General features: G+C 45.6%; 2 protein-coding genes across 3 annotated transcripts; one reads left to right on the forward strand and one right to left on the reverse strand.

Moving 5' to 3' along the window:
* Positions 1–318: 318 nt before the first annotated feature.
* Positions 319–38,852, forward strand: Kat7 (lysine acetyltransferase 7). Of its 2 annotated transcripts, XM_075991020.1 has the most exons (15): positions 319–504; positions 4,721–4,868; positions 7,309–7,485; positions 9,974–10,213; positions 14,988–15,070; positions 18,491–18,580; positions 20,548–20,646; positions 24,509–24,619; positions 26,816–27,007; positions 29,547–29,636; positions 29,838–29,978; positions 32,437–32,530; positions 35,697–35,843; positions 36,521–36,627; positions 37,202–38,852. In XM_075991020.1, exons 1-15 carry the CDS (start codon positions 490–492, stop codon positions 37,301–37,303), a joined length of 1,836 nt encoding a protein of 611 aa, XP_075847135.1. In that variant the 5' UTR covers positions 319–489; the 3' UTR covers positions 37,304–38,852. The 2 variants fall into 2 exon arrangements, with proteins under 2 accessions (XP_075847135.1, XP_075847134.1); XM_075991019.1 differs by lacking the exon at positions 18,491–18,580 and having other exon boundaries at positions 320–504.
* A 7,347-nt stretch (positions 38,853–46,199) lies between these two features.
* On the reverse strand, positions 46,200–53,386 carry Tac4 (tachykinin precursor 4). Its single transcript, XM_075991021.1, is given in 6 exon segments — positions 46,200–46,314; positions 46,316–46,386; positions 47,476–47,535; positions 48,526–48,558; positions 49,986–50,079; positions 53,213–53,386. Coding segments are annotated over 6 exon segments (420 nt in total). The 5' UTR covers positions 53,333–53,386; the 3' UTR covers positions 46,200–46,272.
* Between the last annotated feature and the right edge of the window lie 17,822 nt (positions 53,387–71,208).

The raw sequence follows: 71,208 nt of genomic DNA on the forward strand, positions 1-71,208 counted from the left end.
GGGTTTTCCTTCCTCCACGGCAGAAACTAAACGACCCAGGAAGGGAGATTTCGCCCAAGGTAAAGATGAAAACGGTTAACTTCAACTGTCAGACGTCTGCCCCAAACAATCATGGCTACCTAATCCCACAAAGGTTGCCACACACCTAACTAAAAATGGCTGGCCCAAGGCTTCACTATCGGGGTGCTTTCCTGCCCAACTCCAAAATGGCGCTCACTGGCCTCTCTACAAGTTGCAAACTTTCCCAGTATCCTCTCTGGCTTAATCGTCAGGTGACGCGAGCCTCAGCCGGAAGTGAAGGAAAAAGAGCTTCAGCCCGCGCGGCGCCTGCGCAGAAGGCTCCAGACGCTGAGAGGCAGGAGGCACTTGGGATCGTCCGCAGGGTTTGGGACTGCTACAGAGGCCGCCACGGAGCCCGCCGGAGCCACCGTTCCTGCTGCTGCTGCTGCCGCCGCCCGAATCGGAACCGTCGGGCTGCAGCCGCCGGCAATGCCGCGAAGGAAGGTGAGAAATGGCAGAGGAGGGATGGCGGGTTTCTAAGGCGAGGCGGTTTGAGTAACGTGACGCAGCTGGCCACGCCTCGCCGTGGTCGGCTTCCAACTTCCCGCTCCCCCGAACCCGGCCTAGGCACCCTGTTGCCTCTCGGTACCAGAGAGAAAAATGTGGGCCCGACCCTGGCCTCGGCCTATGCTTGTAGCTATTCCCGCCCTCTGCTTGCCTGGGTCGGAGGCGTTCTTCTTGTTAATTGGTCGCCGAAGCGTCTGGAAGGATATTGATTGGGTGGTGACGCCGCCTATTTGGGCTCAACGGTCACCTCCCCGCGTGCGTGGGCGGCGTCTGGGTCTGGCCCCGGTGCTCTGCGACTGGCTGTGGAGGATGCTCGCCCTTTTCCTCATTGGCCCAGCGTCGCAGTCTGTTCTTGTGGCGGGTGCGGTTTAGCAAGGCCCGGATTGGGTCGCCCGAGGCCCCGTTCTTCCGGATAGAGATGGCGATAGGCGCAAAGACGCGTTTTGGAGAGCCCACTTTGCCCTCCAGGTGGGGAGCGCAACAAAACCGAGGAATGGGTGGTGCCCACTCCCAAGGGGTACCTCGCAGGCCTGTTGCATCGCAGACGCCGTCTTCCCCTGACCCAGTTTGACATTGCCTGGAAAGTATATTTTGGAAAAATAGCAACGCAAGACTTGATAGAGTTAGAAGGGTTTTTTTGAATTTTGAAATCATACAGGAAATATGTGATCGTGTGTGGTGCGTGCTCTTGAGTGTGCGGGTGCGGGCGACTGACGGTGTATGGCTTGCTTACTGAGCCAGAAGCGAGGTTTTCTGGCTTGCAGTAGGCTCTCAGGACCCACCTGTCTTGTCTCCCCAGTGGTAGTGTTCTAGGCTCGTGCACGCTGGGGAATCTGTATTGAGGCTTTTATGCTGACATCTAAAGCCGGCTCTCCAGCCCCCACCCTGCTCATTGCATTCTACAACTGAATATAGGAAGGACAGCTGACCTGCATCCAGGCCACTTGTCAAGTGCAGGCAAGCCGGAACTGCAGAACAGATGTAAAGCAGTTCCGCAGATGTTCGCTGACCTCTTGCTACATGCTAGTCACTAGGAATTCAGAAAGTAGGGGTGATCTCTGGTTTACGGGTATCACAGCTGAGTGGAGAACGCAAAGAGGTAACCACAGAAGGCTGCAGTACAGGCTCAGCTGGAAATTACGCTGTGAGGAAGCAGTTAACTCAAATGGTGAAGAGCTGGCTGTCAGGGTGAAGCCCTGAAGAATTGGTAGAAGGTCGTGGATTCCCATCTGGTTCGTTGGATGAGGTGACTTTAGAGATTGCCTCTTATTTTAGTGCTACTCTGTGACTCTGGAGCCAGATTATGAATGAAATACATGGATGGATAGATGGTTGGTATTCCTGTTTCTGCAGAAATCATTCTTCATGGAGGCTTTCCAAGTTGAATATTTACATTAATGTCTTTTAAAATGACTGAGTTGACAAGTTGTGTTTATGACCAAATACAAGAGACATGCATATTGGTACATTGGAAGAGGTCCGGTCTCCTTTTAGCATTTTCCAAATAACTAGAGTCCTGGAAAATGTAAATTCTTACTGGGTATTATGGCAGTAATACCCTTTAATCTCAGCACTTGGGAGGTGGATCTCTGTAGTTTGAGGTACACCCTGCAGGCTAAGAGATCTCTCTCTCTATCTATCTATCTATCTATCTATCTATCTATCTATCTATCTATCTATCTATCTCACACACACAAAAGAAAATGTAAGCTCTTGCTGGTGTAGTGGTACACACTTATAGCCCTAGTATTCTGAAGGTTGAGGCTAGCCTAAGCAATATAGCAAGATTCTATCTCAACAACAACAAAGCCCCAAATGTAAATATGTTAGTATCTTGTCTGATGGCAGATCTGTCCTAAATTATCCTTAGGCTACTTAATTTTTTTATATATCTTATTCAGTGTAGTACTACAGTTCTATTTGCATTAAAAATATTAATGTGTTTAATGAGGGGGTTATTTGTAGGACATATGTGTTCTTTCTAAAAAATCTAAAGACTTACCGAGTAGTGTTGTTAAACCAGGTGGATCTCTGTGTGTGACCTGGTCTACAGAGCTAGTTTCAGGACAGCCAGGGCTGTTACTCAGAGAAACCCTGTCTTGAAACCCTCCCACCCCCAAAAATCTAAAGGATTTTTAACTCCAAACATACTTGGCAGCTTATTCTTTGAATTTGACCTAGAGCTAGGGTGAGCTCAGTGATACATGGTTAGTGCCTTGAAGCCCCAAGTTTAGTCCCAGTGCATCCTACTCCCTGCCCTGCCAAAAATATTAGGGCTTAAGTTTGAGGTGTTGAAGTGATTTCAGCAAATTTTCTTCTATTTCTGGCTTAGAAAGGGACATAGTGTAAGTGCTTAAATGATAAAAGTAATCTTCATGGCTAACCACTCCGCTGGAGGCTAACTGCCGATTATGACTGGGATGGGAGGTGACTTTTTAAAAACCTGACATATGGGACTGGAAAGAGGGTTCAGTGGTCCAGAGCTTCTGTTGCTTTTACAGAGGGCCTGGGTTCTGTTGCTCATAGACATTTATGACTTCAGTTTCAGGGGGTTTGACAACGTCCTTTAACTTCTAAGGACATGTATGTGATACACAGACATGCAGACAAAGCTGTCATACATATAGAATAAAATAAATGGGGGCTGGAGAGATGGCTCAACAGTTAAGAGCACTGGCTGTTCTTCCAGAGGTCCTGAGTTCAGTTCCCAACAGATGGCTCACAACCATCTGTAATGAGATTTGGTGTCCTCTTCTGGCATGCAGGCATATATGTAGACAGAATACTATATACATAATAAATAAGTCTTTAAAAAATGTAATTTCTTTTTTTTAAAGATTTATTTATTAAGTATACAATGTTCTGTCTATCTGTATGTTCTGTAATTTCTTTTTAAAACCTGGTTTGACTACCTATGAGTCTTTAGTATAAATTCTTTTTCCAGCACTTATAACACCCATGTATAGAAACTTCAAGGACAGGTGACTCAAAATAATTTGTGTCTTTTTTCTTAATTTTTTTTTTTTTTGAGATTAGAGTTATAGACCATGTTTGTTTGGTGTGGTTTTTTTTTTAAGATTTTTTTTTGTGTATAATGTATGTGTATATATACTTGAATGTATATAGATTTACCACATATATGTAGGTAGGTACCTGTAGAAGCCAAATGAATTTGTTGAAGCTCCTAGAACTGGAGTTATAGGCAGTTGTGAGTCACTATGTGGGTGTTGGGAATCAAACCCAGGGCCTCCTCAAAAAAGCAGCATATGTTCTTAAACAGTGAACCATTTTTCCTACCCCAAGACCATATTTTAAAATGATGTATTTTTTAATGTGTTGTTTTGTTTTGGGGTCAGGGTCTTTCTGTATGTCACTCTAGATGTTCTGGAACTCACTTATATAGATAGATTAGGCTGGCCTGGAACTCACATAGATTTTCCTACTTTTACTGGGATTAAAGGCATGCACCACTTTGCCCAGCTAATGTGTGATTTTTCTTGATGGAGAGTTTGAACAAAATTTACCCTGAAGTTAAATGGGGCCTAGCATTAACATTTTATTCATTGTCTTGGACTTTTTTAAAAAAACGATTTAGTTATATTGTTCTAACTATGTGTATGTATGTATGCCCCAGGAGGCGAGAGGCTAGTGGTTTCCCTGGAGCTGGAGTAACAGGCAGTTTGTGAGCCACCGTGTAGCTGCTGGGAATTGAACTCTGGCGTATACAGTCTGAGCTGTATATGCTCTTAGCCACTGGTTTATCTCTGCTTTTTCTTTTCTTTTCTGACATGGTTTTGCTATCCAGACCATTTGATTTTGGTGTTTTGTTGTTAGATTAGGTGCTTTTATTTCTAATTTGTTGATCTCTTATGAGAGTTCTAATGATTCAGTCTGAATTGTTTCAGAATTAGTGATAATACAATAAGAGTTACTTCTTTTTCCAAGTTTGTTTAGCACAAACTTATTTGTAGGTCGTTCCACTAAAATGTCTGAAATGAAGGACAGTTCCTCTGAGCAGGAGGGGAAATTGTGATGGAGCCCTTTCTTACATTGGAACTTGGTACTTCAGCTTCACGGTTCATTTTGCTTCCAGTGCTAATAGAATCCCGCAGTAAATGCTTTCATGCTAATGTCTGGATCTATGGTATTACAGAGAAATGCAGGCAGTAGTTCAGATGGAACCGAAGATTCCGATTTTTCTACAGATCTCGAGCACACAGACAGTTCAGAGAGTGATGGTACATCGCGACGTTCTGCCCGAGTCACTCGCTCTTCAGCCAGGCTAAGCCAGAGTTCTCAAGGTAAAAGTCATTTTTTTTTCCTCACTGTTCCTCACACTGGACAGATTGGTATCATTTTATTGTGCTAGTTCATAGGGATACTGGTCCTTTGGCTTGGTGTAGATAGACTGTGTCAAAGTGTAAGGCAAATACAGAGATACTAGATCATCAAAATGTTTCTGACAGATACCATGTCCTGTGTATAGGCTGTGGCTTGCATAAATATGAGACACAGGTTTCTTGAGTCATTTTTTAAAGACTTTATGGTATTATTAGTCATAAAATGGTAAAATGGGAATGTTATTTTAGCTCTTTGTAAAATGGCTTAGGGCCTTAAGATGCGTATTTCATGTGTTAGTGAGGCTTATTGCTTCTAAAAGAACATTTAATTATAGAATGTAGAGTCACATTTGATAGATACAACAGTGTGTGAGTAAATACCCAGAATTTTGCTTTGGTAGTAAAAGAACAAAAGTCTTGTGTTTGGAAGGCTCTTTAGTGTACTTAGCCACCCGTTTGGGCTCATTTGGTGAGTAGCCTTTGCCCCACCAAATTTGTTCAGTGTGGAAGAGAGGTTTAGCTAAAACACGAAGGTGACTATCAGTCTGTGATGATAGAGTAAACGGAAAAATTATAACATGGGGGTGGGTATGGTAGCACATGCCTCGACCCCCAATACTTGGGAAGCAGAGGTGTGCTTGCAGAGCTCTGAATTCAAGGCCATTCTGGTCTATATAGTTCAAGACTAACCAGAGCTATATACTGAGACTCTGGCTCACCCTCCCCCACCACCAAAAAAAAAAAAGGCAAAAAGTATATTTATGTATGTATTATCTATATAAGATAGATCAATAGAGTAATCGATAGGTAGATAGATACAGTTACATGGATGTTTATGTGTGTGTTTGTGCACACACAAATAAATGCGATTTGTTAAAGAATCCTGTGGAAGCCCAGAGGTGGGGCAACCACATTGTTATCTGGTAGCAGTCTAATAGGAGTTTACAGATTGAAAGATGAGAAAAATGTTTTAGGCAGAGGGAACCATATATGCAGAAAATCCTAAGGGTTCTTAGAAACTGTAATTAGCTATGTTCTAAAGGCAATGGATACTCAAAACAGCTTGGGGGGGGGCGGGGTCCTCTGCAGTTATTTTATTTCCTGGCCATGGAACTATACAACTCTTGAGCATCAGCACAGGGTAAGACTGCCCTCCCTAATGTGAAATATAGACAGCCTTGTGAAAAGAGCCCCAAAAAGTATATGAATTTGGGGACCTGTGTACAAACATCTCTGGACAGCTTGAGAAACTCAACTTATATTTCACGCATTGTTATAGTATGTGTTTGTTTATAACATTCTATAGTTTTAACTTTGAGTTTCTTTTCTTATTGGAGATATGAAGGTCTATAAAGGCTTTAGAATAGGTTTCTCTATGGGAACAACTTAAGGGACTGAAGTGAAGGCTCAGCAGTTAAGAGCACTTAGTTGCTTTTTCAAAGTACCTAGGTTCAGCTCCCAGCACCCACCTAGTGGTGCCTAGTAAATCCAGGGAAGTCAGTACTCATACACATAAAAATAAAGCACCAGGTGGTGGTGATACACGCGTTTAGTCCCAGCACTTTGGGAGGCAGACACAGGATGATCTTTGTGAGTTTGAGTCCAGCCTGGTCTACAAGAGCTAGTTCCAGGACAGCTAGAACTGTTACACAGAGAAACCCTATCTTGAAAAACAAACAAACAAAGTTTTTAAAAAATCCAAAACTTAAAAAAGATGAATTTCATTTGATTGTTTTGAGCCAATTTATCCTTAGGTATTCCAGGCTGGCCTGTAAGTTACTATCATTCTGCCTCAGAATCCCAAATACAATACTTATGTCACTAGGTTTGTCTTAAAAATTTTTGTACTTTTCGAATACATTATAATTTCACATAAAAATGTAAGGACAATTAAAAGACTAAGTAAGCCCCCAATATAGTATGTATTATTCTGTTAGCTTTAGGGCATCTGTATTATGATGGGCTGTAGCAAGGAAGGAAACAGGTGGTACAGTTAATACTGGTAAAGAACTCTCCTCATAATATTGAGAAATATGCAGCTAGTGTGTCCTCCCCCCCAACTAAGGTAAGTATTTTTCTTTTTCATGGATAAAGAAGTAAACTTGGAGACATTAACTTGCCCAAGATGCCACACATGGTTGCTGTGTGGAGTGGAATCCGAATAGAGTTCAGTCTTCACTACAGGGCCTAAATTTTCATGTTTTGCTCTTATGAAATTATTACACCTGAGCTAAATTCCTGTCATGTGTCATTTAGTGAGATCAGTATAGTCCTAAGGACTTGTTGGGTTTGTGAAATAAGGAAGAAAAGGAACTGCCCATTCTTATTAATTGTGTGGATGGGAATAAAATGGTTTTCTTCTTTTTTCCTTTATTTTACGACCTTTTAAAACCGGGATCAGATTCTAGCCCTGTTCGAAATTTGCCATCTTTTGGTGCTGAGGAGCCCGCATATTCTACCAGAAGAGTGACCCGTAGTCAGCAGCAGCCCACCCCAGTGACTCCAAAAAAGTACCCTCTTCGGCAGACTCGCTCATCTGGCTCTGAAACGGAACAGGTGGTTGATTTTTCAGATAGAGGTAAGTGGATGTGTATGACTTGTTGGTGTACAAAGGATCTGGTCAGTTTTCTCTTAAGGCTTTGACTCTGCAGAGAGATACTGTCAGAGTTTAGGTAAGCAAACACTATTTACCTGAGTTTGTTTGTTTGGGGTTTGCAGCTTTGTTTGTGGTTTATGAAATGGGGTTCACAGTAGATAGCCTCAAAATTGTGATCCTCCTGCCTCAACCTCCAGAGTGCTGGGGCTGCAGATGTATGCCACCATGCTCAATTTATTTAATTTCTTACTGTCTTACACAGTCTGTTTTGATTGCTAGAGTGTTAATGTCCAAGCAGCTAGAGTGTATTAGATTGGATGTGTAATGGGGGAAAAGGAGGTGGGGCCTTCTGAGCCTCAACACGAAGAAGGCATGGCCCAGATTTTACTAGTTCTGTGATTACTAGTCCATTTTCCTCCAGACTGTTGACTAGAAGAGATCTTTGGTGATAGATAGTGGTAAGTTAATTTGGTTGTGACCCAGTGACTCAAGAGCCTTAGAGAGAGGTGTTAGAGTAGATCTTACAGGCTACTGAGATTCTTCAACCAGGCAACATGGTTGGTTGGTTTGCACAAATTCAAATGGTTTAACTCTGTTTGGTAATACTTGGAAGTACAAAGATTTTCATATAAAAATTTGTACTTATTTTTAAATTTTTATTAATATTTAATGTGTTTGGTCTGCATATAAGTATTTGAGCCATGTTTGCGCCTAGTACCCAAGGAGCCAGAAGAGGGCATAAGATTTCCTGGGATGGGGCTGGAGAGATGGCTCAGTGGTTAAGAGCATTGCCTGCTCTTCCAAAGGTCCTGAGTTCAATTCCCAGCAACCACATGGTGGCTCACAACCATCTGTAATAGGGTCTGGTGCTCTCTTCTGGCCTTCAGACATACACACAGAATATTGTATACATAATAAATAAATATTAAAAAAAAAAGAGATTTCCTGGGATGAGAGTTAAAACTGTGAACTCCTGTGTGGGTGTTGTAATGAAACCCAGGTCCTCTGGGAGAACAACTAGTGTTCTTTAACCAATGAGTCATCTCTCCAGCCCCAATACTTTATTTTTTGGTTGTCTAATTATTTTTGTTTGGTTTGGTTTGAGATAGGATCTCTATGTAGAGCTGGCTATCCTGGAACTTATTATCTAGGTCAGGCTGGCTTTGAACTCACAGATCAATAGTTAATTTTTAAAACAGGGAAGATTTGGAAATACTGGTGGCCATTTATCCACAGTAATTATTAGCTGGAGCTGAATTGTAGCTGCCACCTTTGGAGACAATGAGATTATTTGACCATGTCCAGCCCTGTAGGTATCTGGCTTGTAATCCTTGATTTAAGAGTGTTCAGTTGGCCGGGTGTGTTGGTGTGGGTACAAATTCAAGTACTCGGGAGGCAGAGGCAGATGGATTTCTGAGTTCGAGGCCAGCCTTGTCTATAACCTTTATAGAGCTAGTTCCAGGACAACTAGGGCTGTTACACAGAGAAACCCTATCTCAACAAACAACCGCACACAGGGTCTTTCTAAGTAGCCTTCCTTGCTACGTAGTCCAGGCTGGCCTTGAACTCATCACAGAGAATGCCTGCTTTTGCCTTCTGAGTATTGGTATTAAAGGAATGTACTACCTCACCCAGCTTATTTATTTTCTGTCCTGTGTATCTCTAGGAAAGAAAATGGGTTGATTATTTAGTAACTATTTTTTTCAGTAAAGAACCTAATACCTTTTGGTGAATTTTTAAAATGACAGTAAAAAGTTTTTTTTTAAATTTATTTATTTATTAAGGATTTCTGCCTCCTCCCCGCAACCGCTTCCCATTTCCCTCCCCCTCCCCCGATCAAGTCCCCCTCCCTCATCTGCTCGAAGAGCAATAGATCAATCAGGGTTCCCTGACCTGTGAGAAGCCCAAGGATCGCCCACCTCTATCCAAAAAGTTTTAAGTTTTATTGCTAAACAACACTTGGGATGGCGAGAACACAGTTTTGTGATATTTAGGTGCTTTTGAAAACTTTATTTATATTCAGTTTTTGATTACCCTGGATTAAAAGCTTAGGAGAAACATAAAAAAAGTAACATGTAGTAGGAAAACCCCAAATTTACATTCAGCCAGAATTTACAGTTACATCAAAGTGATGGTTTCAGTGTCTTATAGCAGATAAGTAGATAAAAATTACTGGTTAAGATCTTGGAGGGTTATATAGACATAGCTCATTTGTAGACTGCTGGCATAACATGTATGAGGCCCTGCTGGGCCTACCACTGCATAAAACTAGATGCGCTGGTACATGCCTATAAGCTCAGAACTAGAGAGCTAGAGGCAGGAGGATGCTGCCTATAGAGTTTGGGCTACTTGACACCATGTCTTTTTAAAAAGCTGTAGAAAGAGAGCTGCAAAGTCTATAAACTTCAATCTAATGAATCTTCAAGTAAATAGACCCATTCACCAGTTTTACCAATTGCTTTTTCTTTAGAAACTAAAAACACAGCTGATCATGATGAGTCACCTCCTAGAACTCCAACTGGAAATGCACCTTCTTCTGAGTCTGACATCGACATCTCTAGCCCCAATGTGTCTCATGATGAGAGCATTGCCAAGGACATGTCCCTGAAGGACTCAGGCAGTGATCTCTCTCACCGTCCCAAGCGCCGTCGATTTCACGAAAGCTACAATTTCAATATGAAATGTCCTACGCCAGGCTGCAACTCTCTGGGTGAGTGTGCCCCAGCTTCATAACTGATACAAGGATTCCATTGTGATCTAGCTTTTCAGACTCTTCAGTGGTTGTATACTCAGAGCAGTCTTAGATGAAAACTGTTCTTGGCCTATTGTCTGTGCATAATATCAGATGTAGGGAAATATGACTATGATGAACTGTTCACTGCATGCTTTTCCCAGTGAAAAAGTCCCTCCTTTCCTCAGCAGAAACAAAAATGGAAAACAAGTTCTCTTGAAACGCCTCATCATGCAGCACATGGTTTATACTTCTGAGGTCTGATGCAGTATAAGATAGTGCCTAATAATGGATGCATGGCCACAGCCAATATGGAAACGATGAGAACATATGCATGAGACCTGACCTTTATGACCAAGAGTTTTTAATTTCTAAGCTTTGTGTATTTAGCTAGTCTAAATGGGAAAAACTTCTCTGATAAGTGTCTTGTTTTCTCAAAACTTTTAACTTTTAGGGAATCGCTTAAGAGATTTGAAGCTTATTTGTGCTGCTTGAGTGAGCTGAGATGTAGCTGTTGTGAGTGAGCCTTTGCCTGAAGTTGGAAGGTGCTGGTTGATCGATAAAGCACCTTTTAGTATGGATTTATCTTTATGCTTATACTGTGGTCATGAAGGGTGCCAGCAGTGTTGTGTGTGTTTTTTAAAGGTAGATACTTTTTAGACATGCTTTGACGATACTAGTGATTAAAAGCAGTTGGGAAACTGGTGTCAGTAGACTTGTTAAATAGAACTGCCACAACCTTCAGTTTGTAAAACATTCAGTCTCTGAAAACAGGCTTTCGAAGTAGTGGCGCTGCACTTTCCATGCTGTGTTTTTTCTGTCTAAGAAATGGCTTCATGTTGCTTAATGGCTAGGATATGTTTTGAGAGCATGTACTTTGACAAACTTAGATGATATAGCCTACTGTACAATTAGGCTGTTGGGTTTGTGTGTGTGTATTTGTATATAGCACAGCCTATTATTTCTATATCCCAGTGAACAAAGCAACTTGCGGTAAGTCAAACATGAGAACATGGTGCAGTTTAGAGACTCAGTAAACTCAAAATGTATGTGATGGTTGCTAGTGGAACTTGGATGCTGCTTTACTAGAAACTTTTATTTAACAGGACTGCACTGAAATAAGGATGAGTGGGGTATGGCAGCAGGTGCCTTAATCTCAGCACTCAGAAGACCAAGGTAGAAGGTGGCTGAGTTCAAGGCTGGTCTAGGCTGTCTAATGAGACTATTTCTAAATAAATAAGAAAATGATGAAAAGTATAATGCCCTAAACCAACAACCTAGTTGCTTATATTGTCAGTCATTATATGCTACATAGAATTAGTTGTATGTGCTATGATCAGCTTAATAGATTTGTTTATATTAGTGTGCCCACAACTACATGAGTTGTGCATCCCACTTTACACATTGCAGCAACTGCAAAATCACGAACTAATAGGAACTTTTCAGCCCCACTGTAATATGATGGAACCTTTATTTGTGTGGTCTGCTATTTTTGTTCTTAGAGGTCCATTGTTTACTGAAACATTAGACAGACAGTATGTGTCTCTCTAAAGTTAAAATCTTTTCCTCTCATCTTCATTCTTTTGAGATAGGTTCTTGGTATGTAACCCTGTTTGGCCTGATAGTCACTGTGTAGCCTATGCTGGCCTCAAGTTTATAGAAATCCTCTTTTAAAATTTTTTTTTTAAGAATTTTTTTGTTGTTTTGAGATTTATTTTATGTGTATGAATGTTTTGCCTGCATGTATGTATATATACCACATTTGTATCTGGTACCCAAAGAAGTCTAAAAAGGTTATAGGATCCAAACTGGAGTTAAAGGTGGTTATGGGTCCTTGGATTAAAACCTGGGTCCTCTGGAAGAGCAACAAGTACTCGAAATTTCTGAGCTATCTCTCCAGCCCCTAGATAAATTGTTTCAGCCTTCCAAGTGATAGCATTACAGACATGTTCCACCGTGCCTTGGTAAAGTACAGTCCCAGCGAACTGACAACCTGAGTGTCATAAATACCATTCCTTTGTAGTTGGATTATTATCACCCTTCAAAACTTACTCTATGGATTATGCTATGGCTTTTTGGTCTTGTTTTTTATTTATTTATTTTTAAGAATTTCATGCTGTATATTTTGTTTATATCTTTTTCCCCAACTCCTCCCATATTCAACCCACCTCCCTGCTATATAATTTTTAAAATCCCAATGTCTCCTTAAGCCCAAAATTACAGTTTTTTACTTTGAAAGAATGGTGAGCTTTTTGAATGAAAATTGTGCAGTGTGTGTGCAGATGCATGAGCCAGATACACACCTGTGGCAGCTAGATGGGTATACTGGATGTTCTTAAAAGGGTGAAGAGTTTTGTAGGCTTGCATTTAGCTTGACTAGTTAATCTTTTATCTTATTAGCATTGTCTCTCTGCTCTTTGAATCATTGGTGTTTTATAATTCTCTTAGAAGAGATGTATAGCAAAGAAATAATGTTCAGTTTTCTGTATTTTAAAAGTTTATTATTTATGTATGTAGGATACACTTGTCATAGCATGGGTGTGGAGGACAGAGATCATATTTTTTTTTGAATGCTTTATACAACTTTATTTGTTTTAATCTTGTTAATGTACAGGCATTGGCACATTTTAAAAACAAACTACATAAACAGATCTTTCCTATACTCTAGGAAAGTAGAATGTCAGAAGTCAGCAAACTGATAGGCTTAAAGTGCTAAAACAGAAGGCACTTCACAAAATCTCTTCACTCAATAGTGACGCCCTTCACTTTATCTGTGGCAGTGAATGTCTGAAGGACACATAGATATAACTTTGTGGCAGTAAAAATATAGACAAATAAAATCTTCTGGGCAATGTTTTGGTGTGGTGACCTGAAGTCTGCTTTAACTTTTCTCTTAGGAGAAGCTACAGCAGAATTCAGCTTTGAAAGAAATTGAATATAATCACTGGAGGGGCATGCTGGTAGACAGTTAATCATCCCCCCTGAACAGAGATCATATTTTTGAAGGCTGTTCTCTCCTTCACCTTTTTGTGGGGTCCAGGGATCGAACTCATGTTACCAAGCTTGGGGGCAGCCAGAGCTACATAGTTAGACCTGTCTAAAAACAGAGAGAGAGAGAGACAGACAGAGAGAGACAGAGAGACAGAGAGAGACAGAGACAGAGAGAAAGAGAGAGACAGACAGAGACGCACAGACAGAAATTGCTAAGGGGTAAAAGTGCTTGCTGTACAAGCAAGCCTGACAACGGAACCCTCATAAAGTGAATCTGTTAAGCCCAGCACCCCTACTACCCTGAGATAGGAGGCAGATGTAGAATCATTAGTGGAAGCTGGAGAGCCAGGAATACTGATACACAGCACCCAAACAAGAAAGATCCTGCCTCAACAAGGTGGAATGTAGAGACAAATACCACTTTTAACACATGTAGACAAATGTACATATGGGCACAAAATAGCATGGACAACAAGAAAGGGTGCATATGAAGTGAAGGACTGAGTGCAAGTGATGGACACTTAAGTCATGAAAGAGGATATGAAGCTCATTTTCCAGTTTTAACTCTCATGGGTTGTTTTTGGTTTGTTGGTCAAAGAGAAGTGCATATATTTAATAGTGAAAGTGTGAAATCCGTTGTGAAACTCCACAGCTTCAGATTGGCTATCCTAACTGTACAGAAATTCATTGTTTATTCCCTGTATGATTTTTTTGTATGCAGGCTCTTTTATAATATTGTTTTAATAAATTATAAGCAAAACAAAAAGGTGGAAGGTAAGAACCAATTTCCAAAAGTTGTTTCTCTTCAACACACACATCAATAATAACAACAATAATAATAGCACCTGTGTAGCTAGATGGTAGTGATACACAATCTTTACTTCCAGCACTCAGGAGGCAGAGGCAGGGGGATCTCTGTGGGATCGTGGCCAGTCCAGTCTGTGGAAAGAGTTTCAGGACAGCCAAGGGTACACAGTGAGTGAAATCCTGTCTCAAAAAAAAAAAAAAAAACAAGAACAAAACAAAAACCTATCTGAAAATAGAAACATGAGTAGAAATATGACTCTGTGATAGAGTGCTGGTCTAGCATGGCTTAGACCCTGGGTCCCATTCTCATTCATCAGTGTTAAAAAAGAAAGAAAGAAGGAAGACAGGAAGACTGCCCTGTAGTTAGAACAAACTTCCTGTGTCATTCCTGATGTTTTCCCCAAGAAGGCCTTATGCAAATTGCCCTATTAACTTAAGAGTTTGGTTATAGAAATTAAAATCTTTAAATATTCATTCTTCAAAAAAAGTATATTGAATCTTATTCAAGATTATCAGAATATGTTTTCATATTGTAAAAGTGGCCATTTTCTTTTGATTATTCAAAAGGAGTTAAATGAAGGTAGGTTAGTTTTTCATAGTAGAAAGAATTAGGTTACTTCTTTTAAATTCATTAGACTGGATTAATTTAAGAAAGGTTTTCTTCGTTTGTTTTGTTTTTTTTTGTTGTTTGTTTTTTGAGACAGGTTTCTCTGTATAGCCCTGGCTGTCCTAGAACTCACTCTGTAGACCAGGATGGCCCCAAACTCAGACCTAAACTGCCTCTGCCTCCTGAATGCTGGGATTAAAGGTGTACAAGTCATGATCTTCACAGCACTTCCTCTTGGTAACATTTATTTGTTAAAACAGGACAGTAAAATAACAGATTATTGTCAAGAAAAATCTCTTCCTAAGGTGCATGTTCTTCCTGGAAATTAAGTTTTCCCTCCTTTAACAGGACATCTTACAGGAAAACACGAGAGACATTTTTCCATCTCAGGATGCCCGCTCTATCATAACCTCTCAGCTGACGAATGCAAGGTAACTGTGTGCTCCTTTCTTCAGGGCGTGCTCTAGAATGCTTGCTACTTGACCCACACTTTGCTAAGCACTCGGGGTACAGCAGCAACAAGGGGACAAGGTCTTGTTCTTTCATGTATGTGGAGGAAGCAATGAAAAAAATTTTTTGGTTTTTTTTTTTTTTTTTTAAACAAAAACTAGCTACATGGACAAATAAAAGAATATCATGTATAATGAGTGTTACGGAAGAATTAATAGAGAGATTTATCTTTAGAATATTGGGAATTTCACCTCTAGCACATTCATTTCCTTGGTAACTGACTTCATAATCTGCCAGGGACAAATCTTTTCCACTCAAGCAGAATTTGCATAGCTAGTTGATCCCATTGTTCCACCTCAGGCTTTAACAAATCCGTGAAGTTGTTTTGGTTTTTCAGCCATTTTCAAATGTTTATTCTTCTGTTCATTCTTCAGAATACTATTCCTATCTGTTCCTATCAGTCACAATCTATTCTTGGCTAGTTCTTTTACATTCTTCAAAAACACAGTTCCTAAATAACCTTTGGGACTTGGGGTTGATGTGTTTGAGACTCCAGCCTAAGGTCCTCTTTTGTTCATTCCTGCGTGGGTTTCTGCTCCCAGGGTGGATCATGCTAATTATGGGGAAGCAAGAATTGCAATAGTAATTAAATAGAGGGCTCAGGTAGTCTTTGGACAAGTTCTCCAGGCTGAGGACTTTGACTACACCGAAGTGTTAGTTGCTGTTTTGTTGTTGTTCCTTTGCTCACAAGGCCTGGGTCACAGGTTTATGCCTGTGTGAACAGGTCTCATTTGGAAAAGAATTCAATTTCCTGTTCTTTTTGCTTCAGGAACTTGTTCATATTTACAAGGTCTTGGGGTGGAGTTGGGAAAGTTTCTTCACATGTTTAAATTTTCACCAAGTAAAACTTGAAATGCTTACATGTATTTTTCATGTTGTCAAAGACCTTGCTCTTTATTTTCATTCCAAATCTGTCTGTATGAGACAGCTTCTGTGTTGGCTTTGCTTATCTTCCCACTGTCTTCCTTCAGCTGGCTGAGAGCAAGCATGGTGGTATCAGCACCCAACTCAGGTGCTGACCAAACACTTCTTTCTTTGAAAATAACTGCGATGGTGTTTTCGTGATGCTCCTCTACTGCTTATCTTTCTTTTTTTTTTTTTTTTTTTTTTTTAAAATATTTATTTATTTATTATGTATACAATATTCTGCCTGTGTGTATGTCTGCAGGCCAGAAGAGGGCACCAGACCCCACCACAGATGGTTGTGAGCCACCATGTGGTTGCCGGGAATTGAACTCAGGACCTTTGGAAGAGCAGGCAATGCTCTTAACCACTGAGCCATCTCTCCAGCCCTCTACTGCTTATCTTTAATACAGCAATCTGATAGTGCTTTGTTTTACATCAGTCTACCTGAAGCATAACTTTGAAGAACATGGCATGCAGCAATATTTACCAAGTACCTTAAGCAGTTTATTTTAGAAATTTGAGGAACATTTTAGACCAGGGAAGAAAATCCTAAATAAAGGAAAAGGTTTCTGTTGTAAATTTTTCCTGTGTGTCCTGTACAGGGAGATACGACGGGCATCATCTTTTTACTGCTGGACTGTGTGCTTGGAGGAGGGCACTAGAGTCAGAGCCTTTGTACATGCTAGGCAGATGCGCCGTTATTGAGCCACGTCCCTGATGAAAGCTCTTAAATTTTTTTTAAACAAATATTTATTTATTATGTATACAATATTCTTTCTGTGTGTATGTCTGAAGGCCAGAAGAGAGCACCAGACCCTATTACAGATGGTTGTGAGCCACCATGTGGTTGCTGGGAATTGAACTCAGGACCTTTGGAAGAGCAGGCAATGCTCTTAACCGCTGAGCCATCTCTCCAGCCCCCGAAAGCTCTTAAATTTTAAACAGCCTGCATATACATGATTGCTCTTGCATTTTCCAGCAAACCTTTTTTATTGTCTTTTTGTGTGGCTGCATATACCTTTTATGGATAACAAAGGATTCAGTTGAGTAAGATAAAATAAAAAAAACAAAACACTTGTGATCAAGGAGTTTGCATTCTCATGGGGGGAATTGTGAATTAATAAGTAAATATAAGTTTATGCCATGATAAACACCATGAAAAACACCAAGGTGGAAGTAGCATACTGTTTTTACTAGAGGAGGTCAAGGAAGCCCTCTCTGAGATTGGTATGCATTCTAGAACATGGTTGGTGTCAGAGGAATGGAGATAGCTAAGAAGGACTGGAGATAGACTGTTGGGCTTGAAAGAAGGTTGTGTGACTGGAGCATGATAGGAAATGAAGAAGCAGGATTGAGATCATAAGGCCTGTAGACCTTAGCACAAGGATTACATTTTTATTCTGATGACAGTAGAAACATTTGGAGGGCTCTGCAGAAAAGAAGTAGTCATTGAAACAACCATTGTGAAGAATGGCTAGAGAAGAAAGAGATGAGACAGGATAGATAGATTGGAAGCTATCTTAGAAGTTCTTGCAGTAAGTGGTAGCTTGGACTGTTGTGGTGTTGGTAAAATTCTAAGAACAGATTGGAGTCAGGATGAGTTTTGAAGGGGAGCAAGCTAGTAGGAGTTGGGCTTAGTAGAGATAGGAGAAAAAGAAATGAAGGATTGCATCCAAGTTTTGAATCAATCAGTTGTTGATATGGTACCATTTGTTGATATTGGAGAGCAGTGGAATGGAGCAGATGTGAGAAATATTGGTAGTCTTCTTTGAGGCTGCTAAGTGATTAACCCAGTAGGCAGGTAGATATGAGGTGTCAGTTCCCAAAGGGTGAAACTGAAATTAATGAGAGCTAACAGGATTTCCCTGGGGTCTGCTGTCTACAGAGTTGTGTTTGCTTGTAGACTTGAATTCAGGTTTTTCCCTCTTTCCTTTCCTTCAAGTTCCCCCACCCCCAATCCTTTCTTAGTCCTCGAGGCAGGATCTAGTCTCCTTGTGCTGAATAGGCTGGTCTTAAAGTCCTCTAAGCTGTCTCAGCCTGTTTGCTAACTAAGACTATGGGCAAATGTCACTGTACCCATCCTGAACCCAGATTTTTCTGATGTTTTCTTCATACTTGCTCACTCCCTTGTACTTCTTTACAGTTTCCTATCAGCATAGTGGAAGAATTTCAGGCCAGAGCCATCATTCTTACTGAAAGTCTCAACTTTACAACATTTAGCTTTGATCATTTCTCTTCTTTGATATCTAGTGGCTGAGAAAGCACTGTGTGAGCCTTGTCTCACATCTTTCTGATAGAAATAGAAATAATCAATAATAAGAGTACTTTACTTTAAAAGAGTAGTGCAAATACAAGGGATTATCACAAATTCTTATGCTTTAAGTATATGTAGTCTTAGAAGCAGGTGAATTTATTGACATTGTTGATGGTTGCAGGTGAGAGCACAGAGCCGGGATAAGCAGATAGAAGAAAGGATGCTGTCCCACAGGCAAGATGACAACAACAGGCATGCAACCAGGCACCAGGTATGGGCCTTGTGAAAGCTCTGGCCAGCCACAGTTTGAGGTCTGTCTTTTCGGATCTCCTTTGCCCCATAACTGTCTTTATAGGCAAATTCATGCCTCTTGTTTCCCATGGCACATCAAAATCACTGGTCTTTCAGACATCAACTTGAAATCATGTTTGGCTTTCAACTAGTAATTTTTCATAAAGCATATAACGTTTTTCTCATCAGTGGAGGACTCAAGCTATTTATAGTAATAGTAACAGTAGTAATAGTATACAAATTTGTGGCTATTTGAAAGGTTACATTGCATTTCCATTTCCTTATTTCGCATCCTTATTTTAAACCATTGTGGTTGGCTTCCAAACACCTTTGACTTTGCTGGCATATTTTCAACATCACCAGTGGCATTTCCTCAGTATTTGACATTTTGTCAGTTGTGCCAGTTTTACTTCTGTTTTTCTGTGATTTTCAGAAAGCATCTTTGTTTTGTCCTAATCTCCCACTCTGAACATTCAGGCCGCATAGACTGTGCTTAATTCCTTGCTTCTTCCTAAAGGACTTTGATCTTTCTGAGAACTCTGTATCATTACCACGAAGAGATTACATATATATCCTTCAAGGCTTCAAGCAAGTCTTAGCTCTTGTAAGAATTCTTCTAAGACCTTCTTCTGCAATTAGTAACTCTTTCTCTGTATTCTTCTCATACTTTCTTCCAAATGTGAGCCTTTGTAAAGTATTAGTCACAGCTGTCATCTAACTATCTGTTTCTGCAGCTGGATTGTAAATGACTAGCAGAGGAGTCACAGTGGAAAGAAAGACTCTGATGCCTCATTAGCTGTGTTGTCCTGGGCAGGCCAGCATGTAGAATAGTGCCCACCTGTCAGGGTAGTCATCTAACGTGTATGATATCTGACCTCTGCTTGGCAGGCAAAAGCAGTCTGTAACTCATCCTTATCCTTTTTGATTCTGTCATAGGTTTTATTTTTGCTGTTTTTTTTTAATGCTATTATTGTTGGAACACTAAGTAATAATACTTAAAATCAGAATTTGTACAGTTAAAATGATCTTTATTTTTATTTTGGTAGAGATTTCCATCTTATTTTAGTTTTTTGATAGGAATTTTGATATGTAGCCCTTATAGGTCTGGAACTGGCTATGTAGACCAGACTGGCCTGGAACTTACAGCAATCATTCTGCTTCTGCTGGGAATATAAACATGAATCATGATGCTCCTGCCTCCTCCTTCGTGACTTCACTCTTCATTCATATTAATTAAAGTAAATTTGCATTCCCGAAAGGGCAGTAAGAACATTGGTTTGAATGGTAAAAGAATCTACCGATTTAGGATTATAAAATTAACATATTATTAACTGTGTGGTGGTACTGTTCCTGGCAGTTGTTTTTTTTTTTTTTAAATATTTATTTATTTATTATGTATACAACATTCTGCCTCGATGTATGCCCGCATGCTAGAACAGGGCGCCAGATCTCAGTACAGATGGTTGTGAGCCACCATGTGGTTGCTGGGAATTGAACTCAGGACCTCTGGAAGAGCAGGCAGTGCTCTTAACCTCTGAGCCATCTCTCCAGCCCCAGTTGTTTTTTTTTTTCTTTAGAAATTTTTTTTTTCCTTTTTTAAAGAAAAGAAAAGCTCAGTATTGTTGGTGGTCCATGTCTCTAATCCCAGCACACTAGAGACTGAGAAAGAGAAAGAAGGATTGGCTGCCAGGGCTATGTAGAGAAGACCCTTTTTTTCTCTTTAAAAAAACAAAAAACCTGACATGGTAGATTGGATTTGTAATCCCAGCACTTGGGAGATAGAAGCAAGAACAGAGGTTCCGGGTTTGGAGGCGTCCTTGGGTTTCATGAAATCCTAAAAAACAAAAAAAAACAAAAAAAAAAAACCTTAAAAGAAATTTTGATGTTTTGAAACTTATCTTCATAATGAGTTTTCTAGCTAGCTTCTCTATTCTGTTTTTCTTTTAGGCACCAACAGAAAGACAGCTGCGATATAAGGAAAAGGTGGCTGAACTCAGGAAGAAAAGGAATTCTGGACTGAGCAAAGAGCAGAAGGAGAAATATATGGTGAGGAGAAAATCCAGTCCTTTCTTAACCTGAACCCAATCCTCACACTTGAGCCTAAGTGTCTGCCTTTCATATTATTTAGTTGTTTCCTTTAAGGGGATCCAGTGAATTCTGAGGGGTTCTTTTATATCACTTAGTAACCTGCCCCAAGTTGGAGCTGTTGAGTGGGAGACAAAAGGGCTTATACAGATGAAACAGGAGTTTGTTTTTGGACATTCCATCCCCTAGGCCTTGTGGATGCAGCTCAGTTGGTAGAATCCCTTCACTGTAGTTTTAAGTAAAAACATTTAAAGAGATGTGGCTCTGTCCTCCCAACTGCTTTGAAGGCTGAGGCAAGATGATGAGCTCCAGGCCTACCTGGCTACCAAGTGAGTTCCAGGTCAGCCTTAGCAGTCTAGCAAGACCCTGTCCCCAAGTAAAAAATGAAGGGCTTGTCATATACATCAAAGAGGCCTGGGTTCAATCTGCATTCTGGGGGAGGGGAGCAAATTTGCCTAGAAGAAATACTGATGACATTAGAACTGTCTATATACAATAAAATATTTAGGGGCTAGAGATACAAGTGAGCACCAGAGCACTAACTTTGAATAGAATATGCTTTTTATAGTAAAAATTCGGAATAGCATACAGAAGATTAATCTACCTAAAAATAGCCACAATTAGCATTTTTGAAGTTTCTAGCTTTCTCTATTGTAACTACGTATTGTCATTTTCATTATATGTCATATGCCATAGCACCTATTTGTCTTTTCACTTGAAGATCTTTAACTAATATCTTCATGGTAAAGTCTTCAAACAGACAGTGATGATGAACACTTTTAATCCCAGCACTCGGGAGACAGAGGCAGGCAGATCTCTTGAGTTTGAGGCTAGCCTTGTAATAATAAGGGCGGCGGGGCTGCGTCCCCTACACCCCAGCCACCTGTTCGGCTAGCTTATGCCCGAAATAACAACACACAAACTGTATTCATTTAATCACTGCTTGGCCCTGCCCGAAATAACAACACACAAACTGTATTCATTTAATCACTGCTTGGCCCTTTAGCTCTAGCCCTTACTGGCTAATTCTGATATCCCAATCAACCCATCTCTAATAATCTGTGTTCACCGGTCTTACTGGGAAAGACTCAGCATGTCTGACCTGGCGGCTTGTTTCATCACGTGCGCCTGCCCAGGAGCGGGGCATGGCATCTCTGCTGAGGCATCTGCTCCCAAGAGGAGAGCTGTCGAGTCTGAGCTCACTTCCACTTCCTCTTCCTCCCAGCATTCTTTCTGTTTACTCCTCCCACCTATCTTCTAACCAATGAGGACCAAGCAGTTTCTTTTTATTTAACCAATGACCTTCCTCCATCATAGCCTGATCTACAGCCGGGGCTACACAGAGTAACCTTGTTTCTAATGTGTGTGTGGGTGTGTGTTTGTGGGTGTGTGTATGTGGTTTTTTAGGTAACAATGTATTTTTACTGAAAATGTATTAGTACTTGTTTTCTGCTGAAATATAGCCAGACATGGTAGTATGTCAGAGACCAACCTGGGCAGCATAGCAAGACCCTGTTTTGAAAACAAAGCAAAAGAAAGGAAAGTCAGGAGTGATTACTCACACCTGCAGGAAGGCCATGAGTTTGAGGCCAGTGTGGGCCACAAAGTGATATCTAAGGCATCCTGGACTATAGAATGAAACCCTGTCTTGGAAAAAAAATGAAGAGAGATCAAAAATTAGAGACTATTTCTAGTAAAAATCAGCCACCCAAGATACTGCATATTAATAACATGTTGATATGTGTTCACTTGGTCTTTTTCTGAGTATTTTTTTTCTTCATAGAATTAGAATGCTATTTTGCTTTGTCTTTAGAATAGGTAACAAATATATGATTTGTAAGTTGTAGCTGAACTTACCGAGAATTTGTAACTAAATACATGTAGTGTTTTGTTTTGTTTTTTGAGATAGGGTTTCTCTGTAGCTTTGGACACTATCCTGGAACTAGCTAGCCTGCCTCTGTCTCCTGAGTGCTGGGATTAAAGGTATGTGCCACCACTGCCCAGCAAAATATTTAGTATTATGGGTGAGGTGGAGGGCTCTGGTAGTGGGCTTACCAGATCAGGATGCATGCTTATTTTTTGTTTGTAAGTTGAGTTGGGGAAGCACAATGATGTGATTGACTAGAGACTATGATACACTATTCTTCACCCAGGTGGCAGTCCCATAAGATGGATCTGTTCACTCTGGGAAAGGGCTTAGAAAAGGTAATGAACCTTTAAATTAATACAGGTAGAAAGAGCATATAATATAAAAGCTCTTGAGCTGTTTAACCTTACAGACATCTACTTTTCACTAGCTTGAGATATGTTATTTGGATCCTTCCTGATTTTAAAAATTCTAGATAGAGGGGGCTGGAGAGATGGCTCAGAGGTTAAGAGCACTGGCTGCTCTTCCAGAGGTCCTGAGTTCAATTCCCAGCAACCACATGGTGGCTCACAACCATCTGTATTGAGATCTGGCACCCTGCTCTGGCGTGTGGGCATACATCGAGGCAGAATGTTGTATACATAATAAATAAATCTTTAAAAAAAAATTCAGGATAGAAATTTTTCTTGTTGCTGAGTGGTGGTGGCGCATGCCTTTAATCCCTGTACTTGGGAGGCAGAGACAGGTGGATCTCTGAGTTTGAGACCAATCTGGTTTACAGAGTCAGTTCCAGAACAGCCAGAGCGACACAGAAACTCTGTTTTAAAAAACCAAAAAAGAACTTTTTCTTGTTGCTTATTTTTTTTTTCTTTTGAAATAGGGTCTCACTTGGCACAGACTGGTCTTGAACTTGCTGGTCTGTGGCCAAGTCCGGCCTTGAAACTGATTATACGCTTCCTGAACGCTGGGATTACAGGCCTGTGACACTGCCTCTGGCTGATTTGTCTTTGTTTTTTGGTCTGGGGAAGTGGCTCAGTTGGTTGAGTGTTTGCCTAGTGTGTAGCACATGCCAGATTTGATTCCCCAGCACTGTGACATTCTTGTAATTCCAGCACTTGGGAAGTGAGGTCCTATCTCAAAAAGTAAGAAAAGAGGGAAGGTGCAATGACATTTTCAAACTAGAAGAACTCAGTAATACTTAGAACCTAAACTTTTAAGTCACAGAGTCCAAATTTCAAAAAGCTGCAACAGAATGACTCAGTTTAGCCATAGGAAATGTTCGTATGGTGAGTGCTTTCTTCAGATGCTGATGTGTTTGCTAAATGTGGGGTGTTCTTCCTGGGTGAATCTTCCACTTCTGGGGGAGGTGGAGCCTAGAGTGGAGAGAAGAGGGCTAGAACCAGGTTTAAAAGAGAAGTCTTCCTTCTCCACCATCCTTTCAGGGCAAGAATACTCGTAGTGACCAGCTTGGTCAGATTTGAACTTATTTTTAATTTTTCTTGATGTTTAGCAAGACATTGTTAGAGATTCTAGCTGTGCACTTGGGCTAGGGCTGTAACATGGGAGCCTTACGTGTTTGCAGTCAATGAGGTAGTGTCAGGAGGAGTTTTCTAAGGACTGCTAGTCCAGCTGCCCTCCTTGCTGCAAGGTTTCCTTCCAGGCAGCATCTTCAAGGACTAAGTTTTAGAGGATCTGTTTACTCATCAGGGATTATCACCAGCTCTAGGATTCCAACATCTCTGGTGCCTCCTGGGGGCTGCTGTCCTTTGTGTTGTTGAGATCCATAGGGTGAGTAGGGGCAGCCTCTGACACTGACCTGTTAGCAGTTGCCTGAGCTCAGTTCCCCACACCCAGTGTTTAAGTCCTTCATAAATCATTTCTAGTTCAGCTTGGCATCTATGGAAATGAAACGAACCAAGTTCTACAGATAGTATCACCCCTGGTTATTTTTCCTAGGAACACAGACAAACCTATGGGAACACTCGGGAGCCTCTCTTGGAAAATCTGACAAGCGAATATGACTTAGATCTTTTCCGAAGAGCACAAGCCCGGGCTTCTGAGGATTTGGTGAGTATCAAGAACCCCAAAGTGAGTGGAGGACCCTTATGCAAAGCCCTTAGAACTGCCAAGAAAGGTGATTAGCAACCAGTCTGATGGGAGTTGGGTATTCCACTGCTTCATCTCTGCCCATCACAGCCTGTCATTAGAGATAGTCTTCCCATTTCCATGGAAAACACATCACCTTTTTCTTTTCCCGTTTTCTTAAATTTTTTCTCTTATCTCCCTCAACTGGAAGATTCAATTTGGCTTGAGGTAGTAAGGCTAGTTAAAACTGTGGGTACTCCGAGCAAGGAACTCAGGACCGCGAGGGGTGCACCCACACACTGAGACAATGGGGATGTTCTATCGGGAACTCACCAAGGCCAGCTGGCCTGGGTCTGAAAAAGCATCGGATAAAACCGGACTCGCTGAAGCTGAACATAGCAGACAATGAGGACTAACTGAGAACTCAAGAACAATGGTAATGGGTTTTTGATCCTGCTGCACGTGCTGGCTTTGTGGGAACCTAGGCAGTTTAGATGCTCACCTTACTAGACCTGGATGGAGGTGGATGGTCCTTGGACTTCCCACAGGGCAGGGAACCCTGATTGCTCTTTGGGCTGACGAGGGAGGGGGACTTGACCAGGGGAGGGGGAGGGAAATGGGAGGCAGTGGCAGTGGAGGAGGCAGAAATCTTTAATAAATGATTAAAAAAAAAGGAAAGAAATATAGAACCCCCCCCAAAAAAAAACCCAAAAAGCAGCAAAAAAAAAAAAACTCTGGGTGCTCTTTTGTCTTAGTTGGATAAAATTAACAATTCTGAGAACCTTGGGACTTGAAGGGCTGCAGCCTTTTGTAGGGTTTCTTTTCATTTCAATACATTTACCCTAGAAGCATAAAAATAACAGTGAAGGAAAGTGGCAAGGAAGACTACAATCAGTTTGTTTGTTTGTTTGTTTATTTTGTTTTTCGAGACAGGGTTTCTCTGTGGTTTTGGAGCCTGTCCTGGAACTAGCTCTTGTAGACCAGACTGGTCTCGAACTCACAAAGATCTGCCTGCCTCTGCCTCCCAAGTGCTGGGATTAAAGGCGTGAGCCACCACCGCCCGGCTTCAGATAGTTTATTGAATTAATTGATTTTTGATAAGGAGGGGAATCTCATCTTGTTGTCTAAACAAGTTTCAAACTTCTGGGCTCATGCCATGCTCCCGCTGATTATAGCTGCACTCCATATCCTTGCAGAAATGCCCTTTTTTGTTTGCTTTTGATAGAATTTTTTTTCATATACTTGTGACTGGCTTAGAATTCACTAATACTGGCCACTGTTTCTACTGCTAAGATTTCAGGCATATTCAACTATGTCTGTCACCTAGACAGAATTTTTATCAACTATGATTTTACAACTGTGATAAAACAAATTAAATGTGCTCGGGGAAATTTAGTTTGTAGTGTTAATTTCATCTCCGCTCCTTCCTTTTATTATGTCAGTTGCAGGAGGCAGGCTTTGGTGACTGTCCTCTGACCTCTGTTTGCATTTACATACACACAATAAATTAGAAATTAATTTTAAAAATTTAAAACAAACAGAATCAGGAATGGGCTAAGATTGTAGCTCTTTTGGTAGGGTGCTTATCTGGGATCCAAGAACCCTGGGTTTTCTCTCCAGTACCACGCAACTCAGTGTGATGGTGCACACCTTTAATTGCAGCATCTGAAAATGAAGGCAGAAAAGCTAAAATACAAGAGACTTTTTTATTTTACGATTCTGGGCAGTATAGCTGGCAAGTTTTCTGTGTGAACTGCCTGATTTTCTCTGTTCAGGTAACTCTTCGTTAGTGGCTGTCTCATGGATAGAGGCCAGTCTAGCTGATTATTTTATAGCTTAGCCACTGGCCTAGCAGAGTCTTTTAAGAACAAGGATAATAGGAGCTCTAGATGGCTCAGTGGCTAAGAACACTTGCTATTTGTGCAGAGAGCTATGTTTGGTTCCTAGCACCCACCTGATGACTATAGTCACCTGTAACTCCCAATTTCAGGCATCTGATGCCCTTTTTTCTGATCTCTGCAGACACTAGGCACACGTGTAGTGTACATATGTGTATGCAAACAACATCCATACACATTATATAGATAAAAAAATCTAATTTTAAAATCAAAGCCAAGGAATCCTAATTCTTATTTGTTTTGGATAATTCCTTATTGTTTTGGTGTCTTTTGGCAATAGGAGAAGTTACGGCTTCAAGGCCAAATAACAGAGGGGAGCAACATGATTAAAACAATTGCTTTTGGGCGCTATGAGCTGGATACTTGGTACCATTCTCCCTATCCTGAAGAATATGCACGGCTGGGACGTCTCTACATGTGTGAATTCTGCTTAAAATACATGAAGAGCCAAACAATACTCCGCCGACACATGGTATGTTATTTTGAGTCCTACTACGTGTCCATGGACATGAGGGTGATGTTATAGGATTTCCCAGTTATGTCCTAGAGATGACATCTCCCAAGTCGTAGCAATCGAGTGGAGACTTAAGGAATTGAAAGTTACATTTCAGGGGGGCCACTGCTGCAAGGCACCTTAATTACATCCTGTCTATAAACATGTTTTTTCTCTTTCTAATCTTTTGTTTTCTTCCTCAAAATATGAATTACCTCTCCCTATAGTATGTGTTTGCCCCAAATTCCAAGAAAATACATATATTTCATTAGATAAGACAGGACAGTGTAACTCATATTTTAGGTGGAGGGTATCTATGGAATATGTGTTGAATGAATGTATATACAAGGGAGATCCACTTGGAAGGGATGATGAAAGTAACAGAATTGGTTGATAGTTTGTTTCTGAATGTGTTTGTATTAAAATAGGAAAGGATTGCACACCTTGGTCTAGTGAATTATATGAGTATAAAAGTTGGATTTCAGGAAATACAAGCTTGTTTGCATTTCCATTGTGTCAGGTGTAATCACTTGTAATCACTGAAATGGCCTCTTTAGCTGGCTAATGTTTTCAACAAATAACTATTGCATTGGTTTAGTTATCGTGGAAAAAACCAGCAGGAGTAAGTGTAGCCGGCTTTCTTGGACCTCCAACTCCCAAATCAGAACATGGAGACTTACTATTAGTTATGAATGCTCAGCCTTAGTTTAGCTTGTCCCACTAGCTCTTACAACTTACTTTAACTTGTTTCTCTTCCTCTCTGTTTTTCCTTGGGGCTTTTTACCTTTCTTTATTCTGTATGTTCTTCTTTCTTGCTTCCTTCATGTCTGGCTGGCTGGTGGCAGCCTTGCTGGCTAGTCCATAGTGTCTCCTCTCTTCCTCCTTCTTTCTTTCCTCAAGCCTGGATTCCTCTTCCTGCTTATTCTCTCTGCCTGCCTGCCTGCCCTGCCTATTCCTCGACTGCCTAGCTATTGGCCTGTCAGCTTTTTATTAGAACAATCAGGTGTCTTAGGCAGGCAAAGTAAAACAAAAGTACCACATCTTTACATAGTTAAACAAATATTCTATTTCCTAGAAATAAGGGGAGGAAATAGGAACATAGATGGAACTTTGAAACAATTCCAGTTAATAAATTTTTAAGTTGGGCATTGGTGACGCACACCTTTAATCCCAGCACTTGGGAGGCAGAGGCAGGCAGATCTCTGTGAGTTCAATGCCAGCCTGGTCTACATAGCGAGTTCCAGGACAACCAGGACTGTTACACAGAGAAACCCTGTCTTGAAAAACAAACAAATAAATGAATTTTTGAGTTACCTATGAAAATTAGAACATGTTGTGTATGCCTTAAACAGACACACACACAGGCTTGAGCGCCTGCCTCTGTGCTAGGGAGGGAGTGCAACCTCATGCTTACTGGGTAAGTACTATACAGTATACTGTACCATTGAGCTACAGTCCCAAACTTGGAACATAATTCTTTTAAGGTGTGTATATAATGTTTGTTTCAGATAGGGTCTTTAGCTCAAGCTAGCTGTTTTCCTATCTCTGTCTCTTGAGTACTTATATTACCAGTGTGCACCAACCACTTTGTTCAGTGGATCTTTATTCTTAAGTTGTCAAAAAGATGTAGTAAATTGTTTAATAAGAGTTTTTCTATATGTGTGAATTTGTGTGTGTGTATACATGCGGATGTGTGCACACGTGACTACATACCATGGCGTACATGTGAAGATGATAGAACAACTTGTGGGAGTCAGTTCCCTCTTGCTATGTAAGTTCCCAGAATTAAATTTTAGTCATCATGCTTGGCAGCAAACACCTGTATTTGGCTTAGAACTTTTCACCGGCAGAGTATGAGAACTTGGCTTGCTGCCTAAGATGCTGGGTACTAGCCCCAGCACCATGAATTGAACATTTTGAGAATAAGAAAACGGGGTTACTTTGGAGCCAAGTGCCTTCCAGCTTCCTGTTTCTTTGCCAGGCCTTCTACCTGTTAAAATAAGCCATAGAAGGGATTTCTTTTTCTAGCATATGGCAGGAGGTGGGCAGATAGTGAGGGACTCATGATTGCAGATATATTTTCCAGGCTGAGGACAGAAGATGAAGGTAGGATGGTACTGGGAAGGAACTGGTAAAGGTGAGCGTAGCATACTTAGCAACACTAAGCTGCCAGAATAAGCTGCTTAAGAATTTCCTGTTAGCATGAGACATTTTATTGTAAGCAAGGATATTCTTATTAATCTGGCTTTCACATTGTTGGTGATTTAATATCTTGGACTGAGATAATGCCAAAAATAATCCAGAAAACTTGAACCAAACAGCCAAAGTAATGCCATTGATATGTTGCAACAGCTTAAGAAGGCTTTAACTTTTCTGAAAATGATTGATTTCACTGTCCTCAAGTGTGTTCAACTGTCCGTTAACTCAGCCAGTTTTAACCTGCAGTTCCTTTTTCCTCTTGAGGAACCAGGGTTGTAGGAAAATCTGATTGCTTCATGTGAACTCCATTTTCTTGTAGGCCAAGTGTGTGTGGAAACACCCCCCTGGTGATGAGATATATCGCAAAGGCTCCATCTCTGTGTTTGAAGTAGATGGCAAGAAAAACAAGGTAAAAAGTGGTGACTTGAGAGAAAGATGCTAGTGGCAAGCATTTATGGGATTCCAAAGGATTGTTTTGTCTTCACCAAACATTTGTGTAGGACGAGGGATTAGTTCTGTTTCAAAGTAGTGCTGGTACAATCATTGTTTTAGGCTTTGCTTTGGGTGTTTTCTCAATTCTTCTGGTCATTGGCTCTTTCTCTGTTTCCAGATCTACTGCCAAAACCTGTGCCTTTTGGCGAAGCTTTTTCTGGACCATAAGACGTTATACTATGATGTAGAACCTTTCCTGTTCTACGTTATGACAGAAGCAGACAATACTGGCTGTCACCTGATTGGATATTTTTCTAAGGTCAGCAGGATCCTGGTGATTTAGAAGCTTAACAACCACAGCAGCATTATGGGTATTGGCGTTAGAGAACTCAGATCTTTGATGGGGAAGCAGACAGTGGTGATAGGCTTCTTGTAAACTAAAGAAGAAAGGCAAGCATTACAGATGACTTCGTGCAAGTATTCTGTTCAGACTCTGCCTTTGTCACCCAGGCTGGCCGGGAATTGTTGTGCAGCCTAAGCTGGCTTCAAACTCAGGCCCAGGACAGTCTTCCTGCCTCAACCTCCAAAGGGCTGGGATTACAGATGAAAGCCAAGACAACTGGCTAGTGCTGTTATTAGAAGGTTCTAGTTTATTCGTTTTTATGCTTGTGGATTGTAGCTATTAATTACTGACCTGGACCCTCCCTGTAAACTTAAAACACATCCAGTAGCTGAAGCACCTCTTCTAGCTTTGCTTCCCTCTTTGTTGTTAGGTTAAAACCAGGAACATAAACTGGGCAGTGGTGGTGTACACCTTTAATCCCAGCACTTGAGAGGCAGAGGCAGGCAGATCTCTGTGATTTCAAGGCCATCCTGGTCTACAAAGCAAGTTCCAGGACAATCAGGGCTGTTATACCTAGAAACCCTGTCTCCAAACAAACAAAAAGATGGAAGGTTAGCACAGTAGTCTCCAAACTATTTCAAAAGTATTTTTGTCTACTTGTTCTCTGTTGTGTGATTTCAATCCAGATGATCCTTTAGTACCCGAGGTTGGTCGGATCTACAAAACAGAGAGATAGAGAAAAGTACAGCAGAATAGCTAGCTCTGGAATGGATTCAGAAGCATGTGATGTAATTAAAGAAATTATTGAATAGCCTCTATAGATAAAGCTAGGGAACTCTGAAAGAGACAGTCCTTTTGATTTCCATTTGGCTGCTTTCTGTGAGCCCACGCCTCATTTCTCCTGTGCACATGTTTATCTGACATAGCAGTGCTGTGTGCTGTACATTGAACAACAAACTAGAAATACTGTACTTCTGTACCCACATTGTCTCCTAGCAGAGAAGTGTGTGTGAGAGAAGCCATTTCTTCAGGCATATCCTATGTGTGAGACAAAATGCTTTCCTTGTTAACCTACATTTGGATAATGGTAAGACATGAGGGGTAGTGGGCACACAGTGCGGGCTTGGATGGAAGGAAAAAGACTCCAGTGACCCGTAAGAGATTGTTCTTAAGTGGAATCCATCTAATCTCAGTCATAAAAAGCAAGGTGAAGAACCTGAAGCTGTTTTTGTATTCATTTCACCCTGAAGGACCTACAAGCTAGGTGGATGTTATGACCAAACAGATTAGACTACCTACATGCTATATTTTAAGGTCTAAGTTTGACTGGTCAACATTTAAATGGACTGGAGCAGTTAGCACATAAAATGCAATGGGCTTTATTCCCAATACTCACCTCTCCCTGCTCTTTCAGCCTTCCTCTTTTTTTTAGCCCCTTTCCACAATCTTTGGTTTGTATGTGGTTTCTCAGTTAACACATAGCTGATAGCACTTATTTTTCTTAAAAACACTGATATAGGCCTGTTTCAATGTAAGGCTGAAAATTCATTTGATGGAAATACTTATGTGTATTTAAAGACCCAGTTGCTCCTCTGGAGCTTGTACATTCAAGAATGATTAATCTGTGCAATAAACTGACTACCATAGTCACTACATATTAAAAAAAACAAACAAAAACAAGAAAACATGCAGGCTCAGATCCAGCTTATGGTTTTCTTTCGTTTTGTTGAGGTCTCCCTGTGTAGTCCTGACTGGCCTAGAACTCAGCATAGATTTACTTGCTTTTGCCTCCATGGTGCTGGTATTAAAGGTTACCACAGCTGTGGTTATGGATTTTAATGTACTGTGACAACTTAATTAAAACACAATGCACCATACAGTTCATCCCTTAAACTGTTCGGGGCAGTGGCTTCTAGTATAATGACAAGTTGTGACTGGTGTAGTCCTCATGGTTTCCATTGTTTCAAGAAGAGACATTGCAATCTGTCCCTATTTCCTCTTTCCCCTTCCTGGCACCTCTCCTGCAAATTGACTTATTCTGGACATTTATAAAAAGAATCAGGTATTGTATGATTTGGTTGTCTTTTGACCTTCCAGGGGAATTTGGTTTGGTTTCCTGTCTTTCTGATGGGCAAGCTGTCTTCTGAAACAGTGCTTCTTAGAGAGGGCTCCTAGTATGTCATCCCAGCACTCTTGGCTTTGGCATGCTCTTGGAGTTACCTCCTTAAATTGGCACTGGAGGTCTGAGCTTGAGAGATCCTTAGGTTGATAGCTTTGGCCATCATGGTGTGGTAACAGCTGTCACATCCTCAGACTAACAGTATTTTGATTTACAAGACCTTATAGTCTTATTTTTTAATCTAGGATGGGGATGATTGTAGTGAAACTTTTAGTCTTAATGTCTCATGATCTACTTGTCTGTTTTTGATTTTAGGAGAAGAATTCATTTCTCAACTACAATGTGTCCTGTATCCTCACCATGCCTCAGTATATGAGACAGGGCTATGGCAAAATGCTCATTGATTTCAGTAAGTGATACTGTGAGCATCAGCTCTTCAAGGCTGGGACCCTGGGGTCGTCGGGCACTTTTGATGTGTGCTCTTGATAGTTCCCACCATGTAGTGGAAGTGTCCTGACAGCTAGTTAGTGAATGGACAAATTGGGGGAATACGAACATTTACCAATGAATACAGAACCTGAAGTTGCTACTGACTTAGGAGATGCAGAGAATAATAAAGTAAGCTCTGCAGGATTATCCCATTTGAGACTGAAACAGCACATATGCGTGCCTAAGGCTTAAAGCTGTCCTTTGATGCTTGGGATTTCACTTATGTAAGCACTTGTGGAAGTAATCCATGTACTGATTCAGTCTTTGGGTTTATACTCACTCTTCGTTAATCATGGGTATTGGGTTTGAATTTGTCTAACACACTAATGTGTACCTCCCATGTTAATGGGGTACATTTGTTGGTTTGGAGGGTACATGTGGAGATCAGAGGACAACTTGCAAGAGTCGTCCTCCTCCATGTGGGTCCTGGGTTTGAACTAAGATCAATCAGCTTGGTGGCAAAGTGCCTTCATTAAACTGTCAATTTAAAATGGCTGTAAGCATTGTGCTGAAGTGATGGTCTTTATTTAGCACAGGAAGACTGGTAAATAAATGCATGTGTTAGACATGCTGTCTACAGACATGAATTACAGTACTATGGGTTGTGAGCCTCTGAATCAACAGAATGTGTTGTAAGATGTTTTTAAACAGGGGGCTGAAGAAATGGCTCAGTGGTTAAGAGAACTGGCTGTTCCCCTAGAGGACCCGAGTTCAGCTCCCAGCACCCACATGGCAGCTCACAACTGTCTGTAACTTCAGGATCTGACATCCTCACACAGACATACATGCACACCAGTGTACATAAACTAAAAGTAGATATTTTTTTTAAAAAAATTTTTTTAACCAGAAAAGAAAATTAGACATAGAAAATTTGATGGCTCAGGCCAGAGGCGCTGAAGAAACAAACTTCACTCCTTTGAGCGGTGATTCAGTGTTTCTAAGTCTGCATAACCACTGTGCCAACGAGAATCAGCTGTGTACTATCAGCATCCATGTATTGAATTTTAGTCACAGGAAGAGTGGAGGCTTGGCTGGAGAGATGGCTCAGTGAGTGGGTAAGAGCACTGACTGCTCTTGCAGAGAGCCCAGGTTCAGTTTCTAGAACCCACATGGCACTCAGAGCCAACAGTAATTCTAGTTCCAGGGGATCAGGTGCCCTCTTCTGGCCTCCACACATTGTGTACATACGTAAATTCATACATGTAGGCAGACACAATACACATAAAATAAAAATAAATGTTTTTAAGTCTATTTTTGATCATGAGTATATATGATATGCCTGTGTGTATGTTCATATTGACAACCAGAGGTTGATAATATAGTGTCTCCTCCATTTTTGATTTATTTATTGACAGAACATCTCTCACTAAACTGAGAACTCAATTTACTTTGACTAGTCTAGATTGCCTGCATGCCCATCTATGCCTCCAGAAAGCTGAGGTTACTGGCAGCCACCATGTCTTGCCTACTTTTTTGAGAGTTCTTGTGATCCAGACTCTTGTTTTTATGCTTACATGGAAAGTACTTTATCGGGGCTGGAAAGATGGCTCAGAGGTTAAGAGCCCTGGCTGCTCTTCCAAAGGCCCTGAGTTCAATTCCCAGCAACCATATGGTGGCTCACAACCATCTGTAATGAGATCTGGCGCCCTCTTCTGGCCTGAGGGCACACATGCAGACAGAACACTGTAAACAAAATAAATAAATAAATCTTTAAAATTAAAAAAAAAAGTACCTTATCTGCTGAGCCATTTTCCTAGTCCCTAAATATTTTTTTGTTTGTTTGTTTGTTTTTGGTTTTGTTTTTTCAAGACAGGGTTTCTCTGTAGCTTTTGGAGTCTGTCCTGGAACTAGCTCTTGTAGACCAGACTGGCCTTGAACTCCCAGAGATCCACCTGCCTCTGCCTCCCGAGTGCTGGGATTAAAAGCATTCGCCACCACCCGCCTGGCTAAAATTTTTTTTTAGTTAATATTTAGTTAGTTTGATTATTTTGAGGTAAGGTTTCTGTGTGTGACATTTCTGGCTGTCCTGGAACTCACTCTGTAGACTATGATGGCCTTGAACTAACAAGATCTGCCTGCTTCTGCCTCCTGGGTGCTGGTATTAAAGGCATGTGCCACCACCACCTGGCCATATTTTATGTACATTGGTGTTTTGCCTGCATATATATCTGTGTGAGGGCTTCCGGTGCCCTGGAAGTAGAGTCACAGACAGTTGTGAGCTGCCATATGGGTTCTGGGAATTCAATCTGAGTTGTCTGGAAGAGCAGTCAGTGCTCTTAACTGTAAAGCCATTTCTCCAGCCCCAAGGAAAATATTTTAGACTAGACATGGTGGATTGTACATATAATGCTAACACTCCTGAGGATTATTACACTGTCATCCTGGTTTAACTTAAAAAAATGATTGTTGTGTTTTGTAATGAAGCGACTTCCATCTCTGTTCTTAGCAAACACCTACAGAACCATTGCTATTAAAGCTCCTTGTGATGGCTTCCAAGGTTGTCTCAATAAGTGCCGATTATAAGGCATTTAGTTAGAGTGTAAGTACACATTTCCTCTACTCTTGTTTATACAAAGCCAGTATGTCTTCACCAGCCACACAGAACATCTCTGCCAAATAGCTGGCTCTCTGGTACTGCAAAGCAGATGTCCTAAGTTTTCTGTGTTTGCAGTTTTTTGCTGTTAGGATGAGGTTTAGTGTTATGTGAAAAAGTCTGATTGGGCTTCCCAACACTGTGGAGGCAGAAACAATGGGGAAGATTTCACTGCAGGTTCAAGGCCAGCCTGGTCTATATATAGTACGTCACAGGCCAATCAGCATCATATTGAGACCTTGTCTCAAAAAAGCCACCTCACCCAAGGGCTGGTGAGACAGCTCAGTGAGTAATGGCATTTGCTGCCAAGCTTAAGGATGTGAGTTCAGTTCCCAATACCTACACAGTAGAAGGCGAGAACTGATTCCTGCAAGTTGCTCTTTGATTTCCACATCAGCATGCACACAAAATAAGTAGACATAATTTTTTAAGTCCCCCTCCCTAAATAAAAAGAATGAAAACCAAGTCTGTGGGTTTTTTCCCCCCTTGGCAGGTTATTTACTTTCCAAAGTGGAAGAGAAAGTTGGCTCTCCAGAGCGCCCCCTGTCGGACCTGGGGCTCATAAGCTACCGAAGCTACTGGAAGGAAGTGCTGCTCCGGTACCTGCACAACTTTCAGGGCAAGGAGATTTCCATCAAAGGTAGGTCACGCTTGGTGACAGTGGTCCCCATTCTGTTTAATCTGACTATGATTAGAGAGCATTGCAGAGACCCTCACTACAGGGCTGAAGCTCCCAGAACATTGGGTCCTGGAATGGTTGTAAAGTGGTTTCTCCCATCTGGAGTTGTTAACATTCAGTTCACGTAAAAACCAAAAAGAGGACCTGGAGAGGTGGCTTATCAGTTAAGGGCACTGGCTGCTCTTCTGGAGGAATCGGGTTCAATTTGTAGTACCCATATTGCGGCCCACAACTATATGTAACTCCAGTTTTAGCACACACATAAACAGACGTACACTCAGGCCAAATGCCCATATACATAAAATATATTCATACACCTGTGAATATATGTCATTTCTTTTAAAAATCAAGAAGAAAGACTTCAAGTATTTTGAAACATTGGAATTTTAGGAAAGACATCTGGCTCTTATACAGGAAGAATTTAGGATTCCAGTTTGATTTCTGAATATCTCAGAGTAGCGTCTTACCATTAAATTTGTTTTTGGTAGTTAACTTTGGCTGGTCAAACATTCTGATCAGGTAGCCTAAGTACCTCAGATTTGTGCTCTGGAAACTCCATGAAAATGAAAGGGGGCCTTGGGAGGCATGGGTGTGGGTTCTATGCTTCAGCTGGGATCTCAGTAGCTGCTCTGTTACAGAAATCAGCCAGGAAACAGCTGTGAATCCCGTGGACATTGTCAGCACTCTTCAAGCCCTTCAGATGCTCAAGTACTGGAAAGGCAAGCACCTAGTTTTGAAGAGACAGGTGAGAGTTCCCTCAGCTGCGGATGGTGTCCTTAGAACTTAGCAGAGCTCGGTGGGGTTGCACTACCCACAGTTGACTTCCTATAAGGGTGTGACTGGAAGCTCCTAGCCTTGTTCCAGCTGGCAGCGAGGTCCACGTGGCCTTTGTTTCTAAGCCTGTCTCCTCCCTTGTCCTTATCAGAGCTTTTGGTAAGCTCTGTGAGATCTGGCTGACAAGTTAAGCAGCTTTGTGTGGCATAACATTTCTGCCCATCCATGAGCATTCTCGTGAGTTCTAAGATTCTCATAAGTGGTTTGGGATTATTTTGTTAAATGCCACCTCAGCTCATCCACATTTTGCATTTTTAGTTACTTAGACATCTAATAAGCATAAATGAATGGTTTTCAGCTCTCATTGAAGGCAGAATAGGAAGAAATAGATTAGAGAGGAAAGCAGTTTGCAAATCCAAAGATAATATCATGTTTTACCTTTTAATAGATTATTGGAACCTGGGAGAATCTGTTGCTGGCTATTTGGAATCTTTTAAAGTGTGTTAGTTCCATATATGTGATAATTGCTCCTTTTTTCTTCATAGGACCTGATAGATGAATGGATAGCCAAAGAGGCCAAAAGGTCCAACTCCAATAAAACCATGGATCCAAGCTGCTTAAAATGGACCCCTCCCAAGGGCACTTAAAGTGACCTGTCATTCTGAGCCAGCGAGCCCCAGCAGTAGGAATCCGTACCCTAGGGATCTGTCTGTCATTTCTGTTGCTCTTGTGATTGGCAAGTACAGTATCCTTTGGGAAGGCCACCCCCTCAGGACTGTCCTGGCTCCGACCTTCGTGTACACTGCAGACACTGGTTCTGAGGAACTGTTGTTTCGGCCTCAGTGAGGTTGCCTGGACGGATCTGTATTAGGCTCAAGTACAGATCCTCATAGCACTGACCCAGGAGTTGTGTTATGGTACTGTACCTGTCCAGTCACTGGTTCCCTCATATTCATTAGCCCCGTGAGGTTTATTATGTCCTGAACTTTGTGCTAGTGCTTTTTCCTGCCTGGTTACCAGACCTCCAAACATGGTTGCAACCGAAGAGCCCTTTCCAGTTATTCCTTACACATTCTTCGTGAAGGGGCGGGGAAGAGGCAGCACTTAGAGTATATGTCTGTCTCCTGGGAGGGGTCCATTCATCCTGGATTTCATCTCACTGTCACTTATTTTTCCATTTTTGTCAGATGACTTGCCTTTGGTCAGGATCAGACTGGCCCGAGCTAGGTATTCCTAAAACGTTTCCCAGGGGATCACAGCAGCTGGTCCATCTGAATGAGACAGGGTGAAGAGGAAGAGGCGGTGATTCCAAATTTTTCTTTGTGTTCACTCACGGGCACTGGGGCAGTATCTTACTGGAAGGAAATGGGTAATTCTTTTTTCACAGCAGAAAGTACCCCCTCTTTTTATTTCCTGCCCCCTTTTATGTTGGCAGTTGCCTAGTATTTTAACAGTTTTCTTTCATGCCACATGGTAGTTAATTAATCACATGCAGATATTTCCACCTGCCTTTGCCAGTCTGGTGTAGGGCAGATATACTTCCACGTAAGTTGCACTGATTTTGTCCAGAGCTTCCTGGGAGAAGTGGAAAGTGGTTGAAAATGAGTTCTGTTTCTCAGCCCATGACTCAGCAAGACAGAGTGGCCACACCGCTACGGTTTGCTTCCCTTCAACAGTGCCTCCCCCTACAACAGGCTGAAGTGCTTCTGTCCCTCCAAGAATTTCATTGCCCTTTTAGAACTTGCCACCATCATCCTGTTCTCTGGTTTTCTATTTTTGGTGGTGTTAAGTGAAGGAAGAAATGTTCCCTCTAATTTCTCTCTGTCCCATTATATAACCTGCTATCTTGGGGGCAGCTTTTGATGTCTGACATGTCACCCTTCCCAACTTGGTCTCCTGCAGCACTGCTGTCTTCACGTGGCACCCTCACCACAATCCTAACTCTGGTCATTTGTGCCTTTCTCTTGTCATCTCTGTACACTACTAATATCCACTGTGGGTTGGAGGGAGCTGATCTTAAGCATGTTCAGTGGCGGCTCCCCTCCAGTTTCAGTGTCACTGTTAACATTTATCCAAATGCTGTTCACTGGGGATTTTTCTTAAGGGATAAAGGCCTTTTACAGATGCTGAACCCTTCCCCACATGTGGTAGAATGTGCTCTTCTTTATCTACTCAATAAAGCATGTTCTCTGCTCATGTCTGAGTAATCTGAGGCTTGTTTATGTGTGGCAATGGTATGATTGATCCGTGGTTAATGGTTCCTTGAAGGGTTAGGAGTGGGGTTTGTAACTGGATTGTTTTCCCCATGTGTTGACAGAGTAAGTGTTGACTCTGAACTCATTAACTGGTAGGACAGATTGAGTCTGCCTCCCTTTGGCTCCAGGAACTAGTTATGCACAACAGTGACTAGCTATATAACATTCTCTAATTCTTCTGCCTCTGGTTTGGGGGGTGGAACCAGTGGGGAGTTAAGGTAGGTGGGGGGTACCATACATGCTTATAGGAGGGAGAAACAAGTGTGTTCCTTTCTCTCCAAGTGTGTCTACCAGCAGTGAGCCACGTAAGCCATGTCTCTCTAATCATTGCCCAATTCAGACTGTGCTTCTGGGAATAGTTGCATTTTGCTTGTGTTTGCTTGGTCAGGAATAGGGAGGTTGGGCACTGCCATCTGTATGGTGGAAGAGGAGCTGTATTTGCTGGGGTGGTTTTGCTCACTGGCAGGCCCCCCTGCTGTAGTTGGGAAATGCAGTGGAGAAAAATAACTTCTTCTATTCATCTTAGAAAAGGTTTGTTCAAGTCTCTGTGTTATAAACATATTCACAGCAGAGGGAAATTTTGTTCTTTCACAGTTTGAAGATTGTTAATGTGGACCATGAGAAATGAGTACTAAGAGAGAAAGGTTGTGTGGTCCTGATCCTGTCTCTAGACTAGTCATCACCACTAAAGTTTGACACTACCTATTTACAACCTACTTGGCTTTCCAACCTGTAGAAGAAATCTGGAGAATAGTCTACAGTTAGTTGTTTCTGGGTCTGACACAGCAGATGACTATTTGGGGCAGCATCCTGTGTGCTTAGCACTATTTTCCCAGGCCCTTGCATTAACTGCATGCTGTTTGCTCACACTGGTTGTACAGGAGGAAGTCTGGAGCCAGGAAGCCAGAATGCTCACTGTGCTCTGTTCCAGGTGAGAATCTGTACTGCCTCTACCATTGCCTTCTTCGGCTTTAGTTCCCTAGTGTGTAATCATCCTCTCTTTCTATGTATCTGCTGCTAGGTTATTAGAAACAGCCATGTTGCGGGGTGGTGGAGGCAGAGGCGGGCGGATCTCTGTGAGTTCGAGGCTAGCCTGGTCTACAAAAGTTAGTTCCAGGACAGGCTCCAAAGCTACAGAGAAACCCTGTCTTAAAAAACCACAAGAAAAAGAAAAAAGAAACAGCCATTTTTCTAGAGGCTTCATTGAAAGGATACTCATTAATTTGCTGAGAACTTTCAGATACTGAATGAGAGCCTTGTATCTATCTCTTGCCTCCAAAAGGCATGCCGTGATGAGGTCTGGTCACCTGATGCCTATTTTCCCATTTCTCCTGGGATTATGGGGTCCTGCAAAGACATTTTTAGCAGTATAGTGTATGCTTTGTAGAGCATAGTGGTGCTTCCTACTTGGGCTTGGCTGGGATTAGGTATGCTGGAATGTAGTTGTCCATCAGCCTGATTGGTCTAGATCAGTGGTTCTCAACTTTCCTAATGTTGCAATCCTTTAATACAGTTCCTCATATTGTGACCCCCCCCAACCATAAAACTATTTTCGTTGCTACTTCATAACTGATTTTGATACTGTTATGAATTGTAATGTCAATATCTGATATGCAGGATATCTAATATGCAACCCTGGTAGAAGGGCCATTTGACCCCCAAAAGAGTCATGACCCACAGTTGGGAACTACTGGTCTAGATCTAGTTACAGATAAAAATTGAGCATAGTTTGCTTGCAGCACCCATTGCTTCTGGAACAAGAAACCATTGGGAATGATCATTTGGTTGCCTTACAAGAGTAGCCCTAGCCGGGCGGTGGTGGCACACACCTTTTTTCCCAGCACTCGGGAGGCAGAGGCAGGCGGATCTCTGAGTTCGAGGCCAGCCTGGTCTACAAGAGCTAGTGCCAGGACAGGCTCCAAAGCTACAGAGTAGCCCTAGACCTTCCTGCTCTTAAGAGGAAGAGCAATTGCCAAGTCAAATGATTTGTTAGAGTGACTGTTCTTACAGCAGGGTCAAGCAGGAGAGCTCTGAGCCATAATCCTCTGTTTGTTTATGGCCTTTGGGAAGCTGATAAATACATTAGGGGTGTGTGTGTGCATGTGTACACGTAGCAGAAATGCACACGTTTATTTACTGTTCAGGAAATCACCTTTCAAGTCCCTTCCCAGACATGGGGTTAGTGAAGCCTGATTTGAGAATCTTCATGGTTTAGCAGGAAACATTCTGGCTGCTCTACTCTTACTCAGGACTCTGAACTAGTTCTCGGGATGGGCTTGAATGCAAAGAACCGATTCTGGTGAGTGGTGAAGTATAGAGGAAGAACTGGTTCACTGGCTGCTGGACTCACAGGGTGTGTGTCTTGAGAATAGAAGATGAGAACACCTTTGCTAAATAATAGGATGTGATGTGCTAGGAATGGGATCTCAGCTGCTTTTACTCAGGACTTTTGGCCACAAGCTTGCAAATGACCGTCTCTTGCAGACTGAGGGGGGCAGTGTAAATTGCTCACTTCCTTTGTGGTATCTTAAGCAATGCCAATGAATGTCACTAAACCAGAAACAAGGTTCAGCAGTGAGGAAAATGCCCCCCTGGGTGAAGCATCAGTTTGCCCCTCCCCTCCTGTTCAGTGTGTGCCTTCAGGTACATGTTGGGACACCTGGCTTTGTTTACTTGAGCCTTAGAATAGAGAAAATAACCTGGACTGTTGACCACTTTGGCTCCATGGTGTCGCCTCGCAAGTGTTCCTTGTGGGTGATAAGCATCTCTATTCTCTACAAGTCACGTTCCAGTAGGGGTTGTTTCTGGAAACAGCTTACCTTGGACTTAACTCTGCCACAAGTTGTTGGAGACTTGTTCTCTTATCTCAGTCTAGAGTGTGCTAGATGCTGCTTCATCCCTGTGTGCATGGGGGCCTTGTGAGTGGTTCACTTCCCTTGAGTGTGTGTCAGATTTGGGATTTTGGAATGATGGTTTGGTGATTGTAGACCAGAAGCAGAAGTTGACCTGCAGTGTGTGGAGAGACTAGACAGAACTGGGGTGCTCCTGCTGACAACACCAAAAACTCAAACGTGGGGTTGAAGATGTCACTCCCAACCTAACTCAGGAATTCAGAGTCTGGCTTTGAATTCCTAATCCTCCTGCCTCCAGCTTGGAATGCTGGGATTTCAGGTGTGTGGCACCACACTCACTTGAGACATGCCTTTCAGAGCTATAACTTTCTTCTTGGGATGACCACTATTTCTGTTACCTGTACTGTGTAGCTCCCTGGAGACAGGCCTGTTGGATGCAGGGGATGTTAATCCTTCCAGATACTCTCCAAGCACTTACCAGTACTGCCATTGAGCTGGCGTTAGATCCTGTACTTTGAGAAATCCCACCGTACTGAGAGACGAGCTCAGTACTTAGAGCACCAACATTATCTCACCACTGAACAGTGGGAATGGGAAGAAGAGGACACCAAGGCAGCCAAATGATGGTTCCCAATTAGAAACCTTTACAAAGCAACTGGCTTGGCTACTCACTAGAAATTACTCGAATGGAGACAGTGTTGTATGTAGAGATCAGGAGCTTGGGGTGACATGCACAGAAGTGGGCTTTCAGAGTGGGGACATCTCAGCTCTTTCCAAAAGCCATCGAGTCTTCCAAGGCACCTGGGATGCTTGGATTGGGAAGTGAGCAGATGAAGTATATCTACTGGAAAATTCTGCTGTAAGGACAGACTCCAGGGAAGAAGTCCATACTGTCCCCCACTCGATATTTCTCTCCATGTGTGAGAAGAAAGAAAGGCTTGGAGTTGGCTTGAGTCTTAACAGTAAACAGGAAGTTTTAGAACAGATTTACTATAGGTCTAGTGAAAGCAGGCTGGCTGGGCACGGTGTACAGAGCTGTAATCCTAGCCTGGGGTGGCTGAACCTGGAGGAGGATTGCAGATTAAAGCCCATCCTAGCTGCCCTGTCTTAGGAAAAAAGAAAATGAGAAAAAAAAAAGTGAAGACTTCCTTAGTGGTAGTCTTAATTAATTTGATCACCTCTCCAGTGTCCTCTGCTGTCACCGTCCAGGCATTCAAATGCTTAACTTCCCTTCCTGTTCAATGTACCTAGCTGCCACTCGACGTCACACATGGAGGGGAACAAGTGCCCCCGGGAAGATAACCATTTCCTCTTGGAATGAGGGACACAAGATGAACATATTTTTGTGGTTCAGTAAGTGAATGAGCTTCCTTTGCTGTTAACCCTGCCCATGTAATTCCAATATATTTCTAGTTCAGCCCTATCACATATGTTCCTATGTATACTTAGGTACTTACTTGCATGTGTATGCACAGCATGAGAGGGTATTGTTTCTCAAGTGCTAAACACTTGTGTTTTTGAGACCAGATCTCTCATTTCCATAGAGCTCACCTATCTCTGTCCTCTGTCCCCAGCACCATGATTATAAACACACTACTGCTGGGCAGTGGCACATTCCTTTAATCCAGCACTCGGGAGGCAGAGGCAGGTGATCTCTGAGTTTGAGGCCAGCTTGGTCTACAGAGTGAGTGCCAGAACAGGCTCCAAAGCTATGCAGAGAAATCCTGTCTTGAAAACAAAAACAAACACTCTACCATGCTCTGTTTCTTTTTCCTGTTTTTGTGATTTGATTTTTGGTTTTTTGAGACAGGGTTTCACTATACAGTTCCGGTTGTCCCGAAACTCACTCTGTAGATCAGGCTGGCCTTGAGCTCACAGAGATCCTGCCTGCCTCCCGAATACTGGGATTAAAGTATGCATCACCATCATCTGGCTATTAATATTATTATTATTACTATTATTATTATTTTATTATTCTGGGGATCAAACTGCGGTCTTCATGCTTACATGGAAAGTACTGTGCTGGCTGAGCTGGCTCCATCCCCTACCAATCTTATTTCCAGTGTTTGCCCTTGGATTTCATTCTAAGGGACTTTTTAAAAATTAAGTTTACTAATTGGGTGTGGTGGCGCAAGCCTTTAATCCCAGCATTTGGGAGGCAGAAGCAGGCGGATCTCTGAGTTTAAGGTCAGCCTGGTCTACAAAGTGAGTTCCTGGACAGCCAATGTTGCACAGAGAAACTATGTCTCAAAAAGCCAAAAGAAAAGAAAAAGAAAAATTTAACTATTTTGTGTGCACACACGTGTGACTACTACATCACATGTAGTGATCAGAGGATGTTTTGAGAGTTCCTTCTCTTCACCGAGTGGGTCTTGGAGATTGCATCAGATTTGGTAGTAAGCGGTCTACTCACTGAGATAAGTGAGTCACTCACTGGACAACATTTTCTTTCCCAGATAGAGTCCCAGCATGTTGTTCAGGCTAAATTCTTGAGCTCACGCCTCAGCCTCCTGTGGGCTGAGACTGCAGATAAATACCACATCTTCTTCTGACGTCATTAAACATCTCAGGGTCCTCTGTCATAGGCAAAGTGTTTCCCCCACTAGATTGGGACTCTGAGGTTGGTGCTGTTCTGTTTTTCTTGAGCTCTACCCTGGCATACGAATGGGGACAGCTAATTGTTGTAAGAAGCCAAGCAGTTGAAGGGCCTCCTTATACAAAAAGATTGATGACCTGGGACCAAACTGCAATCAGGAGGACTAAGTTGGAGAGGGTGACTTCGTTTTTGTTTTTAATCTTTTTTAGCTTTATTTTGTGTCTGTGTGTTGGTACACGTATGCTATCTCACACATGTAGAAGTCAAAGGACCACTTGGAAGTGTTTACTCTCCCACCTTGTGGGTCCTGAGGATTGAATTCAAGTTGCTGGTCTTGGCAACAAATGCCTTAAACCCACTCAATCATATCATCAAGCCAGGAATATCAGGAATCCAAGGAGAAGGCCTCTGACCCTACTCCCTCTTACACCCAAATGCATGCAGTGCCCACCCCATCAGGAACTCTCTTGGTTCTGTTGCAGTTCTTAGCCTGGCCCCAAGTTCTTTTCCCACCTGAGGGTGGACCTGGGCTGTGTAATTTTGCTCTGCTCTTCTGACATCCTGCCCTCTGCCCTACCTGGCCAAGAAAGCTACTTGTTACCGCTCTGTGAGTAAGCTCACACTAGTCTACCTATTATCCCAGAACTGTAGAATGTGGCATTTAAGTAACTTAGGGTTCTGTTGGCATAAGACATGATTGCTCCTGGCAGCACCAATCTATTCCCGAGAGAACATTGAGCACCAAAGACACTCCATTTGGAGCTTGTTTTCTTCTTAGCAAAACTGGCCTTTGGGCAAGGAACTGCCTTTGCCTCGACCACTGACAAAATGCATGTTGTCCAGACCAGACAAGCAAAATACAAGAAAAAAAGCCAAACCTTACCAAGACAGGGTAAGATGGTTTTGGAAATTTTCCTGCCTCTGAAAATGGTCTGTCAGTTACTCTAGGCCTTAGCCAAAGTTGGTTGCTCCAACGTTGCAAATGAGATTTTGGGTGATTGCCCAGGTAGCCAGTTGTTTCTGTCATTTACTGCACATTTTGGAAGCTGCTTCATTTCACTTCCTGCTTACTCAAGTAATATTATTTCCCTTCTCAGGTCTTCTATGAGGTTGAAGACTAGATAGACGTAGTTACCTTCCTCTAATGACTTAGCCAAACCATTTCTAATGCAAGACTTAAGACTCCTTAGGATAAAATAATTACTAAAACATATGTTTCTTGCTTAATATTGTTTATTTTGGTTGTAATTCTAATTTTTATATTTGATACCTGTTATGTATAGTTTTGTATTGGGTTTGGAACTCTTATTTAGACAAAAAGGGGAGGTGCTGAGGAACCTCCTTCAGCCGTGGCCTTGGAGAGGCCGTGGCAGGTTGGGCGTGGACGTGAGTACCAAAAAGGTGCGCCTGACCTCTCTCCTCTCGCCTGGATGCTGGATTCAGTTCCTGTTCCCCGTGTGTGCAGAGGACTGTGATCTGTGAGTCCCCCTTAAATAAAGAACCCCTTATTATACTTCCTTCTGAGTTAGTGTGGGATTAATTTATTTGTGTTCTTCTGCACTGCTCACTTTTATGGAGCCCCACTGTTGGGCATGAGTTACAGGGTGTGAATCTTACCCTGTAGTACACAGACACGAGAGCCTGGGTGTAAGGGAGAGCTGGGCCACTGCAGCCTGTGAGGCAGCACTGCTTTGTGTGCCATTGCTACCTGGTGCCAAGAGGCCTGGGAGAAATGCAGGGCTCAGTGCGGGCCTGGCATGAATGCCCAAGTTAAGGACAGAAGACACTGGACTGCTGGCCCGAGGCGCTTCAGCTGTAACGTTCAGGGAGAGGTGGGCATGGCATCATTTGGGAAGCATCCTTTGGGGCTCACTCTAAACCCTGGTCATCCTCTTCCGTGTCCAGGGAGAGTGCTACACGTTGCTGGTGATTGAGAGAGTCTGGTCTTCCTGTTTGACTCTGGAGGCCTTCCCTGGCCACTGCTCCGGGCTCTGCACTCTCGTGGTGTGTCTCCTGTCTGCAGGCTCCTAGAGCAGTGAAATTACAGGTTCATCTGCCACATCTCCAGCCAGCCCTTGGTCATCCTCCACAGAAAGGGGAATGGTATCCTAAAGCCCAAAAGATTTTGCTGGGGACATGGAAAACTGGTTTTGTTACTAGTTCACTGTGGCTAAGGACAAATTACTTTCTGTCCCTGGAAAATGATGCCTCTAAGCAACCAACTCTCCCCATGATGTAGAACATTCATTTCAACTTGATACCGGAGCGAGTTCCAAAGACCCTCTGAAAGACTCATCCCCTGAAAAAAATCTCAGGGGGAAAGAGTTCATTCTGGCCTTCCCAATAGCCAGTGTTCTATCAGGAAAGCTAGGGAGGAGCCAGAAGTCAGGTACAACACTGAAACAGCATGGAGTTCATCGTGTGACCTGCATCTGATCACTGTGGATCCACCGCTTTGCAATGGCTCACTGGCTCTGCTCCTCCCCCAGCCTGAATTGTTTATCTTCATGCCTGGCTTCAGGGACCATTTGAGGGTACAGCTCTTGCTTGGGGTGGGGGGCAGAATGTTAGCTGCTTAGGTTATCGTCCCCCCCAATAGGACTGCTCACTTAATAATAGCTGTTGACTAAGAATCTCTTTAAGACCAAATTCCTGAAAAAAAAAAAAAAGACCAAATTCCTGGCCTAGGGATCAACAACTAGGACTTTACAGACAGGAAAGGCAGATGTCTGCAGAACATCGTATTCTGTGGCTCCACGGAACCTAGAGGACATGGGCTGGGAAAGACAACTCCAAGATTATCAGGGCTGGCAAAATGGCTCATCCTGTAAAGGGACCCGTCACCATGTGTGACCACCTGAGTTGGGTCTCTGGTATATGATGAAAGAAGAAAACCAACTCTTGCAGGTTGACCTCTCACCACACACATGATATGGCAGACACAAATACTCAGAAGACCAGCAGGAGCCTCTCCCATCCCTTGAACCTCAGCTCCTGCCTCCTCTGGACCCTTCTGCTGGATAGAATAGTATGGGAGCCTGTCCTATCTAATGGCAGCAGAGTGCCTGGCTGTTTTCCCATGATGCCCTTGTCACCCTTCAGATGCTCTCTCCTACCTTCTATGGAGAAGCCTCTCGCGCCAAGGAGGTCCTGCATTATTTGTCCCAGTTGATAACCTGGTGAGAGGTAGAGAAAGGGGGAGCAGTAAAGGAAGGTTGCCTAGGGCATGGGGTAAGGACAGGCAGGGTAGAACTGGGCTTTGCAAAGGCAGCCATCCTCACTCAGGGCAGGTAAAGAAATGCCCTGGATCCCTCCATCCATCCATCCATCCATGGCTTTACTCATCGAATCCCTCCTCTTGCTCGTCCTTTCACCGATATTTCCATGTATAGAGACTAGGCTAAGTATTAAGGGTGTGGAGTGACCGAAACCCTGGGGCTTCCTGTGGGGAGTTTCCAGGCTGGAAACAACAGCCATGTGACGCACCAGGACTGCACAGTGCAGTGTGCCACTGAGTCCACCATCCCCAGGCCGTGGAGACTGCCCCAGGCCTGCTCAGGAGGGGCAGTCCCGCATCAGCTGTTAAGGATGGGGCAGCTGAAACCAGTAACGACCCTAAGGGGGCACAAAGCGGGTGTGCCTGATCCACGCAGCATTCAGGAGTTGTGGGAACAAGTTGGTGTTACCTGTGTTGTTTCGTTGCATTTGAGAGGGGTTCTTGCTTTATAGTCCAAGCTGGCCTATACCTTGTCATCCCTCTGCCTCGGCCTCCCAAGTGCTGGGATTGCAGGTGTGAGCCACCACACCTGACCCCTCTTGTGATCCCCTTTCTGTGGAAGGGCTTAACCTGGATTTGCAGTTCTAACATCCTCAAGGGCAAGGGGTTGAATCTCTGAGCTCTTCCTGGTTGATTCATTTTCTTAACTCTGGTCATTCTAAAGCTCTAGCCCAGTCTCCTACCTCTGCAGGCACTCCCTAGGCCTGCATATCCCACACAGAAAATCCATCTTCTGGTCAAGCCCCAGCAGCCCCCGATGGGACAGCAGTACCAACCAGGCATGCCCCCAGCCAGAGCTTCACTGCTTATTCCAGGGTGGCTAATGGCTAACACTGTGCCCCGCCACACCCCAGGGAGCATGCTGAGGGTAGACCAGGGCAGCACTCACCCATTCCTTCCCTTGGCTGGATCGGACGTATTCCTGGAAGGAGAAAGGGACTGAAGACTGAACTGCTTCCCTGTCGGCTTGGTGAGAGGTGTGAGGGGCTCTTCATGGGAACGCTGGCCATTCCCACTGTCCCTGTGTGACAGTGGGAGTGTGCCCACAGGAGGCAGTAGAGCCTGCATACATCACTGGGATTTGACACCAGCTGGGAGGCATCCTTGGGAAAAGTACTATCAGAACCTAGTCACTGGGCATATGGGGGTGTTGTTGCTATAGTGACCTGGCCATGTTGAGGTTCCGCTGTGCTCAAGGGCAAAAAAAAAAACACACAAAACTTTGTCTTCCTGATTCAATGTCCATTATGGTTTTTGAGGCAGGGCCTCCCACTGAACCAATTTGGTTTGACTAGCTGGCCAGCAAGTCCCAAATATCATCCTGTGCTTACCGCCCCAGTGCTAGGATTACAGGTGTGCTGTCTAGATTCTCTGTGGGTGTTGAGTGCTAAATTCAGGCTCTCATGCTTGTGTGGCAGGCACTTCACTAACTGAGCCATCTCCCTGATCCTCCCCCTACCCTGGTGTTTTAAGACAGGGTCTCATGTAGTCTAAGCTGCCTCAAACTGACTATGTAGCCAAAAATGACCTTGAACTTCTAACCCCGTCTTGTGTCTACCCACCGCATGCTGGGATTACAGGTATATGCCACCGTGTCCTATTTATGGTCATATTCTGACCATTTCCCCACTGGTGGTCTTAAGTTTTGCAAAACCTTGCTGTTATGAACTACTTAGCAGTGAACCCTGTAGTACACACATCTCGGCTCATGTGACATCATACAAACTTGAGATTTTTCTGGTGTGAAACTTGCTCAAAAGTGTACACCAGATGTTGGTGGTGCACGCCTTTGATCCCAGCACTCAGGAGGCAGAGGCAGAGGCAGACAGATCTCTATGAGTTTGAGACCAGCCTGGTCTACAGAGTAAATTCTAGGACAGCCAAAGCTACACAGAAAAACAGTCTGGGGCGGGGGGGGGGAGTGGCCACATTTCCTACTTTGATGGATGTCTCCAAATGGACAGCAAAATGCCAACACAGAGCGTGACTACTCAGGACAACAGTGTTGAAGACCGCAAACCAAGAGAAGCTGAGCTTTGCCCAGGATGACTTGTCTCCCAGTACCCTCAGGGACACAATAACTGCCCTTGAACGGCTGGAAAACCTGCCTAGCTCACGTCTAGATGCTGCTGTTCATTTCCCAGCACGCCCCATCACCCAGGTACAGAACCTGGGTGTAAAGCGTCAGCCCCACTGCTCCTGTGCTGGACCTCTTGCCACTGGCACCCCCCAAAGCATCCTGCGGGGATGATGACTGGTAGGGGCAGTGTACCTCACCATCCCATGGGCATCCTCTACCTAGTGTTGCAGAAGGCACTCAGCACCACGCCCTCTGCCTTTGTCACTCACCTTCCACCCGCTTCCCCATCAGACCGTAGAACTGGCGAGTTCTGCTTCTCTTCAACTCCTGAAGCTGGAGTTCAATGCTGGCAACAGGGAGTCCCTGGAGAAGCAAAGAGTTAGCATTAGAGTGTGGCGCTGATGGGGAGACAGGGCCATAACCAGCTCAACAACAGCCCGACACCAGGCTCTTCTGCATATTTTACCCCCAACATTGTATTAAGGATGATGTAAAATTTCACCTGCTATGTTTTTGGTACTGTCCTAAGCACTTTCATTCGGTAGCTCACTAATTCTCACCCAAACCTCGTGAAAACAGCCCAATATTATTGCTGTCAGCATTTTATAGATGAAGACATCCAGGTACATAGAGGTGAAATGATATGTCCAAAAATAACTGAGAAGAGCCAGAACCAAAGCCGTCTAGATCAAAGGGTAGGCTCTCAAACACTCGGTCAAAATTTTAATATAAATAAACTACCATTAAGACAGGAGCTGGGCATGGTGGCATGTGATGGAAACCCTACACTCGAGTGGCTGAGGCAGGAGTATTATGAGTACAAGGTCAGTCTGAGCCACACAGCCAAAACACCACCACACACACATAAAGGCCGAAGCAGGAGTGCTACCAACCAGAGGTTAGACGAATCCACATGTGGTTCCAGGTCAGCTAGGGATACGTAGTGATACATAGTAAGACTGTCTCAAAAGAACACATAGCTGGGGGTGATGCACCCCCTTCATCCCAGCACTCAGTAGGCAGGGACAGGGGGATCTCTGAGAGTTGAAGGCCAGCCTGGTCTACAGAGCTAATTTGCAAGACAGCCAGGGCTTCTACACAGAGAAACCTTGACTCAAACAAACAAAAAAGTGACTTCCCCCCATCCATTTTACTTATGTGTGGAAACTGAGGTTTCTAGTAACCTTAATCAGGGTGACAGGAGAAGCTGAAGCAGGATCAAAAGTCTTGAGAAATGTCAACAAGGACCAGAAGTGGCTGCCCCTTACCATAGCAGGGCAACCAGGGCTAATAGCTGTTCTCTCCTGCTTTGTCCCAGATTTACCCTCCCCAGAGCCGGGCATCCTGGGAGGAGTCCCCCATGGGGTCTGGGTGGAGCTACTGCCCTGAAGAAAGACATTTTAATCCCCTAGTTTAGCCCAATTGGCAAATATCCTTCCCGGCAGCTGTAGCCCTGAGTTCTTCCCCTCCCCCCCACTCCCTCTGTGACCTTGAATCTCTTGAGGGAGCACCTTTTTCTCTGACCATCTCTGAACACGTCCAACAAGGCTGAAGACAGGCCACAGGCTGGGACCTGGGGGCTGGGGACAGCTCAGTGACTCGGAGCTGCTGCAGATCTTAGGACTCCAGGGATCCGGTTGGGAGTCAGGGAAGACCCATGAGCTGTTTGGGGCTTGCACACCGTTTTCGTGATAGATTGTTTTCTAAGCCTTGGCCTAATTCAGTCTCCCAATCTGTCTCCTCCCTGAGCTGTCAGTGGCTGGGACAGCTGTCGCCAGCTGGAGTCGCCCAGCCTAGCCAGAAACCAGAGAAAAATCTCTTTGGAGATTTAGGCCCATCTTTGAAAAGCTCACGAAAACCACTTTGCCTTAATAAAGGACATACTTCAAGCTCAGACTGGAAAGAGTGGGCTTTTGTGAAATAAACAGAGCAGAGACCCTTCTATCCGCCAGGTTTCTGCTAGGGGAGGGGAAGCATTGGGAGGCCCATTCTGTTTTACCCAGGAAGCCCCGTGGTGCCTGCAGGCAGGGCACCCTCGGAACTGGGAGCTATGAGGTCACCCCATTTGTCGTCACACTTAGCAATGCGCGGTCAGTCTGTCGAGATTTCTGGTCATCTAGCCTAGCCTCTCCTCTTCTTGGGAGGCAGAGAGGCACTACAGGAGAGAGGAGGGGGGACAAGAGTCACCCCTGCAGGATGAGCTAATTGACTACAGGTGAAAACCAAAGCTGCCGATGCCGTGTGAAACTGATGACACCCCTATGTGGCTGTGCCCAGTGTTCTCTATGATCCAACAGGACTTTCCATACATTGCCTGTCTGTCGTAGACTCAAAAAAAAAAAAAAGTGGCAGCTCCAGAATGAACTAGGGGTTATTTTATTTTCTCTCTCCCTCTATCTCGCAGGCAAGGAAACTGAGGTTGAGGGTAGCAGGAGTCAGTGGAGAAGCTGGACTTGAACCCAGGTCTCCAGGCCTGCTGTCCTCTTCCCACTGTCCACATTTCCCTAGTCAAACTAGAGAGGACCCCCCAGCAGGGCTCTCTCTGCATCTTTTTTCCTGGGGTCCCATTATTGAAGCTTCCTCTTCTCCCTAGGCTGCCCTTGAACTCCCTATGGAGCCTAGAATGACCCTGAACTATCTGATCCTCCTGCCTCGAGAGGATTGAACCCACGGTTTCATGTATACTAAACAAGCCCTTTACCTGAGCCACATCTCTAACCCCCAATTCCATTAGTGTCCAGGGACCTCACATGGCCCAGCAGCATAAGCCAACCTCAGCTGAGTGTCCTTTCCATCCTGGGACTGCGGGGAGACAGGCCGCAGTTACCCTCCTGGTTCCTTGGTCAGGGATCGGGAGCTCCCAGGATAGGGTCTTCACCTAGGTCGGCGGTATTGGATCTCAGAGGAGGCTGGGGCTCTAACTTTTAGATTTCTTTCCAGTGGCAGTGCTCACCAGTTTGGTAGACACCACCATAGTCAAACACCAGTGCTTGTCAGGGGACAAAAGTGCTCCTTTGTGTGACACCAACCAGTGATCCTGTTCCAGTTGGTGCCGTGAAAAGAAATTCTCTGATGCTTAGATACGGTCAGCACCTAGCTAAGGTGGAATCAGCACCTAGCTAAGGTGGAATCAGTGCTTTTGAAGCCGTGCATCTTAGACAAGCTCTTTGCCCTCTGTACCTCAGTTTTCTCATCTGTGAAATGGGAATAACAATGGTAGCCTAGCCATGAAGTTGAAACATGTTACTGTCTATGATACAGTCAGGACAGTATGAGGAATAGAGCAGGTGTTAACTACATGTTTCTGTACACACGGCACACATTATTGCTGTCACATGTCTGAGCTGAATGTGTCTCTGATGTTGGACAGGTCAGGGCTCGTGGCCTTGACTTTTCCCACTCAGGGAAGTTGACTAGCCTACCATTCAGGGTTTGGGGTACACTCAGCTATTCTGGCAGCCTCAGAAGGGATCTTCCAGCCCTCCACCCTGGGTACCTTCAGGTTCACGGTCATCCAGGACTCTGCTTCCTTGCTGAGGGTCAGATCTTCTCTGTTCCCTGTTGTAGCGCAGACTGACTGCCCAATCAGGAGAAACAGGGCAACGAGGGGCAGCATGGTGAGCCAGCGCTGCTCTGTCCAGGGAGTACAGGAGCTCCTGATGCCTCCTCCTTCAGCAATCCCCACTGGGCCACTCCAGTGTGGGTGGGAAATCCTCCCTTGTTCACCAGGACTTCCAGCTCCTCTGCTTCCTTCCTGTGACTAATCCCATCTTTGGGCCACTTCACTAACAGCTCTCTCCCTGGCTGATTGAGCCAACACCATCAAGATCCCAGACCTCTCCATAGCCACCCCCAAACATTTGATCCCCAGGCTTAACTGATGCAATACCAGCCTTACCGTTGGCTGAGTTCCCTCCTGCGACAGGTGCACAATGGCACAGTACATGGGGCCTGGAGATTACAGTTTGTCAGGAACAAGCCCCAGGGGCCCAGGGGCGTATCTCTATTGTTGGGAATGGAAAGAGAGAGCATATGATGCCAGGATGTCACTGCTTGCAAGTGGGAACTGAGATTTGCCAGAAAATGGCCTCTGACACCAAAATGTCAGCTAATGAGCCTCTGGTTTCTCACTATTGCCAAAATGACCTTCTAACATTGCACCGCGCCTGTCCCCTCTGCTTGTAGCCCCTGTGTGCCTCCCTGTCACTTTTCTTTCCACAAGCTCCAAGCTTCTGAATATGCTCAGTCCCTCTCTGTTAAGCTCCTCGCTCTGCTTATCCATCCATCCATCCATCCATCCATCCATCCATCCATCCATCCATCATCCATCCGTTATCTCTCAGTCTAGAACAAGGGGCCTGTGGTCAGAGACCTGGGATCCACTTGTAGTGTCTTTGTTGAAGAGCTTTGTGACCCCTGGTTATTATGTAACCCCTCCAAACCTTAGGACCCTCCTGGGTAACACTAGGCTGCAGATAAATGAGATAATGCATGTGGAGCACTCAGCGCAGTGTGGAATGGTCAATATTTAATGTCCGTTAACTACTGTTATTGTTGCTTTTCCTTAAGATAAGAATTTCTCTGTGTAGCCCTGGCTGTCCTCGAACTCTCTCTGTAGACTGGCTGGTCTTGAAATCAGAGATCTACCTGCCTCTGCCTCCGGAGTGCTGCGATATAAGGCATGTGCCACCATGCCTGGCTAACTATTATTATTACTATTACTGAGACTGGATGGGAAGATGATGAAGACACTGTGCCTGACCACATCACTTATCTTTTACTCAGCATTCCCATGGGCAAGACTCCCAATATCTCCACCCTCTGGTTTTGGCCTTTCCATCATCTTCCTTAACAAATTCTTCCTCACAGGTACCACTTTCCCCCTCTTCCTTTTACAGATGTGGAAACAGGCAGGTCAGGCTTGATCTAAAGGAGAACCCGGGATTCCAGTGCCATTAGGGCTTGCAGGTTGACCTGGAAATCCCAGCACAGGTCTCTGGATGTGGGAGGTGGCCTTCCCACTGTAGGCACAGACAGATTGACCTTAGCCCATGACGAGTTTCTGAGCCTCACTTTCCCCGTCTGCAAACCTCCTAGGGTGGGGCAAGTAGTTCATGAATGAGTGGGTAAAGTGCTCGCAGGCACAGAGGAAGCCCAGGCCTCAGCACTGGTCTTGAGGCTCCCCACCTAGCTGGCGAAGGAACCACCATGCCTGGGGCAGGATGTGGTGGGTGCACTGTGTGGACGAGGCGGGAGGCATCGGGCAGATGAGAGGGCGGAGAGAAGAGAGAGAAAACCCCAAAGGTCCGGAAGGCAGAGAGGGAGGCAGGGCACCAGCTGGAAACCGCGACTATTTGCAGCGTCGCTCTAGGTTTGCGGTCAGGCTGGGCTGGAAGGCCCGGCGACCGGGTTCGCAGCCCCGCCCGGTGTCCTCGGCCACCCGGGTGAGGCCGTGGCCCATGAGTCTCCTTCGCTGCAATGTTGAGTCCCGGGAGGTGGCTGGGCTGGGGCGCCGAAGCCTGGAGCAGAACAAGGCCACCGGAGGAGAAACGCACGCGGGTGTGGCAGAGACTTGGGAAAACGCCGGGTGGGCGGGACCCGGTTGGGGTAGGCGGGGCCCCGGCAGGTTGGGACTCCCTGCCACCCACAGAGGTCCGCATGCTCGGGCGGGCAGCGCCCTCCACCGGCCGAGCTAGGCAGCGCCCAGGACCGGGCGAGCTGGCCAGCGCCCCCTATCGGTTGAGTTCGGCAGCAGCAATCACCGACCGAGGCGGGCAAGTTCAGGACCAGAACAACCGCGTGTGGGCGGCCCGGTCCCGGGCGGCGCTGTGGCCGCGGGGCGGATCGCGGCAGCGGTGAGGCTCTCTGGGCGCCGGGTGGGCGCGAAGGATTGCTAAAGGCTGCGGTTTGGCCAGGATTGCGGAGCCGAGAAGAAAAAGATGCAAGCGAGGAGGGAGGAAAAAAAAAAAAGAAGAAGAAAAGGGAAACACTAGATCCCGCGGGCGAGCTGCGGGCAGGAAGCCGACGCCTCCAAGCGCCTACTCGGCCAGAGGGGGGGGGGGGTCGCGGGCCCGTTGCACAGGCTGGCTCCAGGAGGCCAGGCGCCATGGGTGGCAGAGTCGGGATTCGAACCTGTATCTGCATTCAATTATAACGTTCACCTCCTGGACCAAGGAATCGGAATGGAGGATGGAGGGGTTGGGGACTCGGGTGAGTGGTCTCGGCTGCGGAGAAGGCGTGCTGTTTGGGAACTATCTGGGGACGTCACCGGACCCTGCTTCCGTCCTTCCTACGCCCTTCTAGCGCCTCCGCGTGGACGCTTCCGACCGACTCACGGCCTCTCCTAAAGTGCAGGCGAGTCAAGAGCTGCGTGCTGGCCTCTAATGACCTGTCCTTTACATAGAGAGACAAGGGGTTTCCTCCGTTGGCGGGGAGGAAAGTGGCTCACGTCATCTCGGAGTCCAGACCTGGGGAGCATCAAATATAAACCCTGTGCTTGTACCCCTCCATTGCAACAGCTTGGACCCACCTCTCTCCCTCACTCTGTTACCTTACTGCTCCCCTTCGTTGACGATGGATTCACTTGACATATCAGGGCATCCGCAGACGAGCAGGCACACCGGCCAGAACATCTCCACACTGGGAGATGGAGCAGATGCCTGGCCCTTGAGCCCAGAATTGGGGTGGGCAGATATTTGCCCACACTTGGGGAATTTAACCTAAATCTCTCCTGCTCTTGGCATCTGTAGTTCTGTTAGACTGTCAGCCTCCACCTCCTCCTCCCCCTATCTCTGAAAGGTTCTAGAAAGTGCCTCATGTGTTGCCAAGTCTCCTGCTAGCAGATCAGAGTTTTGTTGTTGTTATTTTGTTTTTAGTTCTTTCAACCTTTTGTTTTATGTGTATGGGTGTTTTATCTCCATGTGTCTCTGTACTACATGTGTTCCCTGCCTGTGGAGGGCGCTGTGAGCCACAGTGTGAATTCTGGAAATGGAGCCAGGATCCTTTGGAAGAACAATCAGCGTCTCTCCAGCCCCGAGATCAGAATTTTGAGAATGATCACAAGGGGACCCCTGTTCTCCACCCCTTTCACCAGCCCTTCCTTCACCGTCAAAGACACAGGCTCAGGGTTGCAGGAGCCTGGGGCCTTCTCTTGGCGCCTTTCTATTTCTCTCACCTCTGCAAGGCCTCCTCATGTGCATCCCTCTAAAGTGAGACACCATCAGGAATATGGAACACTGGGGTGGGGGAGTCAAGAGTAGCGGGCTAAGGTTCAAATTATGGCCTGGTCACCTAACCATGGGTGGTGACCTTAGATAAGATACTCACCTGTTTTGAACTTCCGTTCCTGTGGCAGAGAGAGAGAGAGAGAGAGAGAGAGAGAGAGAGAGAGAGAGAGAGAGAACACGACAAGGTTATGCGGCTGCAGAGATAACACAAGAACTGTGGAGCATGTTTCGCTCGCTGTCAGCATATAATAAATGGCAGCAATTACCGCTGTTAATAATGCAATTAAACGACAACATCCATCTGCATTCCCTGGGAAAGCCCAGATTAAGGAAAGTCACCGGGGCATTCCCGAATGTTTCACCATCCCGTTGTTTCTTAAGGATGGTGACTAGGTGCCTGCCATCATCCCTGGGTGAAGTTGGCACCCTAGATCTTAAAGGGTGGGCCCAGGGAGGCTGGTGGAGCCAGGTGTCAGGAGTTCTGGGTTCTAGCACTGCCCCTTGCCTCAAGGGGAACCGTGGAACCTCATCTCTCCATAGTGCTCATCTCTCCCGGTGGCTGCAAGTCTGAAACCCTCTCCTCTGACCCCATTAGTGAGGAGAGAGCAGCTCTGTTTAAAATCCGCCCTTTCCTGGAGGCCTGTCTGAGTGCTGGAGGAGAGTGAACTACGAACTGAAAATGTCTATAATGCATTGTCCCTGGTCTACCGAGTGGAGCCTCCAGCTCCCACCGTCTGCAGAACAGCCTGTTGCCCTCGACTAAAAAGACTCTGGAATGGAAACAGTGCCCTGGAGTGGGAGCAGGACTCAAGGGGACCTGGGGCTGTCCTTGCAAGACCCCTACCCGGACACCTAAGCCACCACAAGTGGGGGCAGGCAGCTGGAGCTGAGGGGGCTCCCATGTCCTCCTAGGCCCTTCCTGGGTCTGCCCAACCCTTCTATGGTCTGAGGTGAACTTGGGATAGATGGGGAGAGCTGGGGGTTGGGAGAGAATCCCAAGCCGTATCTGGCCTGTTGTATGAGCACGTAGGGCCAGGACAGAAGTGGCTGTGGAAATGAAAGTCAGGATGCTCTCGGTTTCCTGGGCCTGCTAGGCTTGGGGCTGGGACCTAGGCTCTGCCTCTCCTAGTGGGCCTGATCCCTGTTCCTGAAGTTCTGACCCTGCAAATGCAGACAGCCAAGTTTCAGTTCATATCCCATTTCCGCTCAGCCCTTAGAGACCTCAAAATTTCTTTTCTTTCTTTTTTTTGTTTCTGTTTTTTTAGATAGGATTTCTCTGTGTAGCTTTGGTTCCTGTCCTGGAACTTGCTCTGTAGAACAGACTGGCCTAAAACTCACTGGCCTGCCTCTGCCTCCCGAGTACTGGGATTAAAGGCATGAGCCACCACTGCCCAGCACAAAATTTCTTTTCTTATTTTTTTTTAATTTTATTTTTCCCATATAGGTGTTTTGCCTATGTATATGTCTGTGCAGCACTTGTATGCTTGGCGCACATGGAAGCCGGAACAGGCATCAGATTGTGAACCACCATGTGACTGCCGGGAATCCAGCTGTTGTCCTTTGGAAGAGCAACCAATGCTCTTAACTGCTAGGGCATCTATCTCTCCAGATTCCTGTTGATTTTTGAGACAGTCTCACTTCTGTAGACCAGGCTGGTCTTGAACTCAGTCTTTCTGTTTCTCTCTGTCTAGTGCTAGGATAATAGGCATGGCCTACTATGCCCAACTGAACCTCTCTTAAAAACAAAAGTTCACAAACAAGGATCTGGGGCTTCCGGTCCACCTAGGCCATGCATGGCTCTTCAGCAGGTGTAGTGGATTCTGTCTAGAGCATGTGTGTGCATACGAGGTGGGGTGGAGACGGGTCACTGGAATAGCCCAGGGATGACCTGGGGTGGGGCTGGGTGAGGTCAGTCCTGAGCCAGAAAAGAGAGGGCTGAGCTCAGTGACAGCAGTGGGTGTCCTGGGTTTGAGGTCTGGAGGAAAGGAAATGGGAGGTGCTGGGATGCTGAAAGTAAATGTCTCAGGGCAATAGGAGGCTTGAGTGCTATTCTGGACAGTTTGACAGTTTGAAATGCCCGTGATTGTCCAGGGGAGCAAGGTGTGGGGTGAAGTGAGGCCAGTACACGAGGCTGTTAGGGAGCACCAAGAAATCCCCCGAAGGGCTTGGGGAGTGGCTCAGTTTGAGGACCTGAGTGCAAATACCAAGAACCCGCACACAAGCCAGAAGGGGTGGCATGAATCTGCAGTCCCTCATGAGATGGGAGTCGGAGCTGGAGAATTACTAGAGAAGTTCAAGGGCAGGTAGCCTAGCATGTCCTGTCAGGGTGCAAGACGAGAGCTGACCCCTGAAGCTGTCCTCTGACCTGACTGGGACACAGGCTCGCCTCATTTTTCTCGGAAAGGGGTTGGCTTATATTTTCTTCTAATTTTTACATTCATTATTTGTATGCGTGTTCATGGGACGGAGGCGTGTCCACGTCACAGCGTGTGTGGTCGGAGGACAACTACAGGAGTTGGTTCTCGCCCTCCATCATATGGGTCCCAGAGACTGAACTCAGGACATCACAGTTGGCAACAAGCAGAGTCATTTTACCGGCCCACGTTCTGGGTGTTTTAAACTGAAGTGGGATTTTGGTTTTGCACACTTTGCTGTGCCTTATGCAATGAGTAAATTCTGGAAAAGAAGGCTGCAGTGGAAGTCTGAGAACCACGGAGGAGAACTTCAAGCATGGCTGGAGCGGAGTGCTTGCCTGGCATGCCTGAGGCTGTGGGTTCAATCCCCAACAATGAGCAGGAATGGGAGGGGAGGGGATGATTTGTTTCTGTGACCTCACTAGCCAGTGCAGCTGGAGGGGTAGTTAACCCAGGGGCAGGGGATGACCATGCTGAATTCTGCAGGAGTCACTGAGTCTCCAGCACCTAGGGGCTGATGGGTAAGAACAGTGTTGAGGCTTGAAGATTTGGGGAGGCTACAGCCAAGCCCCAGTGCCTGGGCATGGAGAGCGGGTGATGCTCAGTCTTGGCAGGCAGCAGGGTGAAGGATGCTGTGCCAAGCTGGGTAGAGGGGCTGCCAGGGTAGAAGATCAGAGGAGCGGATGGGGGTGCAGGGGCATTGTCAGGGCTTGAAGCAGGAGGCTGACGGGGGTGGAGTATGGGGGAAAAGCAAAACTCGGGGGAGGCCAAGAGGAAGTGGGTATTGCCAAGTGTGTGGTGGGAAGCAGTTGGTGCCAGCTTGGGGCTGGGGAGCAGAGGGCACGGATGGGTACCCTGGGCCTAGTCTCCCAAGTCTTCAGCTATCAGTTTTATGACATATTCAGTTTTGCTGTTTCTGTATTGTAGTATCCTGGAGCTTCAGGGTCAGAGGACCTTTGGGGCACTCTGCACGGAAAAGGACAGCCATGCCTAGGGGTGGGAAGGGTGGCCTTGCCTGTGAGTCTAGTGGCAAGCCCTGGACTGGAGCTACCTCTGTGTTTGGACATGTGCAAACCCTGTGGGTTGCATGGTGGGAAGGAGGGGACATATGAGGGGAGACAAGGAAGGGCTCCATGCTTACCCTAAGCCAAAAGCCCTGCTGTGGAACAGTGAAGCCCACATATTTCCAAACAGGCAGACGGAAGGCCACAGACACCACTGGGTACATGTTCTAGGCCAATAGGGGAGTGGACCCTGTGATTTTGGGCCTTAGGGAAGGGGATACCACAAAATCTGCAGCTTTTACAGAGCAGCAAAAAGTGAGAAGTCTTTATATCCAATAAGAATTTATTTTTAATTTATTTTTTTTGAGGTAGAGTCTCCATACGTAGGCCTGGCTGTCCTGGAACTTACTCTGTAGACCAGGCTGGCCTCGAACTCATAGACATCCATCTGCCTCTGCCTCTAGAGTGCTGGGATCAAAGGCATGCACCACCACACCACTTTAAGAATTTATTTTCAGGGGCTGGAGAGATGGCTCAGTGGGTAATAGCGCTGGGCGCTCTTGTGGAGAGCATGGGTTCAATCCTAGCACCCACATGACAGCTCACAACTGTCTGTAACTCTAGTTCCAGGGGATCCAACACCCTCACACAGACACACATAAGGGCAATACACCCTTATGTGTGTATTGCACATAAAAATAAATAAATTTAGAAAAAAAAAAGAACTTATTTTCAGAGCTGAGTGTTAATCCCAGTACTCAGGAACCTGAGGCATGTGGATTTCTGTGGGAGATGGGAATTGAACTTGGGTCCTCTCTGGAAGAGCAACAGTGTCTTCACCACTGAGCTATCTCTCCAGCCCCAGAAGGATGGTTTTTTTTTTTTTTTTATTTTCGAGACAGGGTTTCTCCGTAGCTTTTGGTTCCTGTCCTGGAACTAGCTCTTGTAGACCAGGCTGGCCTCGAACTCACAGAGATCCGCCTGCCTCTGCCTCCCGAGTGCTGGGATTAAAGGCGTGTGCCACCACTGCCCGGCAGAAGGATGGTTTTTAATGGAAACCAAATGCTCCATGATGCCGGGAAAGACTTTGAAGGACAAAACACGTTGAGAAGATGACCTTGGTAAGTGTCTGAGGCTGACCTTGTTAGTCAGCCTGTCCCAAGTAAGCCAGGACTTGGGTCTCTGAGAAGCAGAGATCCCTGAGGCCCCTGTATCTGCCTGGGAGCAGAGCTAATGACTTTTCTCAGATTTCCTCTGCTGTGATCCCCCAGAGAAGGAGAAGCTGGAGGTCAAGGGCAGAGATCAATTTGGGATGTATCTACCGGAGGGCTTGAAGCCTTCCCTGGTTTACAGTATAGCGGACCAAGGCCCAAGGAGAAGTTGCATACCCGGAAGTTTGTCAGAAGTACGGGGCATGTGACTGCAGGAGTTTGTGGCATCCTAGAAGGGCATTGGCTTAAGCTAGGCTGTCCCTGGGGGCTAAGAACAGTCCTAAGAAGGGCATGCAGGGGAGCGAGCCTGGCTGGAGAAGGATGGAGCAGTATGGACTTCCCTGATGTCTTCTGACCAGAGGAGGAGCCAGTGGTGGCCGGAACCTTGTATCATCTCCACCCTCTCTTTCTCTCTCTGACCCAGAGGTGCCTGACTACTTTGGAAGGGCGGGGAATGCAGTGGCTCCCGGGGGCTGCAGGACAGGACCCATTTAGCCTCAGCAGTCATCTGACCCCCATGACTCAGGCCTGGCCCTGCCCGTGGAAGGCACAGGGCCAGTCTGAGCTCATCTCCACTGCCCGGAGGAGAAGTGGTAAACAACTTCACCTTCCACCTCCCACCCCGTGAGGAAGCAGGGAACGGAATGAAGTGAGGGCTCCCCCAAGACACTCACACCACCCAGGTGCATGTCGTGGGTACCCCAGCATGACACGTTGTTGTGTACTGGGCTCTTGCTGCAGGTGAACCTTTGATTTCACATATCCACAGAAGTGTCCACAGTCAACCTTCTGAGGACTGGAAGATGACCAGGGCTCCTGAAGAGGTTAGGGCTACTGAAAATACATGAAGCCCAACCTTGGACTGACGGTCACCACGGAGCAATATTATTTCGCCTGGATGTGCCTGCACCTGCACGCTGTGGGCCTCTTGTGGCCTCTGGGTTTCCCTGACATGCCATAGGAAAATATTCATGGTCTATTGCTCCAGTTTACCTGGCTCACAGCAACATGGCATGGATTGTTGTCCTCTGCAGCATCTGCCCTTTCGCTGAACCTTCAGGTTCTAGGATTGTCTCCCTTACCTGGTTCCTTTCTGCTTTTCTGGGCTTCTACTTCACAGATCCCTCACTCTGTCTAGGTGACTGTTATTACCATTTGTGACCACCAGATGGCACCAGCACATCATGGTGTGCTCTCTCATTGTTGGCACTTGAGCACCTGACCCCAGGAGAACACTCTATACTGCCCCACCCCCAAGCCCGCCCCCAAGATTAGATTTTTCTGTGGAGCTTTGGCTGTCCTCTAATTGGCTCTGTAGACCAGGCTGGCCTTGCACTCAGCGATCCGCCTGCCTCTGCCTCTAGAGTGCTGCGATTAAAGGCGTGTGCCACCACCGCTGGCTATACGTGACATTCTTTTTATTTGTTTTGTTTTTACACCCCAAACAACGTTTCCACTCCCTCTTCTCCTCCCAGCCCCTCATATCCTCTGTTTTTCTTCAGAAAAGGGCGTGTCTCCCATGGATATCACCCAGCCACGGTATATCAAGTTGCAGTACATACCTTTTTTTGTGTGTTTGTTTTGTTTTTTGTTTTTTGAGACAGACTTTCTCTGTGTATCCTGGGAACTCGCTCTGCAGATCAGGCTGGCCACGAGTACACACTTTTCTTAACCCCTCAGCACACCCCCACCCTGCCCAGTGCCTCTTTGAAGCTTCAGACATCTAGTCAGGTCACCGCGGAAGACATGAGCTCCCCGCTCCCAGGCGAAGGACTATGCTGACTCCTTCAGATGACTCCTGACAAGGGGTCAGAGTGCTTATTCCCCACAGCTTATCCTTCTCAGGTATTTACTAAAGAACCAAAACGCACAGAGATGATTATGGGGCAGTACCTGTGTCGTGGAAGGGACTTAAATTTAAGCTTTGTGGGTTCCAAAATGCTGGGGATTTCTGAGTGTCAGGGGGTCCCCAGATCAGGCCACTCTCTCTCATACACAAGTCTCTGCCAGCACCTTTCCTCTGACTGTTGGGTTTTCTTCAAATCTGCCTCAAGGGATTGGAGAGATGGCTCAGTGTTTAAGAGCACTGGTTGCTCTTCCAGAGAAACCGGGTTCGATACCCAACACCCCATGGCAGCTCACAACTGTCTATAACTCCAAGATCTGACACCCTCACACAGACATGCATGCAGGCAAAACACCAGTGCAGTAGAATAAAAATAAATCAATTATTAAAACTTAAAAAACTCTGCCTTGAGATGGGCTGTGACCATCCTGTACTAGCTGTTGCGGTGCGGATTCAGAAACCTGGGTGTCCTCCAGCGTTTCTCCTGGCCCTGTCTGTCTCTGCAGCTGGTGCTGGCAATTGTGCTTAGATCTCCCTGCTGGTTTGACAGCTGAGCTAGGGGAAGATGTCTATGAGGCTTCCTGGAGGAGGCAGGCATCAGGATAGTGCAAGAGGAAGGTGGCCAGGTGAGGGCAGTATCCCCTGAAGCACCCTGCCCGGAGCTGTCCAGTATGTACATATGGGAACCAAGGAGGCTTGGCTGCCACAGCCCTGCAGTCAGTCTGGGCTCCCTGCTCACCCTACCCTCACCCCTCATTCCCTGTCCCACTGGGAGGCCCCTGTGGGCCAGGGGCCAGAGGGCAAGGGTGGAGTCCTTCCCTGGGCCTGAACTGTATCCTGGACAGGCTGTGGCAGTGCCCAGGAGGAGCCGGAGAGTAGCCGCCATCCCCCATCCAGGGTCCCTCTGTAATTAAAGACTATTTTTAGGTCCCTCTTCCTTCCTATTTCAGGCCTCTGGACTAGGCTTGAGAGTGGGCTGTCCTGGGGCCGCGGCCTGGAGCCGCTAAAGTAAGCTGAGGCGTGGGAGTTCCAGCCACAGTGCAGACCACAGGTGGGCGGAGTCCTGGTCCAGGGAGCTCAGGACGTGGCCAGAGCAGGGCTGGGGGAGGAGGCGTGTCTTGGCTCACGGACCCCCTCGCTGATCTGCTCCATAATGGCCCATCACTCTGCTCGCACCCCTGCAGGTCTGCACATTTAGCCCTGGGCAGTCTTTGAATCTAAGATTGGGTACCCTTTATCTTTGCGACAGTGGCCTTACAAGGAAGGCACAAACCATTCATAGTAACCATTATTGTTTCTTATGTGTGCATGTTGATGTGTGCCCATGTGGAGGCCAGAGGTCAACTTCTTCCTCTATTGATCCCCACCTTTCGAAAGAAATTTTTTTTTTTTAAAAAAACAACAACAACACATAGTCTCACTATGTAACCCTGGGTGGCCTGGAATTCATTCTGTAGACAGGCTGGCTTATGTCTCCTGAGGGCTGGAATCAAAGGTGAGGACGACCATGCCTGGCCCATCTGGCCCTTTAAAAATTATTTTTAAGTTCATTCTTACTATGGGTTTATTGTTGTTGTTGTTTTGTGTGTGTGTGTGTGTGTGTGTGTGTGATGTACGTGTCTAGGTGCAGGTATATTCGTGCCCCAGTGTGTGCAGGTCACAGGACAGCTTTTGGAGTCAGTTTTCTCTTTCCACAGTGGGTTCTTGGGGTCAAACTCAGGTCTCAGGCTTGCAAAGCTAACACTTCTATCCTCTAGCTGTCTACCTAACTCACCGATTGCTCAGACCGGCCCCCGAGATTCTCCTGTCTCAGCCTCCCAGCGTTGGGAATACAAGAGCACGCTGCCACACCCAGCTTTGTGGGGGTGCTGGAGATCAGGCCCTCGTGTTCATACCACAAGCGTTTCATTCCCTGCCCCCTCTCCCAGCGCCTACAACCAGGGTTTGTTGAACACTTACTGTGTGCTAGGTGCTGTCCTAGCCCTTTGCCTATATTAATCTACTGTTGACCACATTCTGAGGTCAAGATTATTTTATCCTTATTTTATAGATAGGGAAACTGAGGTTCTCAAGTATTTCATCGCCATGGCTGGGCTTGGTTTCACACAGCTTACTCTCTCATCCTTGTCTTTGATGGGGTTGGAGGAATGGCATCCAGACATAGGTTTCTTCCTGGTCTATGTCCACGCTCAGGTCCTTGGGTCTGGGGCTGTTAGGCATGGCGTGGCCTGCTTGGCTGTCCAGGGATGGCCCAAGGCCTGTCCTGCAGGAGGAAGGGTGAGTCTTGCCCAGCTGGTTCCAGTTAGGCTCCAGAAAGCAGGCAAGGGGTATATTTAGCCCTGGTTTCTTGAGGAGCCAGAGATCTTTCATCCTTGGAGACGCCGGCCACAGTGGGACTCGGCCTGCCACAGCTGGGCCTCTGACTGGAGGGCGGACAGGCTTCAGGGCAGGGAGGGAAGAGTCCAATGTGACACTAGGAGTTGGTGACAGATGTGGGCGTCAGCTGAGGCCTCTGAAGCTGATTGCGATGGTGAGACTCTGTCCCAAGGTGGAGGGTTACTGACAATCTCAGAGCAACATCTGCCCCTGCTGTGTGTTCTTGCAGCCCAGGTACAACCTGGCTTAGTGCTTCCCTAGGGAAGCCTTATCTTCCGTGTTTAGTCCTGACCAGAGCAGCAGGGTCCATCCTTCATCAGAAGGGGAAGGCAGACAATAGAGCTTGGGATGCAGGAAGTGGTATCCTTTTTATTCTTTTTTAAAAAGACTTTTAAAAAGATTTACTTATTTTTAAATTTTTTATTTTATTTTTTAAAATATTTATTTATTTAGTTATTATGTATACAATATTCTACATGTATGCCTGCAGGCCAGAAGAGGGCACCAGACCTCATTACAGATGATTGTGAGCCACCATGTGGTTGCTGGGAATTGAACTCAGGACCTTTGGAAGAGCAGGCAATGCTCTTAACCGCTGAGCCATCTCTAAAGTGTGTGTACGCGTGTGAGCGCGCGTGCGTGTATGTGTGTGTGTGTGTGTGTGTGTGTATGTATGTGCATGTATGAGTGCACTGCCTAAGAAGACCAGAAGAGGGCATCAGATCCTATGGAGCTGGAGCTACAAGGGTTTGGGAGCTGCCCAACATGGGTGCTGGGAATCAAATGATGATTTTTTTTTCTCTCAAAACAGGGTTTCTCTGTGTAGCTTTGGAGCCTGTCCTGGAACTCACTCTGTAGCCCAGGCTAGCCTTGAACTCACAGAGATCCACCTGCCTCTGCCTCCCGAGTGCTGGGATTAAAGGTGTGTGCCATCACTGCCAAGCTACAAACACAGGTCTCTTGGAAGAGCAGGAAGTACTCTTACAGAAGCATCTTTCCAGGTCCTATTTATTATTTTTGACTCTCACATAGCCAAGGTTGGCCTCCTGCCTCCCCTTCACATGTCAGTGTCGCAGGCATGTGCCACTGTGCTCAGTTTCCACTGTGCTGGGGCAAACCCAAGACTTAGTCCATATCAAGCACTCTGCTGCCTGAGCGACATCCCAGCCCCTTTCCATTTTTCCTTAAGAGACTCACTTATATGTTTGATGATCACATTTGCAGAGGGTGAGAGGGTGGGGAGTAGGCATATATAGACAACAGAAAGAGGTCACCGTGTGCAGCCTATGTTGACTCTGGAAGGTGCTGGGTTTCCCCGTACACCCTTTCTGCTCCCCTGGGCATCATGGAGCTATGTGGACTCTGGGCTGCAGCACTGTTGCCGTGGAGGGCTGTGTTGCTGGGTGTGAGGTGACACCCACAGGTGGCTGTGGCATTGCTCCACGTGGTAACTCCACTGTGTGTTTCTGAGGGGTTCCTGGGGAGTGTGGTGGCAGAGGCCAGATGAGTCGTTGCCTCTGTGAGACTATAAACACATGCTAGTTGGTTTAGAGTCAGTGTGTGTGTGTGTGTGTGTGTGTGTGTGTGTGTGTGTTGACTCTGAGTATGACTGGATATGTGTCTGTAGTGTCCTAGTAGCCACCTACACCTTCCCACTGCACACAAGGCCTGATCCCAACTGAGGTTCATGCCCCATTGCCCTTCCGGGGACCCCCACCCGAAAGCCACAGACCCGTGGGTCTGTGAGAGGGAACCCTACTAGCTGGAAGCGTCTGTCTCTCCTCTAATCCTTTCACCCCCCCCCCCACCTCCCTCCAACCCATCCTCCACAAGGCAGGCTTCTACCTGCCCTGGGGCGGAGGCTGGGAGAGAAAGAGGAGCCGGCTGCCTGCCCGCCTGCCCGCCGCCCTCTGTCGTCTCCCCTAGCAGACAAAGAGCTCACCCTGGTCTCTGTGGGCGTCTGGGAGACGCTGGGGGGATTAGCTCCCCGCGCCGCCCTCTCCCCATCTCATGCCAGCCCACCCAGCTGGCACCAACACCTCAAGCCCAGAGGTGGTGCCCTTGCCACGGCTTCTGCATTAGTGTGTGTCTGTGTGTCTGTGTGTCTCTCTCTGTGTGTGTATTTGTGTGTGTGTGTGTGTGTGTGTGTGTGTGTGTGTGTGTGGTGTGTGTGTTTTGCAGGCTTTTGTGAGATGCCTGGCCTGGGTTAGGTCTCACTTTAGTTTCTCCTTGTTGCTTGGCAGTTTGGGGTGGTCTCAGTTGGTATCTGCTGCCCGCCCTGTGCGTGTGCTTTTTGTCTTGAGACAGGGAGGGTCTCATGTAGTCCAGACTGGCCTCAAACTTGTCGTGTATCCCAAAGTGCTTTTGAATTTCTGATTGTCTTGCTTTCAGCTCCCCAGTGCTGCGGTTACAAGGCTGCATATTCACACCCTGTTAGTGTGGTACTGGGGATCGAACCCAACCAGGGCTCTGCATGCTAAGTAAGCACTCAGCTAACTGAGCTACATTCCGCAGCCCCTTCAGTTGGATATCCATGGTTTCAAGCCTCCCATGATCTCACATGCCCCTTCCCTACTGTTCATGGCAGCTCAGAACCCTCCCTCATTTCCTTGTCTTTGTGGGCGTAGGCAGGATTGGCTGTGAGCAGTGAGAGGGGAACTCTTCAGAGGGGTGCAGCTCCAGGGGGTGCTTGGGAGAGCATTGGAGATGACATTGGAAATGGCATCGGTTGGCACTGGGAGCTACATTAGGGGTAGCGTTGGGGTGACAGTGGGTATTCTTTGGGATTGTCATTAGGGGTGACATTATATCTGATCTTTCTGGGGTGCTCCCTGTGGTTTGTCCTCCAAACACACAGGTGACAGTTGAAGTAACAGTCTCCATGACTTTTTAGACCTTAAGTCTTAGAGCCTTCTTTGTATTGTGCAAAACTAGAGATGATCTACTGAGCCCTCCTATGTATATGTGAGATTTCTGCAGCAGAGGCCTCCGTCTCACACATGTATAAAGCAAGACTCTGAGCATTAAGAGATTTAACCAGTCTTAACTGACTTGAGAGTCTGAGCAACCACACCTACCCTGTGACCCAGGACCTCACTTCAGATGTCTCGTAATCCGTGTCACCTGGCCCTTACCTCCTGAGGCCCTGTTCTCTCCACTCCTGTGTTCTTGGGATGCAGCTGGAATGGGGACAAGCCAGGGGGAGCTGGGAGAGATGCCTGCCCCTCCCTGAGCCACACCTTGTCTTTAAATAACTGAGGCCCATTCCACGGACAGTTCTCATTGTCCATCTCATACTTTACGAGTATCCATGGAAACCTTCCCTCTTGCTTAGTGGGCTGGGATCGCCTTCCTTCTTAAGACCCAACCCCAGGGACTGGAGAGATGACTAAGTGGTTAGGAGCACTTGGTGCCCTTCCGGAGGACCCAGCTTTGATTCTCAGCACCCACATGATGGCTCACAACCATCTGCAACTTTAGTTCCAGGAGATCCAATGCCTTCTTCTGGCCTCTGAGGGCACTAGGTAGGCACGTGGTGTATAGACATACATACAGGCAAATTATACACATTCAAAATAAGCAAATAAAAAAATTTAAATAAAAAGGCCCTTCATATCTTTCTCTTCTATTAAATGCTAGCGTAAGGTTTGGCCCCTGCCTCAGATGCAGTCTGTCTCCTTCCGTTTGGTTTTCCATGGAGCTGTGGAGGAAATGGTTACCTTCTCCCAGGCAATGTGCTACTACTATCAATAAGGAAGCTGGGACAGCCCAATAATGGGGGGAGGCCAGAGGTTGGGGATCCAGCCCAGTGTCTGGGATGTACGAAGTGTTCAATAAAGGCAAGTGGGCATAGAGAAATGAGTGGGCAGGTGACCAAATGGAAGTGGGTAGGGTGGAGGGGAGGCTCCTCAGGCTAGGCATGTGGGTAAGTAGGTCAGCGGATGGATATGGAAGACGGAGTGGGAGGGGAGCAGGGTGTTTGAAGTCTGGCTGGGTCATTAAGTCATGGATACAGGGTGAATGGGAGAAGGGATGGATTATTAGGTGGATGGACAGATAGATGGACAGAAAAAGAAAAACCACAGATGGGTGAGAGAGCAAGCTGACGGGCCTCTGGGCAGGTCTGGGGCAGAGCCTTCAGACAGTAGGCTCCATATAACACACCGGGCATGAATTTTTCATGACCTTTCTTGGTTTTGTTGTTTGGCTTTGGTCTTTTGAGTCATCGTCTCAAGTAGCACGTGGCAATCTCCAACTTCCAGCAACCTACGTAGCTGAGGATGATCTGGAATTCCTGAATCTCCTGTTTCCACCACCTCCAAGCCCCTGGGATTTCAGGCATGTGCCCCCATACCTCACTTACAACCTTGATTTTTGTTAACTCCCAATCATCTAGCCTGAGGAAGAGAGACTGTGCTGTGGGAAAATGGCTGGTTCCATCCCAACCAAGGTCACTCTTAGTCCCTGCCCTTGTGAGCTATGGGGGTCTGAACACTGGGGTGTGAAGTTGTCCAGGTGGGACTGGCTTGCTCGGGGTTCTGCTTTGACTCACTCTCTCCCTGTCCTGACCCACCTCCTTCCCTGTGAGGACAGCACATGACCTCAGAGGGTGAAAGTGCAGGCAGAACAGGTGCAGTTCCAGAGCAGGGGGAAGGAATTGCCCCACGAGCATGGTGGCCCAGGGGAAAGAGGCTGGCCCAGCGCCGTCTGAATGGTGGGGACGATGACGAGACAGCGGCAAAGTGGCCTGACAGCAGGAGTGTTCACAAGGGGAGGCCAATGGAAGCTGAGGCGAGGCATGGAGGGGCTGGAGATGGGGCGTGGCACCCGGTGCAAGAGGCTTGCATTGTGCTAAGTGAACACTTTCTCTGCCCTGCTGGAGTGCTGGGCCTATCCATAGGGAAGGGTCTCTTCGGTTCCCTTCTGGAAATAGCTCCCTCGGCAGCCTATTGGTCCTCTGTCTATATATGCACCATTATGTCCTGAGAATCTGCTAGAAGCCAGGCACCTTCTGCATATGGCCATATTTAGCTTTCACAGTGTCCTTTTGCAGTAGAGCTAGTGGGTGCCTACCCGCCTCACAGACAACGCAGCTAAGGAATGTGGGCTGGGGGCATAGCTCAGTTGGTAGGTAGTGGACTTGCTTAGCATGCGTGAGGCTCTGGAGGGGCTCTCCAGCACTGCACAGACCGAGGATAGAATGTAGTCCCAGTGATTGGGAGAAAGCAGAAGTTTAAGGTCATTCTCCATACAAGTGCATTCGAGCTGACCTGGACTACATGAGTTCCCATCTCAAAAGAAGAAGATGAGAAAGAATGGGGAAAAAGAAGAGGAGGAAGAAGAGGAAGAGAGAGAGAAGAGGAGGAGAAGAAGGGGAAGAGGAGACAGAAGAGGAGGAGGAAGAAAAACTGTTGA

The sequence above is a fragment of the Microtus pennsylvanicus genome, chromosome 11, assembly GCF_037038515.1.
Source record: "Microtus pennsylvanicus isolate mMicPen1 chromosome 11, mMicPen1.hap1, whole genome shotgun sequence".
In the NCBI taxonomy this organism is placed as follows: domain Eukaryota; kingdom Metazoa; phylum Chordata; class Mammalia; order Rodentia; family Cricetidae; genus Microtus; species Microtus pennsylvanicus.

Coding starts and splice junctions, on each gene's coding strand:
- Kat7 (XM_075991020.1), top strand. Junction 24,620..26,815: donor CCCGGGCTTCTGAGGATTTG/GTGAGTATCAAG, acceptor TTTTGGCAATAG/GAGAAGTTACGGCTTCAAGG. Junction 32,531..35,696: donor CAAAATGCTCATTGATTTCA/GTAAGTGATACT, acceptor CCCCCTTGGCAG/GTTATTTACTTTCCAAAGTG.